This window comes from Orussus abietinus, unplaced genomic scaffold, assembly GCF_000612105.2.
Source record: "Orussus abietinus isolate OABI.00-Male unplaced genomic scaffold, Oabi_2.0 scaffold279, whole genome shotgun sequence".
Taxonomy (NCBI): Eukaryota; Metazoa; Arthropoda; class Insecta; order Hymenoptera; family Orussidae; genus Orussus; species Orussus abietinus.
Window position 1 is genome coordinate 20,345 of NW_019394448.1, and position 71,235 is coordinate 91,579.

Below are 71,235 nucleotides of genomic sequence, written 5' to 3' on the forward strand. Positions count from 1 at the left end.
GTGTGACAGTATCGCCGTCAAAAATGGGATACGTTTTGTCCGATCAATGCGTTAAATCGCATCCTGGGGAAGGTCTCGTTCAAAGAGCCATTAGAAATGGATGAATAAATCCTCAAATCTCCATTTGTTCCCGCTAATGAGGACCCAAATAACCCTAAATGGTTGATTTCAGCCGTGCGAGGGATTTCGTATTCACGGTCCACATTTGGGAAGGCTTGTAAGTTAGCAGCGCCTACGTGCTTGCGGTCAAACCGGCACGCATTTCTCTTGCGGGATGCAAGAGGTGTCGCGAATGCCACTTTGAATGGGTCGAATCAGCGCCATTACAGACCGGTATAGACCGCACGATTATTTGCGTATTGTCTGGATAATTTGCCCCGGAACGTGCCAACGACAAAAGGGAGCCGGGTCTCGCAAAACGCGCACCTTCGTGCCTCTGGATAAAGACCATACTGTGTCCTTTAACAAAATGGCCTCCCCCTTCCGCTTCTGAATTTCCTGAAACGTCCCACCTATCGACACTATTTGTTTCAGGAAACATTCTGACGCCAGAAGTCCATAAAAAATAGATATTAATATTATAAGCGGTTACTTGAGGTTCGATTAACTTCAAACCTGAGAATAAGATATAAAAAAAAAATAGAGTAATGTCGATCCAAGAGATCAGCCGGACCGAATCGCGGGTGCATTTTAATGGGAAATGCACGGCAGGGAATATGCATTTGGAATATCCGATGACCGAAAACGTCGATGGACCTCGGTTGAAGAGATGAACCCCCACAATAGGGTCGGCTAGGATGAAACGCGGTCTGTGGGGTGGGGAGAGGGTTGCTGTATTATTCAGATGATTGCATGCAATAACACGCGCTGCTGGCAACAGGCAACTTAGTGCACCTATGCCATGCATTGCAGTTTCATCGCGGGAGATGCACAACGCCGGGAGCGGAGCCACCCCAGTCTCCGTTCCGCCTCTTTAATATTTCCCCGCCACCCCCTTTTTTATTTATTTTTTTTTTTTACTTATTTCTCGCTGTTGTGGTCCATAACCGCTCGGCGAGATGGTAATTGTGGCAATTGTCGACGATGCGAATGAGAATTCATTGCCATTTTTCGGGGTGCGGAACAAGGACATCGCATCCGCTTTGCCTTCTCCGTCTCGTTACCTGTTGGTTCCCTAAAAAATATTTCAACGTGTAAAAAGTGTAGAACAAAGCTAGAAGAGATAAAAAAAATGAGTTCCTACACGAAAAGTATGGAAATCGGTGGAATTAATTTTATCTTAGAAGATGAGCAGAAGATCATCTATCCCCACGTCCTTGCTTATTATCGATTAGAGTCGTTATTAAAAATTCATTGAAACGACCGTGTATTCTTTTCATTCATTCTGGACCAATTTAACTAAGACCCAGGATGGAATAGAAATTTAAATCCGGTATATTTCTCGGCAATTAAAATTAACTCGCAATTCGAGTCCTTCAACGAGCAGCGCATCGGTAGGGCCGAGAACTGGAGAACAACCGAAATCATTAAGACTCGATTCCGAAGCTTTTATCGTCCGCCCCTGTACTCCATTCGGAAGTAACTCGGGAATGGATGTATCAATTAAATCGACAAATTCCCTCGGCCGCGAGCGAGTCTGCCGATATCGAGGGAGAGCTCCGGAAGGTAGGATAAATCGAAGTCGCGGAGACGATGGTCGGCCATTTTCCTCCTCCCTCCTCCCCCGGACTCTACTCTTTTCCTCCACAATGACCCCTCTGAAAAGTAAAATCTCGATAGCGAGAGGCGAGACAGCTCGCAACGCCATCCTCGGGTTATTCATCGGGAGAAAGAGAGACCTGGGACGGTTTAAAAGCTCTCGGGCGAATCCTTTTGATCGACCCGATCCGCCATTCCGCTTTCGCGTCGTCCTCCATCCCTTCCGCCGAAGAATCAATTAAAATCGATTTAGTTCATTAGGACCTGGGGCGCGCCTAATTTCGTTTTACTTTCCTCTGGCTGGCTTTGCCTCGTCTCCATCTCGTCCATCCCTTTCCTGAGAATTTACGGTTCCTTGTAATCTCCCTACATTATCCACGCAACCAGCTCTGTATCATTTAAACGATTTAATTTTCATTTTATATCTTTTCTAACCGTTTTCCTAACGCCATATGCGATAAATCCTCGTCTGACCAGCAGAGAAATTTCCACTCGAAGATCTCATCGTTAAGGGAGGACGTGCACCCGAATATGTATTACTTACAAGCAGTTAAATCAAATTTGCGCAACAGAACGGAGGCGGCATTCGTTTCCATGCATAAAAGATGGCTCCCCGGTTCTTGCGCGGTATAGTCATTGTTTTTGCATAATTCCTCCGGCTGTGTGCAAGGACGAGGGAAATGCGCGAGGCTACCGAGTTCGAAATGCCCCGGCCGCTAATTTCGTTGACATTTTCGACAAAAAGGGGGGAGCCAGTGGTTCCAAAAGTCAAAATTAAAGGAGCGTCGGACTTGCGGAACTCGGAAAGAGAACAGAGGTAGACAGCGCACAAAATCCTCCCTCCACTCTCGGCCACTTGACACTCGAAAGTGGCACGAAAGAACGCGGCCGTGAGCTCGCAAGTCTGAAAAATTCAGCAGTCTCGTTCGGGAGAATAAGTCCGACTTTGTGCCCCGCTCTTTGAAATCCCGAAAAATGGACGATAGAATTGGGCTAGCTCGAACGAACTTAGAGATCGCTAGCAGGGACGGCAAGTGTTACGTCTGGGAAAATGGGTAAAAGAAAAGAATACTCGAATTTATTTTAGGAAAAGGAAAGGAGTTTCGTGAGAGGGAGGGGAGCCACACAAAAGCTTCGCGCCCTCCTTCACGATTAATGAAAAGGAAAGGAAAAGGGGAGATAGAAATTTTGTGGGCCCCTCAGCAAGTCCTACGCGAACTTATCGTTATTGGGATAAGGAAGAAAGAACAAAAGAAATGAGATTTTGTTTTACTAGGTTTATTAAAAAAAAAGGGGTTTGGGGAATTTACAGATGTGTGTGTGTATGACCGTGTGTGTGTGTGTGTATTTTAAATACCTTAGTTCCTTGTCGGAAAGCTGGATCCTCGAGATAATGGTGAGAATAAGCGGCGAAATGGACTAACTGTCCGTAGTCGAAATTCAAGAAGAAAATCGTTCGAATCGCGTAAGAACGAAGTCGAAGTATAATAATTTATAACTGACTGTCGTCGAAGAACTAGAAGTATGACTAACTAACAATCTTGTAACTGTAACATTTACTGACTAACTGACTTTTTACTGACTGACCGAACCGTAACTGACTGTGTCGCTGGCTTTCGCTGCTTAAACACTAGCTTTTATACTTTTTCCACCCCCGACGCTTGAGTCCTGAAATTCCGGCAGTGGGGTATGAAAAATGACTTAAGTCCCCCATGGTGGTTTGGAAAAATCTCCCATTGGAGGAAAGAGTTAAAACCATGTTTTAGAGAAAGGAGCAGGGTTAGGAAAAATCTCTTATTGCAGGAAGGGGTTGAAAAATACGTTTTTAGGAAGAGGAGTTCGGAGCGAAGAATTTAGGAGAAGTGTCCCCGGGAGACGGAAGTTAATGTTTACTTTTATGGGGACAGATTGTTAATTTCGCCGTTCTGCCAGGACGTGCGAGCTCACCCTTGCAAGGGTGGTATCCGTAATCGCGTGTCCCCTTGTCTTAAATATTTTGAATATTATGGGAGCAGCTGGTCTCGAGGTCTTCGGGACCCCTTTTGATTATCTACTATTTACGTAGCATGGTAATAGCCTGTCGCGAGAACTAAGATGAGGGGCCCTCGGTTGTCTGGATTGAAAAGAATGAATTTTAGACCCGACGAGTCTATTATTTTGAAGAAGAAAAATCCTGGGCCACCCGGGCTAGTTCGATACGCGGGCCGATGCAGGCGCAGGGAGCGTTACGTGGGACGTAACACAAGCCAATATTTCATATACAAATTCATAAATTTAATATTAATAAATCGTTATTAAATTAACGATAATTTGCTTTCATAGGGGATAGACGAAGCTTGAAGTGGCATTTTTTTTTATTTAATATTTATTCGAATAATTTAAGGAATTTCCAGGTTTTACCATCGGAACATCCTAGAGGGGTATGCCGAAGTTAAGATGGAAGGGGTCGTAAAAGGATTTAATACCTTTTAGGAATGTCATTATCCGGACTCCATAATATCCGTCCTCCGCGAAATGCAACCCGAAAGCACCCGGCCTTCGGCATTCCGGTTGAATCCAATATTGAAACGAAAAAAGAGTCGAAGTGCAGTCTAGTGTCATTAAACCGGCGGATCCGGAAGCGCACCGGAAGATGGGTGAATCTCGAGCGACAGCCCGGAAATGCCATTTCCGATGTTCGAGGATTAGAGACAGGACGCTGGATAATTACTGAACGATCCCCCAGAGGCAATCAACATCCGGTCAACACGCGAGCTTTGGACAGAACCTTTGGAGGGATGCACTTCGCCAAGAGGAATGCTCGGTGCTGGAAGATACTTAAGAGCATCAGCTCTTCCAGTTTAATTAAGGTGAAGTGAAACCCCCTTCAAATCAGTCGATTCGAATACAACACTTTTTTTTTTAAGGGTATTAGACCAAACTGTCAGAAACTTTGACACATCACTCCTGATCATCTAAGAATTATCCTGACACATTCAAAATTCGGATTAAAAAAAAAATTGTTAACTTACGCCAGGCCAGAACCAAAATGGCGTCAAACTCTCATATTTCGATCAATATACAATTATCGAAGGCTCTGATATGAGAATCGAAAGAGTCAGAACAATTTTACGATAATTTAGAAGACTCTGGTCATCGATAAACTCGCATTTGAACGGGATAAAGGTAAAAAAAAGTGTTTTATGCGCTTCTATGGCAAAACGATGGGAATACGAGGTCTCGGAGTGAAAATTTAATTGACCTAGAAATCACAGATGGCGCAGGTGGTCTCTCTGCAGTCAATTAGGGCCCCAGAAAGCACGAATCCAGAGGATTTCTAGAGTTTTACTTCGATTTCTTTATAATTATTTTACGAAAACGACAGGTGGAGTATGGCATTTGGTACAATACCCAATATAATTCGATACAGCTGTCCATATAAAAACGAATGTCGGCAACGTAGGCATTTAGAAAAATCTTCTTTATCGACGTCGATCAAGTTCCTCGACATGTTTCACTTCACCTTACATGTCTGAATTATTTGGTCACGGAGAGGTATTAAAGATGAATCTTTAAAAATCGTTCAATTTACTTTTTAACCTTACTTAAGGGCCCCAACGTGGGAATGAATCGGGATAACTTTTTTAGTTCCTGACAGCGGAAGTAAACCCCTCACAGTCATATAGGAGCCCTCGTACGGATTCAAGAAGCGACGACATCACTGCCCTCGTCAAAGGGGTGCGACATAATTATGAAACAGGGCACTTCTTTCTGTCTCGGCGCGCCTTTCATCTCGCATTTGGCACGTTACCTATCTTCCGAGGCGAAGAGCGAGGATTCTCCAGCTTCCAAGAGCTCCGCGAAAATTATCCTAATTGTCGTTTGACTTTGTCAAAAATTAACATTCCCGTAACCAGGATATCTTCCTCCTATAAACTTCAGCTAGGAATCCTGTCTACAGAGAAATTAAATTAAAGAGGAATTTTAACGAGACTCCTCTCTTCCCACTTTATATACTCAGGAAGAAATGATATACGACAGTTTTTTGTAAGAAATTTTCCGAAATCTCCGAAATTCCATAAATTAAGTGCAGTCCCACCACTTCCTAGGTGGAAGCATCCCTCGAAGACGTTCGTATATTATTAGCGTTATCAGCATTGGGGTCAAAGTAGCACCCCTCACCCCGGGGCTTCGCGGCGCGACCCCGTTGCATAGGACGGTGCCATAATTGCACCCTTATCTGTCGATAACCATCGCGACTGCATTCGACCTATAGCCACGATTCTGGGAAACTTTGACGTCGCCGAAGTGGTGGAACTTAATCTACGAGAGGTGACCTCCTATCCACCGAGGGTGGCGGTACTTGGGGTGGAATATCGGCGCTCTTGGGGTGGCCAAAGCGCTTGCGGTTGCGGCCGTGCGTCCGGAAGTCACCGGAAGCGGCAACGTTAATCGCGCTTCCGGTACACGGCCGAAAGACGCGATTGGCTGGCCCCGGGGGTGAAATCCGCCCTTTTCGGGGAATCCGAACCCCTGTGCGAGAATCGATATCGGCACCCTCGCGGCGGAGGGCGAATTTCATCGATTACCGCCCTCGAGAGTTGGAAATGGCACATCGCGCATCGCCGATGCGATTGTTCGCAGTTATATTAATAGAGAGGGCGGGAATAATTTAATCAACGCAACCCTCATTTGTAAAATCCTATCAAAGCTCGTCGAACGATCAAAAGTTTTTGTATTATGAATCTCGATTTTATTATCTCCCTTTATGAAAGGAAGGAGAAAACACACCGATTTAAAAAGTAATCACCCTGATTCGAGGGATCGCAGGCTTGGGGTTGATTACTCTGGTTTTTGGATTCGCATAATTGGGCTGGTTGGTTAATTACCTTTTTTAATTAATTGTCATGCGGTTATTAAACAAATTGATACCTGGTAGATGGTTGAAAATGCTAGCGAAATTTGAGAAAAAAATTCTAATTCAATGCACTTCTGGCCTAAAAGCAAAGCGGCATAAATCCGGTGTGCGATAAGGGCACTGATTGAGCCGTCATGGAAATATGACCCTTATCGCAAAGAGGATTTATGCTGTTTTACCTTGTAGCGACAGATATGCCCTGTGACGTATGTGGTTTTGGATGCGTTTTCGGATTAGGGGCACAGCCTTTCGATCGCGAAGGAAAAAATCCAACGATCCCTATACCTCGTAGGAGCGCATCAGGTTTCCATGACGAAATTACGGGTGCAAGGCAGAGTGCAAACGGATAATCGCATTTACGAGAGAATCCAAATTAATTCAGGGTTAACTTCTGTTGATAATTATAAAACAGGCCACCGGACGATTTTTATAACATTTTTGTACTTTCAGTAAATGCTTCGTAAAGGATCATATGTTACAAAATTCAAAGGGCTGATGTCGAGAGGAGATTATACCAATTTTTTGTGAGAAAAATGGAAAGGTTGAAAATTATGGACGGACCCTTCTTCATAGGCAATGCAGCGGTCCATTCTGGATTCGCATTTTTGCGGGATCAGCACCGCCATCGGCGGAAATCGATCACGATATCATATGATTCCGGATGAGGGTCAAGCCGGGAGGGACTATCAAAACACGAATTTCCTGCTTCGATTCCTCCGTATTCCATTTGTTCCCTCCCTCCGGCCCGGCGCACCCCACCACCCCCCTTTGAGCACCGTCAAACCTGAATTATTCACGAATTCCGTGCACGAATCGCCCTTATGTGCTCTTCCGAAATTGCAGCGTGTTTCCACAGTGGTCGATGGTGGTTAAGAATGAATCGATCGATGCGCATAATTCTCAACTCCTGCCTCGAACATTCGCCATTTTCCCTGGGATAATATTATAATCCCGGGGGGGGTGGAAGAGATGGGAGGAAAAGCGGCCATTGTGCAGTTATTACCATCTTTTTTAGCCTCCATTTTCTCATTATTACCGCGTAGAACCGGAAGCGTTGGTCCCGAAAAAAAAAATTCGGAATAATTCAACAAGGGGCTTAAAGGGGGGAGGTATTTTTAATTTAAGTCATGCATTCTCGTGAAATAAATATTCGCCCGAAGGTTCACTCTTATGGCCTCCGAAACTGCACTGTGGCGAATGTGTACCCACCACCCTTCGCGTTGCTTTCCTTGCCCCTTTGAACTTGCAGGAATTTCGTAATTTCGTGATCGTGTCGGCTTTGAGGGTCGATCCCCGGCCTTGCCCGACCACGATTTCCCTGATTAATATTCCAGCCCTTTGATTACGCCGGATTTTTGCTAATGCCTGGGTTTTACGTTGTTTCAATTTTCGGGGCTTTCAGGATCCACTGACACGAAGGGGTCGTAAAGTGCCAAGTAACGAGGGGTTGGGAGGAAATAGGCTCGAGACGAGCTGCCCCAGTCATCGTCATCAACGCAATCTGCGTCGAAAACTCATCTGTCGAAACTTGCCGGGAACTTATATTATCAGTTCTCGCGAACTACCCCCGTTGACCTACCCTTCGAACCCCGCCGAACTTTCTCACCCTCATCGCCATCACTCACCCTCGGCCATTCCCTGCTCATCAATTCCCTCAGACGATTCCTCGAACATTCCCGGTGTTCCTGGAAAGGGAAGTAACGAGTTTACAGTGGTCAGATAATGTGGCTTGAATTCACCCCCGGGATGCGTGGTTCAAATCCACCCCCGAAAATTGGGATTAATATTGGTGACTTAAAACCACCATTTTTATTCCGGAGAAAGATCCTGGAGATGTATGTCTAATGAATTGTAGGATCAATTTTAAGGGGAATTACAAATTTCTTGGTTCATTTATGTTTCTTATCACATTTCCCGGCTTGGAAATAACGGAATGTCTCTCCCAGGAATTCTCCGCCCGGAAAAATCTAAGTATTTTAAAATATGATCCGCGGCATCCGCGGCTTCGACAACTTGCCCGGCCGGGAGGGATGGGTTATGATATCCGGTTTCCAGAAAATAAAATATTCCACGGGACGAAATGAAGTTTCTGCTGGAAAGGGATACCGCGTATCCGGGAGGATCTGCCGACTCTACATTAAGCTGCAAGACTGTCGATCCTTGTTCCGAAGAGGATTTCTGGTAAATCTCGCCGGAGCTGGTTGCTCGGCATCGGAAACGTATTGGGTGGGCTTTATACGCTTCCGGCGATGCACAATCGCATCGAAAAGACAATAAGACATTACGCAAATACTCGGGTTATCTTGAGTTTGTACCCGACTGATTAGTGAAACGACTCTTAAGGTGATGTGAAACACGTCGAGGAACTTGATCGACGTCGATCAAGAAGATTTTTCTAAATACCTGCGTTGCCGACGTTCGTTTTTATATTGACAGCTGTGTCGAATTATATTGGGTGTTGTACTAAATGGCATACTCTACCTATCGTTTTCGTACAATAATTATAAAGAAATCGAAGTAAAACTCCAGAAATACCCCGAATTCATGATTTCTGGGGCCCTAATTGACTGCAGAGGGACCCCCTGCGCCATCTGTGATTTCCAGGTCAATTAAATTTTCTCTCCCAGACCTCGTATTCCCATCGCTTTAGCATAGAAGCGTATAAAACACTTTTTTTTACCTTTATCCCGTTCAAATGCGAGTCTATCGATTACCAGAGTGTTCCAAATTGTCGTAAAATTGCCCTGACTCTTCATTTCTCATATCAGAGCCTTCGATAATTGTATATGGATCGAAATATGAGAGCTCGACACCATTTTGGCTCTGGTCTGGGCTAAGTTAAAAAATTTGTTCCAAAAATCCAAATTTTCAATGCGTGGGGAGAATTCTTAGATGATCACGAGTCATGTATCAAAGTCTCGAACAGTTTGGTCCATACCCTTAAAAAAAAGTGTTGTATTTGAAATCGACCGATTTGAAGGGGGTTTCACTTCACCTTAATCGTTTTATCCAGTAAATTAGATCCCAAAAGGATTTTACTTCAATTTTCAAGAGGGTAAATTCTCGTTTAATTTGTATAAATATTACTTTTCGTAATAAATTTCAGCACGGCTATGTTAAACAAAATTGAATGTTTCTTATTACGTGCCGCCTTCAGGCGATCCATCGATATTGTCTCTTACAGTCAAAAGCAGATACGAAATAAGACCTTCCTTCTACGTAGTCTTTCATTTCCTTCATATCGTTCCTGCAGCTGCATTCTCCCTTTGAAAACCTCTTTTATTATCTCAGACTCCCTCTCCTGTCTATCTACATCGTCGACGTACTTCGAGTTCGCGATCAACCTTTTCATCTAATTTTCTGGCGTAGTTCCCACGTTGAGATCCACATTGTTAGCAAGATCTCTGGATCCCAAGAATGGACTGTTTTAACAAGGTCCGTGTCAGCGGTCAAGTAGTTTGTTCGTTCAACTTAATGGCTAAATTAGATATTTCAATTCTGCACGATGAGTAACCTTGGGAGGACGCGAATTGCAAATCGGCTCGGACAATTCGCCATATCAAAAAGTTCCATGGATATCCCTCCAGAAAATTTTGAAATTTAGGGAACGCGACGATATAATTCACCTAAACCGAATCCCTGAATATATATATTTTATAGAGTCCACTTGTATTATTCATGTTGAAACCTCTTCGAGCTATTAAAAAGTAAAATATAAGTGACGATCGGTACCGACGTTGCAAGAGCCGACTGATAAAAATGCCCGTGTAAATTTACATAATCATTTTGGTGTCACGATAAATTGCAGTCAAATTGCATTGTCTCTATAATATCACATTCAGCATCTGAGTTAAGTTATAGAAAATTATAACGTAATATGACACTAAATCAAAGTAACAACGCCCAAATACGGTAAATATACAATGTTAGGTGTATTTATACATTTTCTAATTTGTAATTCTTCCATTTTACGTTTTTCTATATGAAACATAAGTTATGAGGTGTGTAAAAATGTATGTCAATTTCCGTCGATTTTTATCAGTGCTCGTTAAAATTGAAAGACGATTAGCTCGAGTCTCGTAACCTGCATTATAAGTGCTCGTGAGTGATATGGCTTCTTAGAAATATCAAGATGTAAAAATTGAACCCCAATTATTCCGAGAACGATCGATCTGCTTAAGTCTCTCTGAGATGCTGCAGTTCCGCCCTTCTTGAGAGCCATTATGGGGTCCCTTCGCGATAGCTCTGGAAATAATTCTTATTAACCCTAGAACGACCGGCAGATTTTTTTGTATAGGACGAGCCATTTGAAACATGTCATTTGACCCGTCTTGGTAGTTCTAGTGTTAAAACTTGGCAAGTTCAACACTCGAGCGGTTCTCCTGCTCGTTTGTTGGGTTTTAGGAGCGTTGCTTGCAAGCTCGAAGTTGCATCCCTCTACAGGTCTGTCTTTGCTTCCTCGAAATCCGAGCCTCGGTCGACCACCGACCATCCCTTCCGCAAGATCCCGCACAGAGAGGATTTCTTGTGGTCCTGACTGGTTCTTGCGGGCTACCGATCGTCCAAGCGTTTTCGTGTTTGATTACAGTGTTTGCCACTCGCATACCGCTGGTCAATCTCGCGGTCCGAAACCGCTGGACGAACCTGGGGCAAAAACACCACCCAGGACCTCGTCAAGCAAACGAGGCCACCCCCGAACCACCTCCTAATAGACCGGCAGTTTACTGCCCGAAACTTCTTTCCCTCTCCGACAAATTCATCTTTTTTTGCCGCTCCCTTTGCCTGCAACCGCACTTCTTCCGGAGCGGCATCAATCATCCCACGAAAGTCGCAAGAATTAGGGACGCCTCGTGGCAGGACTCTGACAAGGAAAGTATCCCGGGTGTACCTCGCTAATTTCGTTGGATCTAACATAAGCCGTAATACATCGAAAAATAAGAGACACGTATTTTTTGTCCGTGCTAATTCGCGAATTTAAGGAGTAAAACCCATCCCTGAAAACCGTTTTCTGATACTTTCTCGTAAACGGAATTAATTACAATATATTGTTGAAATCTCTGGCTAAACTGAACGAATCACAGGTGGTCCGGTCGAGAAATATTATTCCGTTTACGAGGAAACGTCAGAAATCCATTTTTAAGGGTCAACTTTGGGGTAGTTTCCACCCCTCAAACTCGGAAATTAGCACGTATAAAAAAATATGTCTCTCGGTTTTCGATGTACTACATGTCAAGACTAACAAAAGTAGGGAGATACAGCTGGGACACTTTCCTTACGAGACGACTTCCTAGGGGATGACTGAAGTTACGAAAAAAAACTTATGAAAAAAACGTTATTATTTTACAAAGGCATTTACACTACTGAACGATATATCCGTGGTCGGGGTCAGTGATCAGCTGACGAGACGATCAGCTGATCAGGCGACGCAGTCGATCGGCATCTGGTAGGGGACGGTCTTGGTGACTGGTTTCTGACTGAAGTCGGGATTCGCCCCTTGCTTGACTCGCTGGGCAATCTGTTGGGAAGCTGGTCCACTGGGCACGCAATGGAACCGTATTGACTTTTGTTTAGTTTGTTCGGTGCATCCTTTCCTGCACTGGAGAACGGGTCTGACGGAGAAGCAGATCTCGTTGTTCTCCTCGATGACGAGAGTCCTGTGGGTGTGGCATTGCTTGGTCTTGCTGCCCTCGGAATTGCCCCATTTCTCAGCAGGATTTGGTCCTCGACCAGCCTCGTGGTCGCTGATGACGTTTCCTGGTCGGGGGTTCCGCGAAATGCAAGGCTCCCTCTGAGCAATCTGGGCGTTCTGCTTTGCCTCCCCCTCGCATTGCTGACTGGTCAAGGCGTACGTTGCTGAGAAGAACTCCGGCTTTTCCAGGACGCAGTTCTGAGGAGTGGTGAAATCCGTCGACGGTTCCCCTGTGTATGTGCCGCAGAGACCTCGGATCGACCCGCGGTATTTATAGGAGGCCTGGAAGAAGCAAAAATCGAGGAAATTTTATTTATGACAGCTGATAATTTCGTATTTTAATAGCTCATGGATTTTATTTAATTATAATGTGTCCTTGTATTTTGATAACTCATGCGTTTTATTTTAATTGTGAAGTGTCAGAAATGATTAAGGATAATTAGACTCACCTTGATTCGAAGATGAGCCCCGTCATAGGCGGCGTCGAAGCCAAACTTCTCGGAGGACAACCTGACGGATCCATCGGGCAGCTCGAAAATTTCGAAGAACACTTTGCCGTCCTTTTTGTACTGATAACCTTGTTTCTGGCTGTATGATGGCCTCTCGTTGCCGATATATGCAGCTCCCTTTCCACCTTCAGGAGCCAGACGGATCTCCATGTTGCCAAGGTTGACTTTCACCTCCTTCTTGTCGCCACCCATGTCCCGACAGAGGACGCTGACCTTCATATCCTCCGGGATCTTCAGATCGTTCTGGGGATCGTCGGGATCTTCCTTGGGGTAGGTCGTCATCACGACGTGCCAACAGTTGCCGAGCTTCAAGGGGTACGTCAAGTCGTCGAAAGTGCTGGCCGCGTTCTCGTCCAGTTCGCAGAAACCTGGAAAACCGTTTCATGTATTAATTACTCCACTCACCAAGATAGCTGATGACGAAATGACGAATTGGAGGTGCAATGAAACTCGATAAATCGTTACATTTAGGGTAAAAGAAACTCACTGGGAACGGTTTGTCCCTCGACAAGGGCAGACTGGAAGAGCTCGGTCGTCGGTAGGGCAGACAAAGAAGACATGGACATTTCTTCCAATTCCTCGTTCAAGAAGGATTCCGTGACTTTCGGGGTCCTGAAAGTGACGTTGCCGATCTGCATATTGGGGTGCATGTCGATCTCCAGCTCGATTTTATTCTCGTTCATTGGATCCGAGGGTCCAAACTCGGCGTCCTCGAAGCGCAAAGTTAGTGCCTCCTTAACGAGATGCAGGATGCTCTCCTTGATGCCTTCCGGTGTCTGATGATCACCAAGATTCACCGACAAGTCCACGCGATCCATGTTGAGGGCGGAAGTGATGTACTTCTCGCACGTCTTCAGGTAATTCGTCTGCATTCCTCCTTTCTTCCCACCCGTCTTGCATTCCTTCGCCTCCGCCAGCGAGTTCTTGACGTACTTCTTGTACTGATCGGTCTGGCGTTGGTTTCCTTTGATGGTGATCTTCGCGTCGGTTTCGCAGCGTTCCCCGAAACGAATGACGGCCTTGACGTCTCTGCTGACGTCGGCGTTCATGATCTTGTCGTAGTCGAAGGTGGGCAGAGACGAAGATCTGGACTCGAGGGCAAAACAGAGCTCGCCGACATTCTCCTTAGGAGGAGAACTTATCGCAGAGTAGAAAAGGACCTTGGAGGTCCTGTCTACCTTGCTGCAGCCCACGGCACTCGTGAAGACGAACCTGACCGGTCCACTTTCGGTGGGAATCTCGATTCCCACGTCGACGGCCGTCCCCTTGGCAGAATCTATCCCATCGGTGGCGCTTTCGAGAAGGTCCTTTCTGCGGTTCTTGCTGTCCATCTGCGTGTCCGACTTCCAAGTGACCTTCGGCTCCGGCGAGGACGAGTCGGCACCTCCGCGTCTACTAAACGATTTCTCAAAGGTGTCATAGGCGATCGTCACTTTGATGGGGCTATCACCGGGCTTCCTAGCGGACGTAGTGACTTCTATCATCTTGTACCTGATGTCCGTCGGACTCCACGATATCGGGTTGTTCTTGAAGGCAAACGGTGATTTCTCGAATTTGAAGGAGTTCTGCCAGAGCGTGGATCTCTCGTCTTCAGGGTATCGATACTCCACGTTGAAGGGGGCATCGGGATCCCTGCCGAACAGCTTCTTCGGTTCCGCTGAGTCTTTATGCAGTACGTGGGTGTCCTTGTCCTTCACCACTGGGTTTTGGGAAAGGATGTCGTGCTTCGCGGTGTAGGGCACGGTGCTGTAGTGCGCGATTGTGTAGCCCACATTCGAGTCGGCTGGTCCCAGCTCCAGTTCCATGCGTTGTTTTTCCCAGTTGATCTGCGCTTTCGTGCGGATCGGCAAATAGAGTTGCAGGTTGTCGTCCACCCCAGCCATGTAGTGTTGGTGATCGAAGGGAGAGATGAAGCCCACCCTTCCCTGGACCTTTAAGGATGCCAAAGCGCGGAACTTCACGTCGGCTTCCAACTTCTGGGGCCTCTTCCACTTGGTCTCGCCGAAGGGGTCGGGGGTGATCTTCAACTGCGCCGATAAGTCGTCCTTCATCAGCGTTGGGATCCTTAGGTTGTACACGAAAGGCAACCCCATGGCGGTGGGGAAGCTCAGGACGGTGTCGAACCCAAGCATCTTCGTGGCATGGAAGTTACGTCCCTCCTTCAAGTCCTCGAATAACCTCTTCAGCACTGGAAATGAAATAATTGCGAGGAGTCAACTCATCGTTTAATTGCATTAATTAAGGAGAAGGTAAAAGTTAAGAGGAATTCATTTTTCGCGCGAACCGTGGTCACAATAGATGATACTCACTCGATGGGATCTTCTCAATGGTGTGGTTGTCGAAGGCAATGAATCTTCTGCCCAATTTATTGTTGAGGATGAAGTTGCCCTCCACCTGTTCTGCGCCGTCCCCTTCGATCTTCAACAACTTGGCGAGCTTCTCCGGCGAGTAGACCCCATCCTCCTCCGATCTCTCTCCCTTCTGCACGATCTTCCAAAGCAAGTCCTTCAGGTCGCTTATACTTGAGATCCCAAAGGCAACTTCCGTCCATGGTAGCTTGTAACCACCGTAGATATTGCGAAACGCGAAGTTGATGGCATCGGGGATGACGTTGTCATCGTCGGACACGTAGCTGAAGATGCTCTTCATAATATCCCCCTCGTCTACGCTATCCACTATCACGAGCTTCGAATACTGCAGACCATAAGTTTCGTCGTTCAAAAACGTCTGGGCCATTTCCGCGTTCCTGCCGAATTCCGCCCATTCGGGACTTTCCGACTCAGCTGCACTTTCTATGGCGGACTTGACGATCGAGTTGACGTGTCTGTTGACATCAATGTTAGTCATCTGCGCCATCCTCTTAAGCATGCCGAAGGGGGGCTTGGTTCTCATCAGCTGGATCACTGCCGTGCATCGAATTTCGTGGGCCTCTGCAGTGTTCAAGTAGATCTTGAAGAGCACCGGCCTCGCCACCCTGGGATACACATTGGCCAACTTGTCCATACAAGCGACCATCCACATGCGCTGGAAGTTGGACACTTGTTCCTTTCCTTCCAGGTAGGGCTCGAATACCCCCAAGATCTTAGGATGACCCATGTTCCCGAGAGCTCGGATATAGCCCTGAATCCTGCGACTGTCGCCTTTCTTGACGGCAGATCTTAACTCTTCTGCCATGTAGGGAATGTACTCCTTCGTCACCGCCGAGACGACCTTCGGGTTCAAACGACCATAGACATGGACAGGGTACCGGGAATGGGCGGTATGATGGTTGATCTGAGCCCTGCGAACCAGGTCGGCGAACACGGTGATGGCCGCAGCCCTCGTGTCCTCGTCGTCCATAATCTCTGGTGATTTTGCCAGGTCCTGAAAGAAGTTACTCCGTTAATCTACTCTTAATTCCCCGTTTTCAGTCCAAAAACCAAGCGGCGTTACTCACGAAAAAGGCGTCCACATATTCTGGAGTAGGTAGACGAGCAGTCCTAGACATGACGGCCAGAACTTCGCTCGTCTCGAACCGCTCGATCTTCTTCGTCTTTATCCAGTTCTTGATGGCCAGGAGAGCGGGACCAGTTCCTGCCTGGGAAGTAGCGTCCCTGAACATGCACCAAGCATCCCGACGAAGTCTGTGCTCATCTCCCTTCCTCTCCTTGGATTCGGGCTCGAACAACTCGTTCGCTGCTTCCTCGATCTGCTGGGCGCTCATCAACCTGATCCATCTGGTCACCATGGTGAACTTGTCCAGGGTCTCAGCCTTTGGGATCTCGCTTGGCTTCTTCAGGTCTTTGGCGATCTGCCGGGACAGGTCTATGCTAGCTTTCTTGGGGTCGAGTTTCCCATGGCTGTGGCTGTCCTCGGTGTTTTCGAAGTAGGACACCAATGGCGATATCGGTGCCTCGTCCAGTTTCGGGAATGGTTGCCAGTGGATCTCCTCGCTGGAGACGCTGGAGCTGGAGCTAGCATGGGATGAGGAGTGATGACTGGGTCCGTGTCTGCTGTCTTGATGACCGTGGTGATGTCCACTTCCGACGCTTCCCTCTTCGCTGGAGCTGGAGCCGGACTCGTGAATTTGGCGATAACAACTGTGGGACTCCGCACCACCTTCCGGCTTCGCAAGACAGTACAGTAGGTTTCCGGTGGACTGAGGATCGCGCAGGGCTTGCAGAGGGGTGGTGACAGACTTTATGTCTGACAATTTGACGGTCAGGGAGCTGGCGACGATTCCTTGCTGGACCTCCTTTAGGGTCGGGATTACGTACACCTTGTTGGTCGTCGTCGAAGACTGAATGGTGAAAGACTTCAAATTTCCGCTGATGACGACATTACTCTCAGAGAAACGCTGCAAAGAAATCGGGAGTTAGTTCATCGGGGCGGGATGAAAGGGATGAATCTAGAAATTCATGGTAAAATGTCGATGAATTACTTGGATGAATTTGGCTTTGTCGCTGACTCCATACTCCCAATCCATTCCGTTGGTACCAAACGTGTAGGCGACGCGCTCGGAGCACCTGGAGTAGTTCTTGAACTTCGAGATGTCGTAGATTTGGCCCTCGCCGATTAATTTCGGTATCGGTACCAGTTCTGGGTTGGTCTTCAGGATAGTATCCGGAAGGGTGACGATGTCGTACTGGACCTCGCATTTCCCCGTCACGGAGTCTTCCATGGTCTTGTAGCTGGCGTATGCCTGGTCCTCTTCGGGTGCCAAGGTTTTCCTCGACTTTATCAAGTTTTCACCCTGCGTGTCCACCTGGAACTGGCTCACGATTCCCTTCAGTATGTTCACCTCCCACGTGGGCACGCCTTTCTCCACGAGAAGCTCGTCCACCACGCCATTCCTTATCTTGATTTCGAAAGGCTTTCCCGATATGGAGAACTTCTTCAGTTCCAGGTTCTCCTCGGGGATCTTCATGTCCCATCCGGAGGGTAACTCTGTGTGAATTTGAGCATACTTCCCATCGGTCACGGCAGCCTGCAGCTTGTCTTCCGATTTCGGCTGGACCGTCAACCTTGCCTTCATGTAAACTCCTGCATATCGATTCCCGATATCTTCAAATCCTGCCAATGTTCGACCTTCCACTTCGTAAATGTACTCGTTGTCTTGTTTCCATGCTCCTTTGTGCTCGGCTACGACCGCCCCCACTGAAAATCACGAAATGATAAATAATTTCCAATTTCGCGAATACTCTCATTCCAGTAAGTTCTTATTTATTATTTGAGCTCCTTTCATTGAAGGCACCGAATGATACTTGAAAAAGTGTGCACGGTTGTTACAATGCCATTTCTCTATTCTACATTTCTAATTTCCATTTCCATCCAAAAGGTCGTAATAAATTAGCAATAAAATCGAGAATTCCTCGGGTTTCTTTTTAGGGAGGATGAGAATAGAGTATTGGAGCTGGGATGGTTGAATGAAAAGTGATAATTACAATTGCTGCAACTTACCTAGAAGCAGCAGCACTAGTGGAGACCGCATGGTGAATACTTGGTACCAAACACGGACTGAAGATGCTCTTGTTACGCGGTAGCCATTTATAGTTTGAACTACCGGTTCACTTGCTGTCTCAGCACGACCTACGACCTGCAAATCTCTGGACTTATCGACCAACATTTCTAGCACTGTTCACACGAGCTTGTTTGAAAACATAATATGCCCCGCACGCGTACTCGATTTTTTTAAGACCTTCTTGATCTCGCACGCGGTAACATAGTACTCCATAGGAGACAGGTTTTATCTGGATTCTTAGGAAGCAAATCGTATGCAAAAACTATGGCACACGTGTATCGAAGAGAAACTGTCGCTCTGCATCGTCGCAGCAATTTCCTGAATTTTTACATTTTTACTTTCCCGAAAGTTTCCTTGCAAAATCATTTCCGTAGATACGAAACCAGGAGATTCGATGGCATCAGACATTTTCATGGATCCTTATGGTTTCGGAACGAAAGGAGGTCTTTATTAATGGCAGTCATCTTTGCAATGATGATACAATATGTTCTAACGCTCGGAATGTTTTTTTTTTTCTGCTTTTTACGTATTCCATTCATAAAGTATTCAAGTATGAACTCAAAGATCAATCGTTGTTATTACAACTAGCAATCGATTGGTGTCATACATATCCCACTTCCGGTCGTACACGGTTTCGATAATCTCGTTAACGACACGCGGCGTATCTGGACCGCCTTATCACTCTGGGGATACATAGTTGCAGTTTTGCAGTGACACTTAGTTTCAACGCGTTTTACTGTCTCCAGAGTGGCCTTTGACCCGAACTGGGTACAAGGTTTGTAGTTTCGTATCACGAGATCATGTCGCGTGTACGGAAATGCTCCTGCAGGGTACTGCACTTTCCCCTAATTAAAGTGGAATGCGAAATTACGCGGCAGACAGGGAAATATCATCGGAGTAATATATTGTTCCAATGTTTCTGATTATGCCGTGTTAACTCTTAGGTGAAAGAATGTACGTAGAGACGAGATTAGAGAATTTTATTAAACGTGTAAGTAGATTAATGGCCCTAATTATCGATTAGGATTGACGCAAATTGGATGCGACATTAACGGAATTTCTGGTCAGACGTGATTATCAAAGCTTAGAAGGATCATAACTAACGTGGTTTTAATTTATTTTTCGCGACAGTGCGAACAGTAATATTCCAGATGTCATCGGTATTTTTAGCTCGACGGAGGAAGAATTACAATTATAAAATTGAAAGATAACAGTGCTTCTGGTAACCTCAATCCACTCGAAAACAAAATATTTTCCTGTCGATAATGTACGAGCGCAAACTCCACCACTGATAGTGAAACAATCGACGTTATAGAAAAAAGCAATAAAATCACAGATCGGAGGTGTAGGGTTACAAAAATCGGAAATGGATTCGCATCTGGCCATCTTTTATTTTTTATTTTTTTGCTGAACGTAACAATACGAGATAGCAACTTCTCTTATTCGATGACATAATAAAGACATGACGATCAAGTCAACTTACGTTATCCCTAACCATGTGTAGCATGCCTAACTCTATAATTCTACTCATTTAATTCTAAATCTATTCAAGTACATACTAACTTACTTATTTACAGATCTTTAATCCTATATAAATTTTTATTTACAGCTTCATTAAATTCGCGCAGTTATTAACAGATGTTACACAGAGAGCTCGAAATTACAACGTTGTACGGCGGTTGAAATACACATAAAATAAAAATAAGATTTCCATAGCATCTGCATCGAGAAATTCATGTTCATGGACGATTAATTAACAGTTAACAATATTCTCAACCGCTTCGGACATTTAATATCCAGTCAAGGGTAAATGTTTCGACGGGGGCAAGAAACGAAACGCGTGTTACAGAATAATCGTCACCGTTGCGGCTTTTCCACCTGAAATACATCCGGATCAAAATTGGTTTAGTGCGCGGTTTACTCCACTAGTGAAATTGTTCTCCGTTTGCATTTATTCATCAATTCGCCCGAATGAGTTGTGGCTTCGCCTGATTGGCAACGGTCTCCGCATCCATGTCGACTGTTGAGATAACCGCTTTAAAAATGGTGTTCCTGGTCTCGCGAGACTGAAACAAAACCGCAATCGGTTACATAAACAAGGCGATAATCTTAGTAATTAATTGATAACGGAACTCTTAACGGCTCTTATTAACCTGTGATAATTAAAAAACCAATCGACACGCTCGACGCGTCATAGATTCTGTAAATACCGTTGAGAAATAACGATCGAGTGTTGAGAAGATTTAGTTACCTCATCGGCGTTAATTTCGATCTCTCGAAGCACCTGGTCAAGAGCGGTGATGAAGTGATCAGCGTCCTCTATGCCGAAGACCATGGGCGGTTTCAGCTTCAGGATGTTGCAATCTGGACCATCTCTGCTGACCAATATCCGCATCTCTCTCAGTCTGGATACCACATACTCAGCTTCCGCTATCGCAGGGGTCCTCTTCGTCCTGTCGCGGACCAGCTCGATCCCCAGGAAGAGTCCAACCCCGCGAATGTCGCCGATGATAAGCCAGACCTCGGACAATTTCCTCAGCTTACTCAGAAGGTGTTTTCCCACCTTGAGGGCATGTTCTTGAAGCTTTTCACCCTCGATCACGTCCATCACCGCGTTCGCCACGGCACAGGACACTGGATTTCCTCCGTACTGAAAACAAAAAAAAAAAAGAAATAAAATTCCAGGATTTATTACGAAAATATAAATACGTCGAATAAAGTTAAAGCAAAAGATTGAATATTTTTCCTAATATTTATGAGCTCTTCGGAACAATCCCGAGATGTCGGACATTATTTTGGTCCAGATGTACTATCTATATGTGCAGCTTTCCTTATCATTAACTTCTTAGCCCTCGATGGCTGGTCTGACCAAGCTGCCGGGAAGGAGGAGGCATTAAGAAGGAAATGAGAGGGTAGATGGTTTCGACGCGAAAAGTTTACGACTCTTCTATCAGATTATCCGGAAAACGGGGAAAGAAATGCTCGTATCTCCAAATGCCGTCCACTAGTTACTGTACCGTAATCCACGGGCTTTCGAGCTCAATAACGACGTTATAAAGATCGTTACACATCGCCAAGATGGGAATGTCTTTTATACGGTGGAGACCGTCGTTACAGCTCGCAAATGTCAACCGCGCTGGATGCCAGGGGCAGTAAAACGTCAGGGGAAAATTTAAACCACAACCTGTAAGCCTACGAAGACGCTCGCATACATTCTCGGTCTACCGAAATTGAATTTCCTAGCACGCACTTCATCTTGAATAAAATATTGCCACGAAACCCCCATCGTCCCATCTTCTCAAAAAATGCTATCGCCTACCCACTCATAAATTCAGTCATTGCTTCGTCCTAAATCAAATATAAAACCCTTCCCGATTTAAATTCATTGCACAGAAAAAAGAAAAAAAATTACGGGAATTATAGTGAAATTCCTTTTACCTATATATGTCTTCTCTAAAGCTTAAAGGTTATACCGTATACTCCATTATTTTCCCGCACATAATCTTGAAAAAAATATTGCCACGAACCCCCACCGTTCCATCATCTCAAAAAACGCTGTCATACCGCTCTCATAAATTCAGACATCACTTCGGCACAAACGAAATGTGAACTCTGTCCCAATTTAAATTGATTACAGGGTGCAAGATAAATGACAGAAAGTGTAATGAAATGTTATGCTATCACCTACCCACTCATAAATTCAGTCATTGCTTCGTCCTAAATAAAATATAAAACCCTTCCCGATTTAAATTCATTGCACAGAAGAAAAAAGAAAATTACGGGAATTATAGTGAAATTCCTTTTACCTATATATGTCTTCTCTAAAGCTTAAAGGTTATACCGTATACTCCATTATTTGCCCGCACATCATCTTAAATAAAATATTGCCACGAACCCCCACCGTTCCATCATCTCAAAAAACGCTGTCATACCGCTCTGATAAATTCAGACATCACTTCGGCACAAACGAAATTTGAACTCAGTCCCAATTTAAATTGATTACAGGGTGCAAGATAAATGACAGAAAGTGTAATGAAATTTTATGCGTATATAAATTTCTCTTATCGAGATATACCGTATATTGAATTTTTTGGCGGTAAGGTGCCCATTTCTCTGTGCGTCTTCGCTTAGGGATTTCAATCCAGAGGCCTGTGGACGGTAATCCAAAATCCTCTTCTAGCAGATGCCGGATCATGAATATTGCGCCGAAGTGCGTGTACGCGCGCGTAAAGGTGTCGGTAAATGGGCCAAGCAAGACAGTAGGATCGATGTCGGTTAAACAGCGATAAATGCACTGATCGGACGGCCGGCCCGTAAATAAAGCCGGCGTGCATAATGCATGGTACACACAATGCGCTCGTATTAGTCAACATTCCGGCCAGGGATGCACGCGTGCACCCCCGTGCAGTTGAACGTGCACGGGCTCATGTGGAGCGTGTACTCGCGAACCCGGGAATATTCCGGGCGCGCGTGTACTCGTGTACAGAGCTCGGTGAACCCGAGGCTCCTCTATCGATCGCGGCTTACAAACATCGTCCCAAAGTCTGGGTTCGTTAGGGCCTTCCTCGCGGAATTGGCTAACAAAGTCTGCCGACGGAATCCGGGGCGAACTTTCGGGGAAACCGATTCCTGTATTTCGTATCGCTGCCCCAAAGCGCGCCGCAATCCGTCGGCCCTTCTACAAATTAAACCCCAATCGAAGGATTTCCAATCGTCACATTTCCTTGCAGAAAGAAATGTCTTGGATCTTTGAACGAGAAACGTCATGCTACACACGGAAAAGAATTTGTTCGGCGAACAAAATCGTCTGATCGCACTTGGTTAGGTTTCGAAAACGTTCCGATTGGACGAACCTTTCAATCCAAGGAGGTATTCACTCAGGAAATCATGGACTTTACGCTTGAAGTAATGTGGAAATCATTTTGGAATCGTCGGAAATCATCAAAATAATGTCACAATTTTAAGACCGAAGGCCCTCGTTACCGAATTGCATTACTGTTTATCATATAAAATCAAAGGCAGTCGGTTCTCAGAGATGGAAATCGTTTTCGCTGATTTCCCAGTAAAGTAATCCGTCGGCCCTTCTACACATTAAATTCAATCGTCCCATTTCCTTGCAGAAAGAAATGTCTTGGATCTTTGAACGAGAAACGTCATGCTACACACGGAAAAGAATTTGTTTGGCGAACAAAATCGTCTGATCGCATTTGGTTAGATTTCGAAAACGTTCCGATTGGACGAACCTTTCGATCCAAGGAGGTATTCACTCAGGAAATCATGGACTTTACGCTTGAAGTCATGTGGAAATCATTTTGGAATCGTCGGAAATCATCAAAATAATGTCACAATTTTAAGACCGAAGGCCCTCGTTACCGAATTGCATTACTGTTTATCATATAAAATCAAAGGCAATCGGTTCTCAGAGATGGAAATCGTTTTCGCTGATTTCCCAGTAAAGTAATCCGGCCCTTCTACACATTAAATTCAATCGTCCCATTTCCTTGCAAAAAGAAATTTCCTTAATCTTTTAACGAGAAACGTCATGCTACATACGGAAAAGAATTTGTTTGGCGAACAAAATCGTCTGATCGCATTTGGTTAGATTTCGAAAACGTTCCGATTGGACGAACTTTTCGATGCGAGGAGGTATTCAGGAAATCATCGACTTTAACGCGCGAGCGTTAAAGTTGATTTCGAAATCATGTGGAAATCAGCTGGAAATCGTCTGAAATTATCAAGATACCGTCACAATTTTAAGACCGAAGGCCCTCGCTACCAAATTGCAATTGTTTATCATATAAAATCAAAGACAATCGGTTCTCAGAGATGGAAATCGTTTTCCCTGATTTTCCAATGAATCCTCGTTTCGATCACTAGCTTCGATCGACTGAAATGATTCTGGTTCGTGAGATTGGTTTTGTTAATTTTCGGGAATATCTTAGAAAATGAACCGAATATTTTGATGAACTCTACCGAATTACTTGAAGTTGGGGGTGGGTCTGCAGCTATGTGAGATGGAACGTATTGAAAGTTAACGAGGAATGAATTTTGATTGGAAAAGAATTGCCGTAGACCAAGAAAAATTGCGTCCAGTCGACGATTTCTCTAGGAGGGAGGAGAGTAGGAACTTTTTAGCCGCCTGTGATAATGCTGGAATGTTTTTGGGGCTGCACTTTTCTCTTCTCGGAGGATGCTCACCGTATTGAAATACTCGATCCCGGAGTCCCGGAAACTGGCGGCGATCTTTTGAGTGGTGACCACCGCAGCCACGGGGTGTCCATTTCCCATGGGTTTGCCAAGAGTCACGATGTCCGGGATGACGTCCTCCCCGTAAAGTTGAAACGCCCACATGTGACTGCCGACTCTCCCAAAACCGACTTGCACCTCGTCCGCGATGCACACTCCCCCAGCTTCGCGAACATATCTGCAAGGAGCCATAGAGAACGCGAAAGTTTAGGGGAAGTTTGCGAAACATCGACGGCTCTTAACTCGAGAGAAGGAAGTGGGAGACAAAACGTCGCCCAGGTACTTTACTTCTCGCGTCTTCCTACTTTCTTCTACTGCTTTCGTACATACTTCCTAGAGATCGCGAAACTTCGGCGAATATTGCTCTCTGATAAACTATTTGAAAAGGATCCAGAAAAGAAAAATTCCGACCAGTGCCGCAAATTTATCTAGGATTTATTTACCTATAAAACCTATATAATATCGAATGTACCGATTTTTAATGAGAATTCGAGTGAAATTAAAAATTTGTATTTTATTTCAGCTGCTTTTTGTAGCCCCGTTAATAATTCCAGGGAATATAAAGCTCCTCGATTCCGCGTATCCTGATTTTCCTCCTGCTCGCATCTACCCCTCTATAATATTTATGATTGATTAAATTGCGTAAATTCGCTCTTCGCGTCAAACATTGACAATTTGAACTCGACCCCGGTTCCCGCGAAATAGTGCAAACCTTCGATTCGACGTCTTGTCGGCCAATATTAACCTCCGCGTATTTTAGCAATGAATTGGAAATTATGAAATAATATCGCAGCTACGTTCTTTTGTTAAAGTTATAATTTTTCTCCTTGGAGATAATTGGCTCTTTCGACTGACGAGGAGGTGAAAGCATAACAGTTGCCAACACGTGTCTCGCCAATTCGTTGTGTCTTGCCAACCCGTTCTCGTGTTACCTCTTGCGGAAAATTACCTTCGATTAGTAGTAACGTGGCCCGATAAAAAAAATGATAATTGGACTCACTTGTAAACGTTCCTAAAATAATTTTTAGGAGGCAGAATTTGTCCGCCCACGGACACGAGGCTTTCGGCTATGTAAGCTCTGACTCCTCGTCCGGCAGCTTTGACATCTTTGCAGATTTTCCTCACGTCCTCGGCATACTTCACGCCCAGGTCCTCTTCGGGGTGATCCACATCCCGGTATTTACCACGATAAATGTCCGGACACGGTGCCTGAAATTTCGAAAGATACCTAGAGTTACTACACCCCTCGCGATCCGTTTATTTTTACAAATTACGAATATTAAATAATTTCCCTACCACGTGAACCCAGTCCTTCTTCCCGGTCCCCTTGGGCTGATTGAACTTGAACGGCGAAATGTCGATCATCGTGGTCAGGTGTCCATGATAAGCGCTATAAAAGAAGAAGACCCACGATCAGGACAGCTCCTCGCAGTTTTGTCAGCTGACTTAATCATTAGACGAGAGAGGACCTCGACATCGTGAGCTTCGAGGACATTTCTGTAAGAACGAATCGCGCGCCTGAAAGGTGATACATTAGAGATCCCTGGAGCTTTCGCACTTCAGAGTCTGCAAGTTTGCGCGAGGTGTCCGCTGAAATGGCTGATCCCCACGAGAGCACTTCGCCAGGACCCTCGCATCCGTGAAACTTCGGAATCTCCGCCATTGGCCACCCCATAAAACCGCGAATTAAATACATCTTCTCCCCTGAGACCACTCTGAAATTTCACTTACCACCTGGAATTACCTATAATACATCTGTACACTTCTTACTTAACTTACAACGAGCCCATTTACATTCGCAGATTCCGAAATTCTCCCGGACGTCGAGTTCCCATAACAACAAATCTCCGCTAAATCATCGTCGTCATTGCGATCATCGAGAATGCCCGCGCGCTTTCTTTAATTCCCTCCCTTTAATTCCTAGGTACGTCTAATAGGTACTTTCCAAAACGTTGAATTTAATGCTTCGTCGCAGATACCACACAGATATCCAGGATGTGCATCCTGATTATCGACCTGTTGGGAATCAAACCACGCCAGCATTCTCGCTAACTCGATCCCGAACTGGTCCGGAACATCCGGACCACCTGAGTACCGAACGGGAAACGGAATGACGGGTTCTTGTCTATAGCATACGTCACATACATCGTCGTGCGTGCGTGTCACCTAAAATGACAAGAGGATTTATGTGGGGTGATCCGCTTCCGCCAAGGCGGAAGGGAAACGCGTGCGGTCGTCCTTCGCCGTAGGGTTCGCGGTTTACCTCGTGGCATCCTCCTTTTCTCAAGGCACGCTGTAAACAGGAAAAAAGAGACCCACATTGATTAGTCTTGCACTCTGGAAGTGTCTCCTGCTGCAAAGTCTGATAAGAAGCAATGTCAGGTGTATCGGGGCGATATCAGCGTCCGTCACAAAGATCGTCGAGGATCGCGATCCTTTCGTTGGCTGTCCAGGAAATCTCATAAAAAGTGCGCATTCATTCGTTTCCCAGCCATTCACGATCCAAGCGAGATTTACGAAGCCGATTTTCTCCCTCTCCACGAGTTTCGTTTTTACGAAAGTGTACATGAAACATTTCCTGGTCACGATACGGTGGTTAGGAATATTCCTCAGTTTTTGCTGGGGAATCGGAAAGGAATGGAATTAATCGGGGGATCGTTAGAAATTAGTCGGATTTCCCGGGGACGAAAGAAACGAGCGAGATCGCTTATAGGGTGGAGGCGCGAGCGAAGAAGCGAAACGGCGAATCGCAGGAAGGGCCCTGAAGGGTCACTTCAGGATGTCCTTGCATCTTTCGGATCCTGCCGCGGAAGGAGGACGGACGTATCGCGTTGGTCCCTTTGGATCTTCTTGGACGGGCTTCACAGTCGCTTGTACACCGACAACTTACTGATCCAAAACGATGACGTCCTTCTGGCCCGTGTGCGCCTCCGCTAGGCGCAGGGCCAAGTCGTTCGCTTCGCTTCCGGAGTTCACCAGGAAGCAGACCGACAATGATTCCGGAAGCAGCGAGGTCAACCGGCGAGCACATGTCACCAGGTTGTCATGTAGGAATCGACTGTTAGTCGACAGCAGGGCCATTTGTTGCTGACCGGCTCGGACGACGTGAGGATGACAGTGACCGACTGCGGAATCATCAATATTTAACGTTAGAATTTCACGTACCAATGGCCGAGATCGTTGATTAATGACGATGTTACCGTGAATTACCGAAATTGGAGAATGGCGACTTTCACCGGTGAATGTCAACAAATACAAAATACGTCGGTGAAAGATCGAATATTTCATTACATTGTTGTACATTCGGACCCTCTCCAGTGTGTGTCGACAATCACACACCGGTGAATGTCAACATTTACCGGTGTAAGTCAGAAATAAGGGTATTTAGCAAATATTTCGGACATACAGGAAGCGATTATGTGAATGTTGACATTCACCAGTGAAAGTCGACATTCTCCAGATTTCGGTGTTTCACTGTAACAACGATATTACTCGCGGAGTAAGGTCCTCATAACTGATAAAAATTGCTAAAATTATGTTATACGTCGTTTGTGCGCTATATTCTGTGACGTTGCTCCTTTCACTTGCACCTTCTTATGTGTGTGCATACCGAAGAATGCGATAATAATGTATTAATACAAGAAATTCTTTCAAGTACGGCGATAAAGCTTTAAGGACACGTGTTTCCGTAACTATTGAAACCTGCTCAACGTTACCGGTTGCGTTATCCGTTAAATGATGTCTAAGTACATGTCATTAAAATTAATTGCTCGCTGATTTATGCAAAGTATTTTCTTGGCCGCCCAGTTGTGAGCTGGTTACTTCTCGGGGAATTAATTTAAGAACCGTAAGAAACTAGAATTTTTTTAAAACTATTTTTAACCCGGCAGCCAAAGCGATTATGTCATCGATTGCGCTTCTTGAAGGCCTTCGATAATATAATCAAATGAACTAGAGACTTGCGAAGGAATACCTTGAAGACGGCAACGAGTTATTAGCAATATTTTATCATAACCGTGGATTTATATTTATGGTTACACGTAGCAACATCTTCGCGGCTATTGTGTCCTTGTGATTAATGACCAATATTTCATCTAGATATCTGTCATTGTCCATAAATTGTGAGATAATCGGAAATGGTTGTCGGTATCAAGAAATGGAGCTAAGTCTAAGACTTATCCGAGATGAGTACAAAGTGCTAAAGCAGCCCCTGATGACCTGGGGGTCATCGATTGCAAAATGACGAGAGCTGTTGGCAAAGGGGCTTCTAAGTTAGTTCGCACTTTACGTAACTTCATCTACTGGCGAGGAGTCAAGAATTAAGATGCACGTGAAACTTAATACATAGAAAAGAAAATCATATACTGACTGAATGACAACATAAGTGATCATTTTAAGATCAGTCGCCGCTCCTAGCGATACTCGGTGTTACTTTTAAATATTTAGAAATAAAATATTACCATGGGCTACATTGTTGATGCAATCCAAATAACGTTCTCCATTCTCATCGTACATGTATTGACCCTCGGCTCTGACGATCTTAAGCGGATTGGATCTGTAGAACAACTTGCAGGAATGCCTGTACAAAGGAAACACATTTTTCTATTCAACTTTTATTGAACGGTAAATATATTTATTAAAGTATCGTTGAAATGTAGAAAACATCGTTTTATATATTCAGCCCGGAACACCGACGTCCCTATCACTTCGTAATCGGATTATTGGCCGCAATAAAACAAATAACCGACAGGTAGTTCATACATCACGGGGAGTCCAATTCACTTTTTCCCAACGACATTGACAAGTATGTAACAGTCAAAAATAACGCAACACTCGTGTGTGGTCATTCCACTGCGTCCTTATCGGGCCGATTAAAAAGTGTAATATTTTCCAAAATTGATATATTACCGGCCCTAAATCATCAAGGCTTAGATAAAACGTAAAAGTGGCTCTTTCGTTGTTTTTCGGCATCATTAACTCGGTGGCGTCAGTATCAGCTGACAGTCGTATTATTGGCGCAGATAAAACAAAGCCCGAAGGAACGGTTGTCATCGCGATCAGTCATTGTCGCGATATACATCCACGCAGGATGATACCGGTCAACGTGGAATTTTATCGAAAATTCGGCGGGGTGGCCGCGATAATATGCTAATCGACCTCGGCGATCAGTTCGACGATGTCACCGTGTTATCGGATGACCCGAGCGACGTCCGATAACCGGTGGAGCACTCGCGGAACCGTTTAACATGATAATGAGCTAACCGCCATGGAAACGCGCTTTACGCCCCGTGGAATTGGACCCACGTAAATCTTCCCCCTAACTCGCCAAGTTGGGGGATGAAAAAGAGCCACCGTCCCCACCGACCACCTTCTCGCGGGAATAAGCGGTGGAAATCACCCGAGGAAATTTTTCGGAAAAGTCCGCTGACCGAGAGAAAACTGCGGGCTCTAAAAGCCCAGTTTTCGTGGTAGATAGTTTGTATAAATAATATAAAAATATTGGGAACGTAGAATGAACTATTCTCTACGTGATACGCCCTGATAATTCTGCCGTTCATGAGGGATGAAAAAGAATCGTGGTTTCCGACATTCTCTCGCGGGAATAAGCGGTGGAAATCACCCGAGGAAACTTTTCGGAAAAGTCCGCTGACCGAGAGAAAACTGTGGGCCCTGAAAGCTCAGTTTTCGTGGTACATGATTTTCATGAATATGTTTAAAATATTGCTAGCGTAGAATGAACTATTTCCTACGTGATATGCCCTGATAATTCTGCCGTTCACGAGGGATGAAAAAGAATCGTGGTTTCCGACATTCTCTCGCGGGAATAACAGATGGAAATCACCCGAGGAAATTTGTCGGAAAAGTCCGCTGACCGAGAGAAAACTGCGGGTCCTAAAAGCCCAGTTTTCGTAGTATATGATTTTCATAAATGTGTTTAAAATATTGCTAGCGTAAAATGAACTGTTTCCTACGTGATATGCCCTGATAATTCTGCCGTTCATGAGGGATGAAAAAGAGTCGCGGTTTCCGGCATTCTCTCGTGGGAATAAGCGATGGAAATTACGCGAGGACATTTTTCGGAAAAGTCCGCTGACCGAGAGAAAACTGCGGATCCTAAAAGCCCAGTTTTCGTGGTATATGATTTTCATACATGTGTTTAAAATATTGCTAGCGTAGAATGAACTATTTCCTACGTGATATGCCCTGATAATTCTGCCGTTCATGAGGGATGAAAAAGAGTCGCGGTTTCCGACATTCTCTGGCGGGAATAAGCGATGGAAATTACGCGGGGACATTTTTCGGAAAAGTCCGCAGACCGGGAGAATACTGCGACCTCTAAAAGTCCAGTTTTCGTGGTAGATAATTTTTGTAAATAATGTAAAAATATTGCTGGTACAGTATGAATTATTTCCTACGTGAAATTCCGTGATAGTTCTGCAATTTATTCAGCAGGATAATAGACTGTTTTAATTTCAGATATTTTTTCATGAGTTTTGTAACAGAGAATGTCGAAGGACTTCTCGATATCCATTACGCGAATACAAAGATTTGGAGAGCACTTTTCGTTCACGTGTTTTCTGGAAAATTACACAATGGTTGCACGCTGTAATTCAGTCTTGGTCCAATAAATAGTACGATAAAACTTCCTACGAATTAAACAGGCGAACTTCGACGCCGTAAAGTTCCTTCGTAAAAGTGGCCATTAAACCACCTTGGAGATTGGAGGAGTCTGCAATCGTCGAATTCGCGACTCGCAGCATAGACCTTTAAATGGTTTTCCGAAATGTATAAAATTTATCTAAGCTCAGGCTTGAAGATAAAGTTCAACTAGATATCTAAATAAGCCTCAATATCAACTACCCCCGCAAACAGCGAGTAATCAAAAATGGAAAATTTACATGTTTGTCCGAGAATCTCCTTAAACTCTTAAGAGACAACTGATAAGCGAAATTGCTCCTCTTGACAAAGAATAGAGAGATCTAAAGAGCTCTAGATATCTAAATAAACCTCAAAATCAACTACCCCCGCAAACAGCGAGTAATCAAAAATGGAAAATTTACATGTTTGTCCGAGAATCTCCTTAAACCCTTAATAGTCACAATTGATAAGCGAAGTCGCTCCTCTTGACAAAGAAATTCATGAAATGTGTAACTTTTATACGAATATGAATATTTATCGATACCATGATATAATAATACGCAGAAAACGGTGATCAACTATTTGTATAGATACGTTAAAATTATTTTGAATAAGTTCATTCCCGCGCAATAAGTAACTACGGTAACTTTTATTCCAGTCATCTCGAATAACGTTACCTTAACTTCGATACCTCGACATGGAAAAGTAAAAAGATTCTATTCCTAATTCACTTGTCAATAAAGTACTCATACTTACGCAGGTATGCTACCGAGGAGAATTACGGTATGACCATTGATAGTAATCACAAACTTTCTCTACATTCTTGAGCGTAATTAGTGTCTAATACATCCTCCATCAGTGGAAAACAACGATTCCACGACGCACTTATCACTTGCAACATTTCTACAAAACCGTACCACGAAAGCACACTTACATCCCAACTAAAAGAAAAACACTGCCCCTAACAAATAATTTTGACGACACTGCCCCTAATAAATAATTTTGACGACACTGCCCCTAACAAATAATTTTGACGACACTGCCCCTAACAAATAATTTTGATGACTGCCCCTAACAAATAATTTTGACGACACTGCCCCTAACAAATAATTTTGACGACACCTCACGATCTTGATCCTAATACTCACGTACGACATCCATTAAAAATTGATTCACATATCCAGTCCCTTCGACGAAAAAATGAGAATTAAGTCACATTACCAACAAAAGCCCATCTATATGACGAATTAAAACCCAAATCAATGAACGATTAATTTCCTATTAAATAATTTCCACATTTTCTTTTTCACTTACCCGATGTGTCTTTCGCGCAGCTTGATGGTGTCGCTCTTGGGCATCTGTTCCAAATTGTCGAGCATCTTGATGCAGAGGTGTCTGCAAGCGAAGGAAAAAAGCTTAATCTTTTTCAGTAGACCCGAATAAGCCTGTATCGGGGTCCTCGATCGATCGATCGGCAGCGATCGATCGGTGCTAATTGGCGTCCCGGTGTGGCGCCGGGCACTCTTACCGCGGGCTTATATCACGCCGTATGACAAGCCCGACGCGGCCGCGTCTCGTAAACGTATCGTAAATGCGCTCGAAAAGCCCGCGAGGACATCGACGAACGATCCTCATTAAACTCTCTCATTACTCCCGCTCGGCGCGATACGAGGCTCGTTAAAATCAAACGTCACCACGATCCTACCAGAGACCGGCCGCCATTGATGACGCGCGCAGAACGTACTCTTACAGCTCGCCGCATTGTCGGCCTTATGCCCCGAAATGAAAAAAAGAACGACCCGTTAATTCAATTAATATACCCGGAATTACTACAGGCCTCTTACGCGTGGTAATTGCGCTTGGAAATATGCTTTAGAGCGCGAAGTACCTGCACTTCGAAGTCAGAGGGAATATGGGAAAGAGGCTCGGACCGTAAAGGGCGTCAAAGGAGACTAGCAGGGCGCCGGAAGTGCCGGCAAGAGCGTACCTTAGACCTCGAAGAAGAAGAAGAAGAAGAAGGAAGGAGGCGAGAGAGCGAGAGGGAGGTCCCGATTACTCGGCTTCCGAATGCCGTCAGCTGAGTGGCAAGATTTATTCCGGTGACGTCATATATAGCTACCTACCATTGGCGGGAAAAAAAGGAACGGGACCTGCGCGCGCATTTGACTCCGGTAGTCCCGATCGCTGCCTCTCTCTCGCACCCGCGGGGGCGCCTAGCGCTCCCTCTCTCTCCCTCCCGCTCCCCAGCCGGGATCGCAATTACCGCGATAGGCGACGCTCGAGTTACTCAACTCGCAGCGATACGCGCTCGCTCTCGGCACACGCAAGATCGTGTTCCGAAATAACAGACGCGGGAATAATCGGGGATCAAACATTGGGATCGAGAATCACCCAGGGAGCACGAAAGATAAGGGTCGCGCGATAATTCCACGGTCCACAAAATAGGCTTTTGAGTTATGCTGGCGCCGCGACCTGAAGCTGCCCACGTCACCGCTATCTGGGTTAATTAAATAATAACAAGATACCGCATTTAAATATTTCCGTGTACCTTGGCCTCGGCATTTAGGCACACTTCTTCCCAGAAATGCTATATTCGCGCCCTGATTTATCGGAATTGATTTCTGACACGGTTAGGAACAGTAATTGTTTCCTACAGTTTTTTTCTAATAATTTAAGTTCGTATAGCTCGGTACAGGATTCATCGGATTTTTTAGAAATAGGTTGGCAGTTTATCTGCCAATTATGGAGTTTTGAGATCGTTAAGGGGTCGACGAGGGGGTCCAATGAGCGCCACTGGGTCCGATAACGTTGTCACGTGAAGGGGGCTCGTTTCACATGTGATCGTATGACGCCGGACGTAATGGCCTCTTTTATCGGCTCTAGCCGATGATCTCGTACATCCAGATACACGCGGACTCGAGCTGGATATTGTTGAACAAATAAAGCTTGCACGGTGTCGCGATAGCGGACCTCTTTTCCCCATAAGAGTATCTCTTCCCTTCCCTTATCAATCGCGGCAACTTTAGACCAGCCGTAATCGCACGAATTTGCGACTTAATCAATTTTGAGAAATTTCAAAGTATTCCTACGAATCCCCAGTGTCCTTCTTATTAACAGAAATTACCTTTATATTAATTAATTCTAAATTATCTCTTCCCTTCCCTTATCAATCGCGGCAACTTTAGACCGGCCGAAATCGCACAAATTTGCGACTTAATCAATTTTAGAAATTTCAAAGTATTCCTAGGAATCCTCAGTATCCGTCTTATTAATAGAAATCACTTTTATTAATTAATTTTGAATTATCTCTTCCCTTCCCTTATCAATCGCGGCAATTTTAGACCGGCCGAAATCCCACGAATTTGCGACTTAATCAATTTTAGAAATTTTGAAGTATTCCTATGAATCCTCAGTATCCGTCTTATTAACAGAAATCACCTTTATTAATTAATTCTAAATTATCTCTTCCCTTCCCTTATCAATCGCGGCAACTTTAGACCCGTCAAAATCGCACAAATTTGCGACGTAATCAATTTCAGAAATTTCAAAGTATTCCTAGGAATCCCCAGTATCCTTCTTATTAATAGAAATGACCAACACTTCGACCTGTAAACATTTTTCAACGCCCCAGCAAGAGTCCCTTATTTTCAAAAATCAATATGCCAACTAAATTTATAGGCTAAAAAGATCTCACTTTGATTATGAATGCAAATTATAAATAAGAGCGAATTCCTTGAAAAGTAAAAAAAAAAAACATCCGAAATTTACATATTACCATTTTGACGGTAGACCTTATCACGAATGCGTCATCTTGATCTCAATAGCCCTGACGATCACCCCTGATCGATGACGGGCGCTATCGCGTCGTTTATCACCTATCCACTTTTCATGGACCGAAGAGGGAATTTGTCGGTCGGTAGTAACCGATTACGACCAGTTGCTTTGCGAGCTGACCCGATTGGCAGCTAATGGGTGCACCTCTCGGCCATTGGCAGTAATTGGTTAACTCGGCAGGGAAAATCACGGCGCTCCACTTGAATGACTGCACAAGTGCAGGTCGCACGTGATGGTGTGCAGCAGCCTTGAAGAAAGCCCAGGAGGTACGGGAAATCACGCAGCTCGATGTAGATGTTCGTACAGGCAGCACGTGGACGGGGCAAATGACGAGCACGTGATCGTCATTACGTGGCAATCGGGCGACAATGAGCCTTGCGTCGATAGTGGGGCCGTAAAAGTGTGTATAATCGTATGTACGCACTTATCGTATTCATTGGCCCCCAGCCTCGATTCCGTTTGTCTTCGACTACGATCTAGTTCACTAGGTACTCCAAGCTGCCGCGAACAGATCCTAATCACCAGTCAACCACTTGTTCCCTGCGAGTTGTAATAAAATTCATAGGTAATCATTCTTTTTCATAATAATTGAGAATGTTGAATATATTGATCTAAGAGAATTGATATTATTAACTGAATGTTTTATACGATTTAAGTGGATTTTTTTACATTTCTAGGTTGCTCCGCTCGTGGAGGCTGCGAACGCGCACGATATTGATGAAAGATAGCGATAATCTTTCTTTTTCATAATGATTGAGAATGTTAACTAATTTTATCTATGAGAATTGATATTATTAACTGGACACTTTATACGATTTAAGTGGATTTATTTACATTTTTAGGTTGCTCCACTCGTGGAGGCTGCGCACGCATACGATATTGATAAAAGATAAGGGTAATATTTCTTTTTCATAATGATTGAGGATGACTATTTTTATCTAAGAGAATTGATATTATTAACTGAAAATTTTATACGATTTAAGTGGATTTTTTTACATTTTTAGGTTGCTCCGCTCGTGGAGGCTGCGAACGCGCACGATATTGATGAAACATAGCGATAATCTTTCTTTTTCATAATGATTGAGAATGTTGAATATTTTTATCTAAGAGAATTGATATTATTAACTATAAATTGTATACGATCTAAGTGGATTTTTTTATATTTTTAGGTTGCTCCTCTCGTGGAGGCTGCGAACGCGCACTATATTGATGAAAGATAGCGATAATCTTTCTTTTTCATAATGATTGAAAATGTTAACTATTTCTATCTAAGAGAATGGATATAATTAACTAAAAATTTTATACGATCTAAGTGGATTTTTTTATATTTTTTTCATAATTATTGAGAATGTTAACTATTTTTATCTAATCGAATTGATATTATTAACTCAAAATTTTATACGATTTAAGTGGATTTTTTTACATTTTTTGGTTGCTCCGCTCGTGGAGGCTGCGAACGCGCACGATATTGATAAAAGATAGCGGCGAGTGCGCTTGATCGTCGGACCGAAGGAAAAATGTCAATGCATCTGCAGTCGCGGAAAGTTGTACCATTTGCCTCCTCGCCAATTGCGCGACGCCGTGGAAAATTTACTTTGCTTTATTTCGCGTTCACAAACTCGATTGTGTAGACAGAGGAAGGGGAGGTTTCATTTTTCCATTTCGAATGTACGCGTAAGTGGGCAGCGCGTGCAGTCGTGATAAGAGGCGACTCATATCGTTCGTGACGGTAAATCGGGCAGAAAAAGGTGAGCATATATTTGCGGTTGAACCGATTATAGCTCCTCACTTAATTAGCCACTTGTCCCAATTCTGTCGTTGCGTGAGAAACTCGCCTGAAATTAGAAACGAGCATCCTTTATTCGAGAAATTTGATCACCTATTATTACGTTGCACTTGTCGAAAATTAGAAACGATCATCCTGTATCGGAGAAATTTGATCACCTATTATTACCTTTCAGATTAATACGGGTAACTGCATTTTAATGACTCGAAATATTTTTAACGGCGACAATTTCACTGGGATTAATCACCGGGTGGCTTTGGACGTACATAAATAATTCACAGACCGACACTAATCGGTCTTTATAGCCAATTTTCGGAGCATTTATGGCGCCTCATTATTGTGTCATAGTTCGGCGACATCACTAAATGACCGTAACGTCATTTTCATTATACGGTCGAATGTCAAATTATATTTCCTTCGGAATGACATCGTAACGATAACTCGCGTTACTCGCTCATCCTGACACTGACATTTGTATTGATGAGAGTTATTCGCCATGGTGATGAAAGATATTAATATGACGCGAGTGGGCTTTCGGCTATTTCGTTTCGTTGTCTGCTGAACACGTGGGTTGCGCAATGGCAAAGTACTAGACTAAGTTCCTTCCGTGGAATCAGACATTTACGGGAGCTATTTGTACAGTTGATTTAACAGGGACTCGTGGACGGCTCACAGTGATAACGCCAAATATGATTAATCAGCCCACGCAGAGTGATTGAGCGGCAAACGCAATAAATCAGTATGCACCGCCGTGAGTAATAGTACGATGGAAATGCAAGATAGCTAGAATATAATCATGTAAATGACCAACTCAAGCTAAACGATTAACAATTCTCACCGAATATGAGCAAGTTGAACCCCACTAATATAATGCAAAGTCAACAATAAGTATGAAAAAGTTATTAGTCGAATTAATCGATTCTAATTTTACGTGCACTATCATTTTAAACAATAAACCTGAATAAAAATGACCTTTACTATTAACATAGAATACTCGTTCCTTTTATCTTTGTAATTACGTCTTGGACTAATTGGAAATGGATTTTTAATCACTTTCGGTAATGACCGCTCATTAAGAAACATGTGGGCTACTTTATATCTATTCAGACATTCTCTAAAATTATAAATCAATAAATACAAATGTCGGGAGAATTGTGTTACTTTTAATAAGACGATTTATATTACTCGTGATAAATTTATGCCGGTCTTTATTAATTTATATAAATAAAAATATATAATCTTTTTCATAAGCTGTGATGTCGGTATTAGTAAATAAAAAAAAGTAATCGACATCGCAGTCGGTAGGACTCGAACCTACGCTCCCAGAGGGAATCTGATTTCTAGTCAGACGCCTTAACCACTCGGCCACGACTGCTTCTTGTATACTACTCTGTATAACTATTACAAATCCAGTAAATTGTACAAATTAAATAAAATTAATACCTAACGCTTCTACCCTACTATACTATATATTATACACGCTACTATAATCCTATTTCGATTCAATCGGAACACTACCGTTTATAATATCTAACCAAATTGAAAAATAAATGAAATACAGTAAATTAAAATGATCTGACCTTGCGAAAAACCACATTGAAGATTTAAATTCATTCGCTTTTACAACAAAATTTCTGTATTGACTGGAACAAAGTTAATTCCTTTTTAATATTTCATTCTATTTTCGAGTTGTATGTTTACGTACATGCGACTTTATATTTAGGCTGGTAAATAAAGTTATGTTCATGGAAGGAGGAAGTAGAAAAATGGTCGCTTAGGAGAGTTTCGGGTAAGAAAATGAGTCGAACGACCGATTTAAAGTGTTCTATTAAAATTCACTCAGAACACATTTGATTACATCAACGATACTCGTAAATAGATCCACTCCACAATATTCACGATTACGATGCCATTATAATAACCTTAGTGAGAATAATGACCGACCTTACCTGCTAACGCAATCGCAGAAAGGGCGATACCTGATCTATCTCTCTACGCCACGCAGAGATCGCATTTCGCATCGTTCTTAATAATATCCACATTTTTTTTTTAATTATATATGCATAGAGCGGGCCACTCGATTTGCTCACCCTAATCGACAATTTCCCCTGAGTTTGCGTGAGAGGAAAAAAAAAATTGAGCTATTGTTTCGCGCAACGGAAAGTCGACTGAATTTTTTCGCAGGATCCTTCAATCGTGCAAAGACGTATCGTTGCCTTAGTGCTTAATTCTTTCATATTCCTACATTTGACTATAGCACATTTCACGAATAAACTCTAAGGCGATGATATCCGATTTTGAGAAATTTAACCGGGATGAGCAGATTAAGTCTCCCTGTCGATATAGTCGTGAAGTATTCTCCCGTTTAACACCTAGAAATGGAAAAATCTAAGACCTACCGTGACACGACCCAGAGAATTATTCTGATATATCGTGGCCATGATAAATATCGATTTGCAATGACGTCGTATTTTTATAATACATCACTTATACGCACATCTATGTTTTAGGGCGAACCAGTGCAGTGGTTTCTGGAAGAGAATTATTCGAAATGAGATTGAACAAATAGAGAAATTTCCCATTTACCGGGATCTTGAAATTGTCACACTTTTTTTTTTATTTCAGAAATGGCAAAGGTGATTAAATGCATAAACTCCGAATGTTCGAATTTTGCGGTTTTCGCGTGATCCAAATAGTGTAACCATATTTTTTTCTAGTACGTATCATTAAACGTACAAAGATTAATCATATTCGAAGATAAGTGTATTGGGAAATTGACTTATTTTCATACGTCGCATTTTTCCCCGAGATTCCCATATTTACGGGTTCCATACTCCACTGCAAACGTTCAGGCCCTTGAAATTTAATATTACGCTTACTTATTTACTTAAATCGATATTAAAAATCCATTTCGCACTGTACGCCGTCAACGAATTCGCCACGGGACGGTTTACGGCGTTATTCTGCATAAATCGAGGATTCCTGTGGACTCTGTAAACCAGTAAACGATTTTGAGCACAATCAATTGCCATGTTAACTATCAGTTTTTTCAACAGCCAATTTACTGGAAACAATGTCAACTAAGACGTTTCATACCGCATTGTTATAATTTCGTGTACCTATCTCGGCAGTACATATTAATAAACGGTGTAAAATATGCTCCCATTCTTGTTTAGTTGATTACCGAAAACAATGAATTACAGAGCGTATAGATTTAACGGATGTACACAGAATAATACCATTAATCTCGGGAAAATGTTAAATGTTCACGAAAGTGAACAATAAGTGAAGAATAAAGGATTCGCGCAGTGGAGCGCGACAACAATCCTTTATCATTCGTCCCGCTCGAATCCATCGAAAGTCCGATCCTCGTTTCCCAAAATAAATGCACGAATCTACCGAATGTCCTTTGAGCGTTGTGTCTCTTTATCGAAGTTTTATATGCCCCTCTTTCTCGCCTCGCGATGAGAATGATACAAGGGCTGGGATTTACGTGCGCACTTGCGACGCCTTTATGAGATCCTTAACACGTTCATTACGCGGCCGGAAATTAATTTCGACAATTTCGAGGGCATCTCCAAAGTTACCAATGTAACGAACGTGTTGATTGCGGTTATCAGATATAACGAAATGATTACGAATAGTCTTAAGGAACCAGGAAATACTTTTTTAATTGAATTTTTTTAAGCGGGATGCCACATTTGATTCAATAAGGAGTCAATCAACGAAGTTCTGTAATGGCAGTAATAAGAGTATCCCACTATTTTTCGCTATTTATTTAATTCGGCTCCGTAAGACAAATTTAATCGAGCCTCTCTGACCTCCGGCTCGCCATTTGGCGATCGGACGAAAAACGAAACAGATACAATTTATCAAGTGGAAACGAAAAGTTGGGAAATCATCGACGAGCTGTAACAGATAATGGATAATGGCGGTCGGCCCGAAGAACGGAACACGTAAAACTTCATACAATTTCAGGTCCTCGCGTTTCTACGGTAGTTATAAGTCGCTACGAGTTTAGTATACAATAAGCCTAGAAGAACTCGTCTAACTTTTTTGAGCTATCGCTTTGCTCCTGTCTTTTTTTTTTGCGCAGAACGTCTTTTTTCTTCGTCAGTACTTTTTGACCAAGTGTAAAAATAGATTTCATAGCTTTTTTACCTCTCTCTCTCCGTCGCTTTCGTGCTCTCTTTCTCTAGCTTTCTCTTTCGCATTTATTTTTCTCTTCATATTATTCTTTAACCGACTAACAACACATAGTGGAACAAGGAAGGCGAAGGACGAAGGAGCAGGGTTCATGGAAAAAAGTGATCCTTCTCGAGTTTATACCGTTTACTCTTTCTTTCCTCTCAGTAGAAACGCGAGCATTCTCCGGATACTTTTGCACTCGAATTTGATTTTTGGAAATTATGGATTAAGGATCTAGCGATCTAACGCCGCGTCTTTCGAAAAACGATGTTGCACTCGTGTCCTCCTCTGGGACACCCTTGCTAAATATATATATATATATATATATTCACATCCGTGGTAATTAGTCTAATTAGGCTAATCGAGCGAACTACAACTACGGACAGTTGTTAACGTTTAACGTTACTTTAATGTTGTTCGAGCCTCGAGAATTCCCGATTTCTTTCCCTCGGTTGTGATTCGTGTTCATCTCGTTCATTTCCCCTGGAACGAGGGAAATCCTTTTATGGGAATCTATTCTGGAATATGATTCGATTCTCGAACTTGTCCATATTCTTGTCTAATTAATCATCGAATACGCGATCGACAAGTTGCCTACGATCTCTGCTTCGAGGGTTCGCTCAAACACTCGCAAAGATCTCTTCATTTATTTTATTGGTTTATTTCTTTAACTCGGGTGCACCAATTTTACGCATAATTTTAATTCCTGGCATAACGTCGTGAGCAATGAACAGGACAATAACCACGACAACAGAATAGAGATGATCACGGCACCTGATTAATTTCTCTTGTTCCATTGATTGGAAATTTCCTATAATAACATCATCTATTTTGGAATACCATAAATTCATAATCCGTAGAAAAAATCTTCCATTATAGAGTCATAAGAGCTTCAATACTAATAATTAAATGTAATCATGGCTTGTTGCAAGAAGTCACTCCGATTATTTTCCAGGTTACCATTTTCCTAAATTCAACAGAATATTAAAATGAGATGATTCGGAAATAAAATGACTTGAGATATCGGCAGTGTTAATGTTATTCTTTTACGTCATATGCGACATGACGGAATATGTTAAATAGTCCGTCACGAAATAACACCGTATGAGACCGATGAAAAATATTCCATTAAAGCAATCAATGGTGCAACCGAGTTGTATGTCATATTCGCCTATTAATGTAAGAGGTAAAGAAACGCTCTAGTTGTTTAATCCCTAATTATACGGCTCATATAATGAAGAAATGTCAATATTTCTAGGTTGAACCGCATTTTGATACTGCTCGACCCGTACTACACAACATTGCCTAGTTACGGATCTTGACAAATCTCTATGCCACATAAATGGCCGGATAAATTTACCTAGAAATGGTGACAACGACCCTTAAGATAATTTTAACGATACCTATCATTGTACCTAAGCGATGATAAGTAGAACCGAGTCCAACACCTTTCTATCGATTGGATCGGACCTTTTTCGCAAAGAACGCAAGTCCAGATCCAAGTCACTTATGTGACATCGTGTACACCTCAATCCTCAGATAAAGCAGGGTCAAAAAGCACCCTAAAAACTTTCGCAAAATATTCCATACCTTTCTTCGAGAAAATTCAGACCAATTTTCGAAATAGTTGCAAGTTTACGGTCTTCAAGAATTCTTCAAGAACTCGCGTCGCCTGGGCTATTATCCTATAAATTGCTTCCCCTAGTTGCGTAAGAAGTGTCCGACATATTTCGTCCTACATACGGCGAAGACTTGAAAGTTCCGTTTTCCCTTTAACGTCTAGCAATTACTTCCGTCACTAATTATCCTTCAATGCCTCCTTTCGTGCCATATAAAGACGAGGTTCGCAAATGGCGGAACCTGCGAAGAGAGATCAGGACGATCGCGCAATCGGCGATCTCTATTGATCTACACCTACGGCGTTATATGACATTTATATTATTCGCGAACGCCGCCGCCGACGAAACGCTATTTATTATACCTAATCCTTTAACGGCGAATATACGCGCTAACACCGGCGAAATACGGATACGAAGACAGACGGCGGAGACAATGCCATTGGGAAATGTCATTCTCGGCCTTGTAAGTGTGTTCACATGGATTTTGACGAGGCACTGTTCAGTGTTCATACTAGAAACAATAACGACATTAGATATTACATCGTTGAAGCGACTGTCGCGAGTCGTCGCGGATCGTGCGATTATCTTAAAAAATAAATCTCCGCTCTAAACCCTCCCCCGCGCCCGTCCGCTGCTCTCTTTTGCGAAAATTTATGCCATCTTGTTATGCAAACGGCGTGCAATAATTCCCTACATTGTGCAGCAGATGCAAAGAAACGTCATTAGTTTACACGTGCCCGATTTCGTAACGCTTTGCCATTGAACAATACCTGCAAAAATCATCACATTCTTTCAAAAATATAACTATTGTGAGATTCGTTACAGTTGTTAAATATACAGCGTAATTTTATAATATATATGTATATATATATATATATATATATATATGCATATGTACGTGTTGGAAAGCAAAGTAACTTTCTACGTTCAATTTCTCATCCTCCGGAGAGTCCGTCNTCTGACCGTAATCGTTATATAAATAGACGTCATTAATATTAAAATTTGTTACTTGTTTACAAAAATAAAACAAGACACAAGAATTCGTCCTATCTAGAATCGAAATAAAATTTCCTATCTAATTGCAGGCTACAAGGAGACGTTCCAACTAAAGTAAATGGTTCTCTCGCGTTTCCGGTATCCGACGACCTCCTCCGCATTATGAATCGACGAAAGCCGGGCATTGATTTTCTGTTCTCTGCGGTGATCAATTTTCCGGACATTACGATGAATGAAGCTACCGAAGGCCGAAGAAATTTCTCCGAGGCCTATAAGATTCGGGTAAATTTTCTCCCGGTTTATGCGACCCTGGGAGAAATTCCTCTTATCGTGATAACACGCCTCTTGCCTATTGCCCGGCGACTTCGTTCCTTACTTTTCTCGATGAAAATCCCGACTGAAATTGCGCATACGTGGACATCGAAAACTAACTCAGCGCTGTATATGAGTTCCTTACATCTGCTTTCCCTTAAACTAAAATACCTGAAAGTGTTTTTCTTTATCCTCAGAGACACGTAGTTAAGCTAAACTCGATTTTGAGGGCTTTGAAGAGAACGGCGAACACGACTATACGGATCTTTCCTTTTGCGCACGCAAGAGAAAATACGCTCGTTCCTTTGACCACTTTCCAGCTCCACGATCGACCTGTCAAAACGGTGCCATTATTGCCATAAGTTGTGTAACTCGTGACCAGGATACTGCTCTTTTGCGAAATGCATTTCACCGATCGAAAAGTTCGACCTAAGTTGAACACCCAACTCCCACATCCCCTTCATAAGAATCATAAAAAACTAATCGTCATTGAAAAGAGAAATTAATTTCATAATAAATCGACAACATGACACTTATTACTTCGTGTAGTCACGTACAATTACGCGCGTAATTATTTCTTCAATAGAGTATTATTGCTTTCTGTAATCCCATTAGTTGATATATATATCATGATTTGTTCTGCGATGTACCCATGTCGAAGTACTCATTGAAGTCTCGGCAAGTTCGGTATTCCATTACAATAGATCTCCGTGTACGTTCATTCACTCTAGTCAAATTGATTTTACGGATACCGGTAGTTGCATTTAATATCATGGGAATAGTCAACAGTTCTTATTACCGCTCAAAACTTTCCGGCAACCTCTTACACTGTTAGCAGCTACAAACTATTCCAGGAATTCCAGCAATAGCGATCTACTTGCGTCATCTAGTACTTAACTTAATAACAGATTTTACTCTTGGCTCAATTCCCCAGTTTTCCCGCGGTTCCCGGAGTTACCGATCGCATCATGTCGCGCAATATATCGACACAAACCCCAGAAAAACGAGTACCCTTCGAGCGAAGTCACGTTCTCCCCATCGATATTCCCCCACTTTTCGTATCCTTGCCAATACCATCATCCCCGCGTGTCCCTAGGTCCCTCGCATTAATCAGTAGCTATGTCTAATGGCACCATTTCGTATAATGACGCGATGTTAATTCGGGAGCCAGACCTTACCGATGGGATCGGGTCGTCTCCACGGAGGTGATCCACCTCGGCGCTGTCGCTACCGGTTTCGGCATCCCTAAAAAAGGAACAAATCGTCGAGCTACAACAGACCCACTTTCGGCGCATCTTCCTCGGATGTATCGACCTGGTCTATTCCGGGTGCAGGAGCAAGCGAATGGATGGAGGACCGGTCTCTCTCCGCTGCTCGTCAAAAGCCCACCTCTAGAGAACTACGAATTCAACGATACGACGTTAGCACGATCAACTAAACTGCTCGTCCCTGGGATTGGGTTCCCGAGAGTTCGGGTTGTCAATGGCTTCCGGGCGCAGCGATGGCGGAGGCCCGGTGAGCATTCGACGCGAATGAGGACGGTGCGGCTCTTCGACAACGCACGGAATGGAGATCTTGTCCCAGGCGAGCTTATTAAGGGTAGCCAGCTCGTGAACGCACACGACGCTCTGCGGATGCGGATGCTGATGTGGATGCGGATGCGGATGACAGGAGTGCTGATGCTGGAGAACGAGGGTCGTCGGGGGTAGATGGGGATGGGGAGTGAGCCACGTCACGCCTGGCTCCGCTCTGTGTCATTTGCCGTTCTGCTGAAGCGCCGCGTTGATTTTCGCCCAGAGATCCTTGTTGCAGGACTGCGATCTGCAAGTAGAGTTTGCCAATCGATAAATTCCATCCTTACGTAGTTGCGCCGGATCCTGCCTTGCAGGAATGCTCGAAGAGGTGCTATATGGATGAATAACTGTTAGAGCTGGTCCTTGTGGGTTGTACCGTGAACTCAATTAAATTCCGAACCAAGCGGGACCGTATTGCGAGGCGTATCGTAATTGGCAAGAACGTGAATAACGGTTTAGTCATTAGGATGAAGAATTATGTACCTTTTAATAGACTGCAGCCATTCCTTGAACTGCGTGTGGCCTTCCGGGGTGATGTGGAAGGCCGCCCGCGCTGCACATACTACGCTGGCAAAATCCTCATAATCGTCGGCCATCAGATGATACAACTTCTGGTGCATACACTGAATGTACCTATAGGAAACATTAATGGAAATATTTCATAAATGGTCGATGGAACTTGGAAAGACGCGTAAAATTGATAGCTCTAAGATAGGATTCCCATGTAAGGTCGGTAAGTATAGCCGATAGTATATACTAACATTTGCTGGCACTTGTGCACGAGAGGAGCCAACAGGGCTGATCTCAGATGCTGAAGAACGAGAGCTGGATTGCTTCTGGCGAGGTAGTGCGCAGCTTCTAACGCTACATCGTGCAGCACGAAAGGACTGACGATACTATTGACGGCGCAGATGCATAGCTGGTGAAGATATTGTGTACCGAGGCGTTTCGAGACCCTCAACAACCATTTAATGTCTTCTCCATAGGGCGGATTCCTCGCGTACTTAGCCTGGGGTCTATCGTCATGCACCCTACGTGACAAGGTCTCCAAAGCTAACATACCGACCCTGTAAGCGGCTACGAGAGCTCGAAGTTGTTGGGGACTGAACGACTGGGTTTGCCTGTGCACCTGTAAAACGGAAGCATGCAATTGGAGCCTTCGACATTGACGCGTATAATTCTTTATTAAACCGTGGTTTTCAAAAGAATTGAATTTAGAATAAAGTAATTATTTCGTACAAATACCTGAGGCTGAGCCCTGACTGTCGATATGATCGGCTGTGCCTGAACCAACGCAGGACCTGGTAAGCCGTTCTGACCAGGAATTGGTCCTGCAACGCCTGCTTGCACCTGCACAAGAAATCACAATACATTGTATATGATTTTATTAATAAATGCCGCATCGAATCTAGGAGAGCACTCACGTTAACGGGTATCGGTTGTTGCATGGTGAACATGTGGTGAGTGCCTGGAGGGGGATGAACATTTACAGTGGTGACGGTCGGTTGAGGTGGGTAGTACTGCGGAACCGGAGGAGGCTGCGTTACCGGAGGGGAATGGTGAGGATGTTGCAGATGCTGCGGATGTCCAGGATGTGCTGGAAAAGCTGCATGGTACATCTGCATGTGCGGGGGAGGAGGAGGTAATGACACTCTGTGAGGCGGCATGGGACCTCCGAAGGCTGGGATTGGATGATGAGGATGTACGAAACTGTACGGACCAACTGCATACGGCATCCCAACACCTGTGAAACACGGAACTGTTAATCTGCTGAATTGCTGAACACTTTCCAAGTTTAGTAGAAATCTTATCTCAAAAATGTTACACTTGAATGTCTTTTTGAACGTTTACCTAAAGGTGCCAAAGTAGTTATCGCGGGATGAGTTGGATAAGGTTGAGGAGGAGGTTGAGTGCTGGTCACGACGACCGTTTGAGCCGGCCCGGGTATCATCCGTCCGGGAGTGATATCTACCGGGGGACCAGGTTCTACCAAAAGTGATCCATTAGGATCCAGCTGAAGTTGATCGTGTGGAATCTCATCCTGCTGTTCTCCTCCAGGAGTATGCTGAAAAATAACGATAATACGTTGAATTGTCATAGAATCAATTCCTAAAATTATATTAATGTACATCTGGGACAACTGATTCCTTAAATGACATAACGGCTTACCCTTAAGTACAGCTCGTACCAATACTTCGCTACCTGGAAAAGCACTTCCGGATAGACGCCACCTCCCTTTGCGGTGGTCTCCACTGTGATGCAAGCCTTTTCCAGCATGAGCTCGCTTTGCTCCTTGCACTGTAATCGAGCGATAGATTTAAACACTGAATTCTCATAAATCAAATTATAATTACACTCGAAAACTCAAGGACTTACCTGTGAGATCGCCCTCTGGATTTCGTTCGGATTGAGAGCTTGAGCATGCGGCAAGCAGGACAAGGCGAGTTCGGCAGCCGCTCTGACCATGTTGTGATCACTCCCTCGGGACGATTTATCGGCGATGCTCGCTGCTTCCGGTGGAGTTAAGTGACCCTCCCAACTATCGATCAGAAACCAAATAGCCGGTGCACCGATTTCCATGGCTTGACCAGTTATCCAAGAGACGTGGCTCGAATACGTTCTGCTCAGCCAGTTCGCGCTAACGCAGTTATGCAAGCCCAAAGCATAAAGGCCCAGCTGAAAGGCGCACATGTGAAGTGCCCTGTGAGGACCAAGGTGGTTTTGGCTAGTCGATGCTTGAGTGAACAAGGACGTGGCGCTATTGCCCCCAGCTTTTATCAACACCGTCTTAGCTAATTCGCACATAAAGTGAGCCCCTGCTTCGGAAGGCTGATTGGGAATCGATGGATACATTCGTTTGCTCTTGTACCTAAAAAGGAAAGATGTTTAGAAATCTAAACTAGGTGAAGCACCATGAGACGTTTCTATTTTCTTTCGAAATTTACCTCGTTTCCTTGGTTCTCGTGGGCACTGGTGGTTGTGCTGGTTGGGGCTGAATGGTAAGCGTATTCATTCCATTCTCGAGCTCTGCACTGGTGCTACTGTGAGGTCTGCTACTTACACCAACGACATTGTCACCATTTCCTGCTTCTGTGCCCGTTAAAGGTGAAGAACAAGCTTCCTCGCGTCGCAAGCCAGCCAACTGTATTAAATTGACATTGTATTAATTTAATAACCATGTGCGATCTACAAGAGTGAGTTGAGAATGGATGGAAAAATTTACCTGACTCTTGGTAGGAGGATTAGAGCTGTAATAGCTACTTAGAATCGGAGATTTTATCAGTTGATGAACATCCCGATCTAGGAGTTTATCCATTATCCTCGCTACCTTCATGGGCTCATCTTTATAGTGTACTAAAAGAGTTATCGCCAAATCTCCTCTGGAAAAATATAATCGATTTGCTAGTCTTTTCGTAAAAAGTGCTTAAATGTGAGTACGGAGGATTAAAATTAAGCAGCTACCTTTGTCGACGAGTTCCCTCGCAAAGAAGAGGATGATCCGCTTCACTAACATTAGCCTTCAATCCCAATGTTGCAACCGCTGCGTCGAATCCCAGGTTCTCGTCGACGTCTGTGGACAGTTTCGATCCTGCGAATCATTTACTTCTTTTTTATCATTTGTTTAAAATTATTTAGAATTAACTCTTTGCATTCTGAAAATAATTCGGTTTAACATCTTGCTGCTTTAGGAGTGTAACTCTGACGAGCCGCGAGATCTACGTACGCGCGTTTTAATAGAATGCGTTACTTTCAAATCCATTATAAATATGATACGTACTAATTGAATTGAGGGCATCGAATATGAAGCTGGCTAGCATGATCGGCAGGAGAGCATGACCTCTGGAACGTAATACTCCGTCCTTTAATTGCTCTGCTCGATGCTTCACCATCGCCAATTCCGCAGGACCCAAAGGTATTCTTTTCAACAAGCCGACCAGCTCGCTCTCTTGATGCGCTAATTTAACCTGTTAAAAAATTAACACGTAGAGTAACAGCGGCTTATAACTCCGCAAATTGTTCAACGTGCGTATGATTGGATAAGTGACCAGCAACGCACCTCCAAAGGCTTCGTGCTAGCCGGCGGTCTCGCCATCTCGAGACCGAAAAGTCCAACTCGGAACGCTAAATTATGATGTTCCGGATTTTCTGCCAGAACCGTGCAGAGAAATCCGCATTTAGCTAAAGTAGCCGAAGCCAAACACGTAAGCTGGTGAGAGGCCGGATTCACTTGTTGCTGAAAACATATTACCAGATAACATCGCAATTACTTTCGCATGATAGATGCAGAGGTAGGGCTCAAATACATTTTCATATTTCTATGAACACGCCACGAAGCATAAAGTACTATCAGTCTTCACCATTTCCAAATTCAGGATCCAGAGACTACTTAAAAACCTGACAGACGCCGCACCTTTTTTCTTTTTCCCTTCGCCGGCATAGGAGGCACTTCGATCATCAGATCCGGAGGGTTGGCGAGAAGCTCTTCGGCGAGTTGGATCCCAAGGATGCAGGCCTCTCTGGTGTGTCCGTGCGCGTAGAGTCCTTCGGCCCTCGCGAACAGGATATCCCAAGGATCTTCGGCCTTTTTGAGATTTCCTAAAACGGCGCTAGCATTTGCAGTGGCAGCAGCTCCCAGACTCTCGCCTTTCGCGTCCTTGTTTCCGCTGTTTTCTGCTCCCACGGCAGCTTTCGGGTCGTAGTAGTACACGTTGTACTCGTCCCCGGATGGACTGTCGCTGCTGGAGGACGAGCTCTCGTCCTTCGAGAGCCTCCTGGAGGGGTCCTTCTCTTGGTCGGACTCGTTCTTGCTCTTGGCGCTGGTCTTGGTCAGTACCGATCGCGAAGTGCTGACCCCAGGGTCGCGATACTCCACCATGCTCGCCCTTCTCTTGGACTCGACAGCCTTGTTATTGCTACTTTCGCTACTATCGCTGTGAGACTCGGACGAGGCGTTGGATCGATGCTTCTCCGCTGCTTGAACGTTCTTCAAGCTGCCATTGCTGTGGGACGACGACTCGCTCCCACCGCCCTCCTGAAAGCGTTTAATAATTTACGGGTAAATGTTAAATGTAAGGCATGGAGCTAGAATTCTATGTCGGCAGGAATCGTGGACGTGGATCCCAACCTGAGAGTCGGTGTCACCGCAGTTGCTCAGCTGACCGCACACTCGTCTGACCAACAGCATCTGAGGCTCCGGGATGTCCGGCATGTCGACGTCGTTCTCGCAGAATCCCTCGGAGCTGATGCTGCTGCGATTCCCGTCACCTCCGCTCCTCGCGCAGAGTCCTGGGAATTCTCGGCGGTTCAGCCTCCGCCGATCCATGTAACTAAATTCGGCTAATCCCAGACTTAGCGGACGTCTTCCGTGGTGATGGGACGTCGGTGGCTGGCAATTTAACACCGCCGGGCTCGAGTTCACCTGGGGGGATTATACCGAGTTAACACGCATCCGAATACTTGTAAGACTGTAACGGTAACTTTGAAATTAGTACAGAATTCGGATTTAAGTCCGAAACGGTGAACAGCTCACCTGATTGACCTCCGTCCTGGCATCCCCTGCGTGCCTGAAGCACGTGAATGGACAGTAGTACATGGGATTGCTGCTCGCGGTGTAGGTGATCCCAGGTAACGTGTACTCCTCCCAATCGAGGTAACAAGCCTCGAGGGCTGGCTTGAACCCGGTGAACACCTCCAGATCCGTTTTCAGGGAATTCTGGCTGCTACCGTTGTTGCGATTGTGCGAGTTGTGGGACACCGAGCTGCCGCGACTCTTGGATACCTGTCGATCATATCACGGATTGAACATCAATGGACACACCTCGACCTGCGAAGCCAACGAAGATCTGACTTCCCCTGCAGAAATATCGTCAAAACCTACGGACCTTGTCGGTTATCTTCATATGCCAGGCGGTGAACTGTCCGTGGAGCATCTCTCTCTCCGATGGAGACAACCCGGGATTCAGGGCTGCCAACCTCCACAAAACGACGATCTCGTCGCAAAGGGACGAACAAGCGTGTTGCGATGCGTGGGCATTGCTGTTCATGTTCCCGTGTTTGCCGCCACCGTGACCGGTACCGTTCAACAGAGCGACCTTCGTGTTGAACCACCAGATCAAGATCTGCTCGCAGGCCATGCACTCCTCGGTGATGATCTCCAGCAGAGGGATGGCGTTTCTGTCGGTCCTCTTGAACATCTCTCGCACGATGGACAGCAGGTTCCACATCCCCTCCGGCTCTCGACCCCTCAGAGGCCTCAGCAAAGAGGACCATTCCGCTGCAGCTGGAGGCGCCGTCGTGCTCAGACAGTTCACGTCGCTGCGGATCCAACATGGGACAAATAAGTCACACTTTATGTACGACACGAACAAAAGCTACCCAGAGCTATTACACCGCGTTTTGGAAACGTCCCTTGGAAATGCTCCGGCGTTACGTCGCCCTACCATGAACCTACTCGTACAAGGGGTTACTCACCCACGAAATCCTGAGCTTTAATGCTGGAAATCATTGCCAGTGTTATCATACAATGCCCCATCTTGACATTTTTATAAATTAGTGACGACGATCAAACTCGTTAAGAATCGTTTACCAAGATAACGTTATCGCCGAACGTCACTTAATTGATGAATTACGCTGTTGTTTGTCGTATGATAAGAATGGCAATCGGTTCTCGGAGAGGAAAATCGTTTTTCTTGATTTTTGAGGAAGTAGCCCCTTGTTCGATCCTGAGACATGTCCTTCAATATTTGGAGGACTTTCAGGTGTCTTCCGCTCACCTGAAGACCATCGGCGCTGGGACGCAGAACTTGATGAGGATCTTCTTGATGTTGCCGTGCAGAGTCTTCTCGTCCAAGTACCAGGATGTTTGGTCGTGAGCAGAGGCACCTGCCGTAGGGTCCGGAGCTCCGCAGTAGCTGTTGATGGCACTTGGCTGAGCCGAAAGGAGCTCGTCCAAGAGCCGCTGGGCTGTGGGCAGAATCTGTTGGGGCAACTCGCTGATCAGATACTGAGCGAATTTCTGCAGTTGTTCTCGGTGCAGCCGCGACAGGGATTCGCTCACGGGTGCTCTCAGGCATACTTGTGTTGGCTGAAAGAAGAAACGCGGAAAACATATTCAACGACCATAATATTTGCCATAATTTAAAGGACCTCCTCTAACTCGGGATCGCCCAACTCACCATGTGTATCCTGTGCAAGCAAACCGCGACGACGTGCGAGCACCAATACGCGGTGGAGGAGCAAGTGCAGTTGCAAGATGTGATCCTCCTTCTGTCAAAAGTGACGGCCACGTTGAACTGCGCCTTCACACCGTTGGAAGTGGGCATCAGCAGCGCGTTGACGCTGGCACTCAGGTGAAAACCTGAAGTTCAAGAAGAGGACCTCCGCTGTATCTCGTCAGAAGGGTACACACATCTCGCGACCACTTTCTTCGACATTAAATAATTTAAGCTTGAAAATAAGCCGTCCATAATTTTGTTAAAACCTCTAAAATGACATTTCTGTGACATTTCTACGTCTTTTCGCATCTCTCGTTTCTAAGTGCCAGGTGGGAGGTGAAAAGTGTCTGCGATAATCATTTTTCTCGGGCACGTTTCGGCCGATTATTTTTTCGGCGCGAGGCACATCGGACTCCAGGGTCTCCCGAAGTATGTCAATGCTTCCAGCGGACCAGGTCGACTTTGACTGGGAGGATCCCCAGGACGAGAATAGCTCTCAAAGGACCTCGGTTCTCGGCGAAGGCTCGGCGTTCCGCTTCGTCGTCAAAGGCGCGTTAACGAACGTGCGTGCCAGCCCGACGAGGACGTCCGAGTCCTCGTTCTTTCTCTCCATTGATTAAAACTTCGTTTCACGAGCGGATGGCACGAAAAGGCGGAGAAATGGAAGGACGAGAGCTAGGAGGAAGGAGGACGAGAGGGAGTCCGGAGAAAGGGCAATAGCTCGAGGAACTCCCCGGGGAATCCTTTGGAGGAGAGCCGAGTCAGGACCAGAAGAGGTCGGGTGCCGAGGGGGGAGAATTTTCAAGTTTCCAGGGGAACGGAATTAATTATCGGCGGGAAGAAAGACACGGGATCCCGAGTAAGATCCTGCGGGACGAAGGAAGTGTCGCCGGGACCGCCGCGTAATCGGGACGCGTTAATTGAAGTCCTGAAAAACCGCCCTCCGGGTCCTCCAGGACTCTCCTGAATTCCGTAGCTTCGGGTAACATCCTTTAAATGGAATTTAACTCGACGGAGGCTTATTTCCATGCCGAATTAATTCTTTCCTCTAGTCCTTTCTCTAGAATATTTTTTTTACTCCACCTTTTTACCATTATTACCTAGGACAATTATTCCATTTACTCGGTCATACCATTCCCTTGCAACCCTCTCGCAGGGGTTGATGCCAATTATATCCGCATCTCTCGTGCCTTGCCTATGTACATCCATGATCTTCGGCTTGTTAATAAATCTCGATCGCGAGTTTAACCCTTTCGTTACCTTGGACGAGATATCTCGCGACCCAATACTGGCCGATTAACGCTTTTGACGAGATATCTCGCGATCCGGTAGTAGCGGATTAACGCTTTTGACGATAATCTAGCGTCCTAGCACCAATATTTTGACATTCTAGATGAATATATTTTATAANACACTTTTTTTTAAGGGTATTAGACCAAACTGTCGGTATCGGGTCGCGAGATATCTCGTCAAAAGCGTTAATCGGCCAGTATTGGGTCGCGAGATATCTCGTCCAAGGTAACGAAAGGGTTAACCCTGATCTATCGGGCAGGACAAATTAACTCGAATTACCCCGATTGCGCCTCCGACACGAGCAGAGCACATTTTCAGTAAGCAAGTTCCCTGGTCAAGGGATTAATCTTAATATACTCTTACTTCTTTCGTAAATTGTACCGATCAAATCATATTTTACAGGGAGTTTGAATCAAGGACGAGGACGAAGTACCTCGAGGGTTGGAGTCGAATGGGAGGAAAAGGATCGCTCGAAGCCCCGAAACGGGAATACCGAGAAGAAGGAAGACGCCAGGAAGGATCGCGGGCAATATCCCGGAGTGTCGCCGGAACGTCATATATTCGGGACGGGTTCATTAAATTCCTGAAGAACCTTTATCTTGTCAAGACCGGGCCAGGCATCTCGAGGACCTCGACAATGGGGGATGTGGGCACGTCGGGATATCTGTATTCCCACGGGACGAGTCGAAGATCCTGATATACAGAAATGCGGGTAACGAGGCTTCCTCGATTTACGCGGGAATCGTTCCTGCGAGCTCGTACATCCGAGACGTCGTTATCCCGAAGGAGCTGAATTAATGTCCGCGGAGGAACTCGAGAAGCACCGAGTCCTGGACAAAAAACGAACGTACGGCTCCGAGCGAGGTTTCTTCGTCTACGAGAAGCGACAGAAAACATATGTGTACAGTAGGCACCACCACATCAGAAAAATTATATGAATCCTATTGGAGAATTAGGTGCTTATTAGGTGCTATTTTAGTGCTACAACCCCAATTTTAGTGCTCCACCCCATACCCCAAAAATCGGTGGTGGTGCTGAGTGGACGTACACTCAGCACTGCCACAGAGTATATTTCCTTACAGAAGGGGTTAACAAAAAAAAAAAAGCAGTGCCGGAATTAAGTGCTATTTAAGTGCTCCAGAAATATCTCACGGGCGAGCCCGAAATGCCACCCCTCTCACCCAAAAACTACCCCCGAGCATATTTCCCTCAATAGAGAAGTGGTAGAAATAATGCAACTACATAGACCTTTTTCGTGGAATAATTAGGTGCTATTTAAGTGCTCCAGATATATGATGGAACCAAGTACTTAAATAGCACCTAATTATTCCACGGAAATGGTCTATGTAGTTGTATTATTTCTACCAGTTCTCTATTGAGGGAAATATGCTCGGGGGTAGATTTGGGTGAAAAGGGTGGCATTTCGGACTCACCCGTGAGATATTTCTGGAGCACTTAAATAGCACTTAATTCCGGCACTGCATTTTTTTTGTTAACCCCTTCTGTAAGGAAATATACTCTGTGGTGGTGCTGAGTGTACGTCCACTCAGCACCACCACCGATTTTTGGGGTATGGGGTGGAGCACTAAAATTGGGGTTGTCGCACTAAAATAGCACCTAATAAGCACCTAATTCTCCAATAGGATTCATATCATTTTTCTGATGTGGTGGTGCCTACTGTACACACATACAGAAAACCTCGGCTCTAATTTTTCTCGGTGCATCGTAAAGCACCTCGAAAGACGGTTCGGCGTGTACGCGATTTCCCTGTCCTCCGGAAAATACGGAAGAGGTGGAGGAGACCAATTTGTTCGACTTCGGAAAGCGAAGAAATGGATCTTATGCTTCAACCTCTTCAAGGTCTGCCTATATCGAGTTCTCCTCAAGGCAGATACCACCTTAACGAGAAGCCGGAAGACCCAGAAGACCAGTTTAACTAATTCTCCGCAACTTCGGGTAAGTACCGACCATCGGAGTCGGTATATCTAAGGAAGTCTGGCGTAACCGGGCAAGTCCAACTTCGCGACTGCAGTTGTACCAGTTTCAAGCGATATGGAAGCAGGGTCGTTACCAGACCTGTTTTATGTTGGACAATCACGGAACACGGAATCAATTCCTTATAATCTGGGCGATATGCTAACGACTATCCCTGTATCTCGTCGTAAAAATTCGTCGGGACGGTATCGATTAACAGTTTTCAGGATAACCATCGACCGGGTAATTCTTGTTAAAATTGATAATGGTGATTTCCTAACGGCCATATTTTATCGTATAATTAGGTTCTCATGAAAATACGAAATAAAATACCCCCGTAAATAAATATTCCCTGTACCTTTTCTGTATTAAACTCGTTTTAATTTAAAAAACAGTTCCGACTTAATAGCCCCCTTAAGGTGAAGTGAAACCCCCTTCAAATCAGTCGAATCGAATATAACACTTTTTTTTAAGGGTATTAGACCAAACTGTCCGAAACTTTGATACATCACTCCAGATCATCTAAGAATTGTCCTGACACATTCAAAATTTGGATTTTTCAAAAAAATTTTTTATCTCGGTCCAGACCAGATCCAAAATGGCGTCGAGCTCTCATATTTCGATCAATATACAATTATCGAAGGCTGCGATATGAGAATCGAAAGGGTCAGGACAATTTTACGACAATTTAGAACACTCTGGTAATCGATAAACTCGCATTTGAACGGGATAAAGGAAAAAAAGTGTTGTATGCGCTTCTATGCCAAAACGATGGGAATACGAGGTCTCGGAGTGAAAATTTAATTGACCTGGAAATCACAGATGGCGCAGAGGGTCCCTCCGCAGTCAATTAGGGCCCCAGAGAGCACATTCAGAGGATTTCTGGAGTTTTACTTCGCTTTCTTTATAATTATTGTACGAAAACGACAGGGGGAGTATGCCATTTGGTACAATACCCAATATAATTCGACACAGCTGTCAATATAAAAACGAACGTCGGCAACGTAGGCATTTAGAAAAATCTTACTTATCGACGTCGATCAAGTTCCTCAGCGTGTTTCACTTCACCTTAAATGGCGGTTTCGATATCGGGTAAAAAGCGTATTTATGGCCGAGGCGATCCCGGTTTTCGGATACCTCTTTTTAAACGTTCCTCGGACGAATCTTTGATCGTCAAGTGGTGGACGCGATTTCAAATAGTTCCTTCGACTGTTTAAGGGCTTTGGGAGACCAGGCCGTATCCACGTAAAGAAGAAGGACTCTGGATCCTGGAAAGAGGATGAGCAGGGTCGTGCACAGGGCACCAGGCATTGTGGTATTCTCGAAGCACCCCGTAGACTTGGAGCTTTCAGGCTGAAAGCTCTCTTCCCTGTCATTCTCTCTCGCCGTCCCTTTCCCTTTTATGAAAAAGCCAAAGGAGACGAAGGGGCTCCCGTAATTGAAAACCTAACCTCACCGCGCTCCTATATTTCCTGGAGCACCAGGAATTTCTTCTGATAAAGCGAGCCCCGAAGAGGGATCGAGCAGGCTGCCCCGTTCCTCCGATGCAACTTGGAATACATCGATTATACGTGACTGTATTTCATTCCGACACCGAGGAAATTACCGACAATTTGCTGACAAACCCCGCGACTACGTCGAGTCTTACCATAATACGCTCAAAAAAACAATTGACCGTCATAATCCAAATTTTATTTGCTTCGACAAATGTAAATACGAAACTGGACCAGCAAAATTCCTTTGTTGAAACGTAGCATAGCATAGAGAGCAACAAAACTGGAGCGACACAAATTATACTCATAGCAACAATATTCTTTACCAGCGATAACAAATTGTGGATCGCTCAAAACAACAATTGACGGCCATAATCCAAATTTCATTTGCTTCGACAAATGTAAATACGAAACTGGACCAGCAAAATTCCTTTGTTGAAACGTAGCATAGCATAAAGAGCAACAAAACTGAAGCGACACAAATTATACTCATTGCAACAATATTCTTTACCAGCGATAACAAACTGTGGATCGCTCTTTTGGTCGTATCGTAACAACGGTATTTTTTTCCGACTGCTGTTACAAATTTATTTATTAATTTAGCAAGCATGTCTTTTTAAAAGAACCTCCCCTGTGGTTATATCGACGTTCGACGCGAATGCAAACATTTCTGCTGTCAGTGAAATTATTACCGCAAGACGAGCGCAACTTTATCAACAATGCCGTTCTTCGCTAGAGAGCAAATGTCTATTTTTCCTATAAATTGTCACGTATCCTCGTTCATTTATTATAATTATCTGGCAAGCCGCGATGACACGGAGCATTTTTACCATGCTCATGAATTTTCCTGTATTTTCATTTACTTAAAAATCGGCGTTTCAGGAAGGAATAATGTAAACGACCGGAAGGGTGCACAGGAAGAGGGGAAAAACGCTTGGCGATCGACCTCCTCCGAAAAGGGAATTTCGCTCGAAAGATACGTCGGATGTAAATCGAACTCCTGAATAACCGAATGCGATCCCATGGCATGGCCCGATTCCAAAATGCATAATATCCACGAAGTCGACCCCGCACCCGTGTTTCGAGTCTTATTCCAGGATGGGGAGAATACCCGGCGGCGCAAGGACTCCCATGGGAGGGAAAGGCAGGGACGGGGCATAACAAGAGGAATTGAAGATCATAACAGAATTCGAAACAAGGTTCCCGCAACCCAGCCTTTCCCCCCTGCATCCAATAATTCGTGGACCACAAACCGGGACCGCGAGCTCGGCTTTTCTTTGGCACAGGAGCCGAGTTTAAAATCCGCAGACGGGCTTTTTAAGCTGCCTCGGCTGCTTCGCCGAGCCAATTTGCGCGATAATTAGACACCGCACAGAGTGCCGACCATAAAGTAGCGACGAAAACGTACTTACGAGGGAAAGAAAAATAGGAAAAAATTAAAATCGTCCATAAATGATGTAAGGTCGTGTTAAGGTGAAGTGAAACACGTCGAGGAACTTGATCAACGTCGATAAAGAAAATTTTTCTAAATGCCTACGTTGCCGACGTTCGTTTTTATATTGACAGCTGTATCGAATTATATTGGGTATTGTACCAAATGGCGTACTCCACTTGTCGTTTTCGTACAATAATTATCAAGAAATCGAAGTAAAACTCTAGAAATCTGGATTCATGCTTTCTGGGGCCCCAATTGACCGTGGAGGGACCCCTTGCGCCATCTGTGATTTCCAGGTCAATTAAATTTTCACTCCGAGACCTCGTATTCCCATCGTTTTAGCATAGAAGCGCATACAACACTTTTTTTGCCTTTATCCCGTTCAAATGCGAGTTTAGCGACTACCAGAGTGTTCTAAATTGTCGTAAAATTGTCCTGACCCTTTCGCTTCTCATATCGGAGCCTTCGATAATTGCATGTCGATCGAAATATGAGAGCTCGATGCCATTTTGGTTCTGGTCTGGGCTGAGTTAAAAAATTCTTTTCAAAAATCCAAATTTTGAATGTGTCAGGACAATTCTTAGATGATCAGGAGTGATGTGTCAAAGTTTCGGACGGTTTGGTCTAATACCCTTAAAAAAAAGTGTTGTATTCGAATCGACTGATTTGAAGGGTGTTTCACTTCACCTTAAGATAAATATGTTAAGATAAATTAACGATCGATAGAACCACATCGAGTCACCGAGACACTCGAGCGGACCGGACGACGCTTCGGACATCTTGGCCCCTGGTCGTCCGGTAAGGGTAAGAGGCGACCCTCGAACCCTCCCCAGGGTATTCTTTCCCAGTGATCTGGGTATTTCTCGCTTTCGAATCCGTGTCTGCTTTCGGTCAATTCTCACTTGTTTAGCATTATCCCGTGACTCTCTTCGCATTCTCCTCTTCACGTACATCTCGCTCTTGAAACTCATAAGTTAAACCCTAGACTCTAAAATATCGCCTCGCACCATCGAGTACTTCTCTATCACCGCGGTTCTTTAGCCCTTGAGATGTTCCTTTTCTAGCACTCCTCGTCCTGTAGCCCATTTTTGCTTTCCCGACCTACGCCGCCTAAAGTGCATAATTTTCCCTTTCCCAAAAGTCCTACCTCCAATCGCCTTCAATTATTAAATGCAACCCCGCTTTCCTTAACCCTTTCGTTACCTTGGACGAGATATCTCGCGACCCAATACTGGCCGATTAACGCTTTTGACGATAATCTAGCTTTCTAGCACCAATATTTTGACATTCTAGATGAATATATTTTATAACTAATTCTATTCGTATAGCTAAAAAGAAGAAATAAATACAGTTTTTATTAATTTAATGAAATTATTTTTATTTACTTTCTACGTGGCAGAACACAAAATAATTTGTCTAGAACGTCAAAATATTGGTGCTAGAAAGCTGGATTATCGTGAAAAGCGTTAATCCGCTACTACCGGATCGCGAGATATCTCGTCAAAAGCGTTGATCGGCCAGTATCGGGTCGCGAGATATCTCGTCCAAGGTAACGAAAGGGTTAAATCTATCAGCGTTGCTCCTTCTAAAAATTCCGCCCTCGAGGACAGCGTCCTCAGGCTCCTCTGCACCATTTTCCATCGAGACAAATAGATCCTACCAATATCTCCCGCGAGAATAATCTTTTCTCCGGTCCGCAGAGATCACCGATCTCGACCACTCCACTTTATGAGGACGCCAAAGTTCTCACCGCTCCACCTCGTATCACGACCTTACATCGGCACCGCGTGAAGTCAAAGAATTGTATCATTCTTATTCGTAGTGACATGTCCGACTGTTATTGTTCGATTATTAAGTTCGATTTGTTAATAAAATTTATTGTCACGGTTACTCATTTCGCCTCCGGCACCCCGCTCTCTCCGTTGGCGTTCGCGACTCCACGAACAGGGTCGACAGGTCGCTTTGGGCATTCGCAATGCGAAGTGCGTTGATTAGATCCCGTGGTTTGGAATTATTTTATCGAGTCGCGTTTTTCCGGCTGGAGAAATCTCATGCTCACATTTCAGACTAGGGGTTCGAAGTCTGGCTCGATGCCGAAGAAGTGCTCACCGATCTGAAGGGGATCCTTGACGCTCCTGGATCGGAAGAGGTGCTCGCCGCGCTGGAATTCGTCGGCGCTGCCATTGGCCAGGCAGGAGTACAACCGGATATCTTCCTCGTTATCCGGGAAGCTCCAGAAAGCTATCCTAAGCTGAAGCTGTTCCGGTACCGGTGGATATACGTGCTCCACCAGCTCGAATGGGATGTGAGAAGCGACACAGCGTGCCGACAATTCGCACAGGGTCGGTACCGTCTGGCCATCTGGAACAAGACAAAGGGAGCAACCCGATGTTCATTAGCCGCAATAAAATGCGTGATTACGCTTAAAACCTAGATAAAAATTGTCCACCGCATAGTATCTCGGATTATTAACCGTTTGAGTGCCAAGGAGCGATTTTGCGCTTCTTCTGTGTCGCTCGAACAGCGCCAGCGTTCTAGGCTGCGAAGCCGATAACCGCGACACGCTCGGTTTCCGTCAATGCGCGACTTTACGGTTACCATTCCATTTTAGGTAAAAGTAAAAGAATGAGACAGCTGATAAAAGAACGAATTTTAATACTATGCCGTCCGGCGACACCACAGTGGTGACGTGCGCAAACTAGCGGTCAACGGCCGGTGACACCACAGTGGTGATGTGCGCAAACTTTTGGCCAACGGCCGGCGACACCACAGTGGGCTCGATAACGTCAAAAACAGCCGGCGACAAGTCAAGTGATCCGAATTAGCGCTGCCGGCGCCAAGCGAATAAATATTTACGAATCGTGCGGACGGCAAAGTGTTAATTTCAGTCGAACATTACCGCTTACCGTATAGAGCAGAAAACGGCGCAATAGCGCTCCTTGGCATTTTTAATCGGGGAATAAGACAAGCGCTATCGCGCCGCTTGGCACTTTTGGAGAGGGAATAAGACAAGCGAAAAAGCGCTCCTTGGCACTTTTGGACGGAAAAACAACAAAGACAACTCAAACGGTTAACGTTAGGAATTTTTAAACCCCTGGGAAACGTTGGAAATGTGTCCAGTAGGATTGAAATCATTTAAAATGATGGTTATCAATAAGTGGCAACTGGATAAAGTGTAATGTGTTTTGTTGGGGTGTTAGGGTAATAACGTGGGAAGTCATTGATTGCTTACGTTAGTAAGAGTTTCGGTGGATTATCGACGAATCGTTTCGCCATAAAAGCGTCTTTGTCCGAAATCTCTATGGCGTGGACGGAGCAATTCGCACCCGAAACGACGGAAAGCAGAACGTCCAAGCCGGAGTGTCCGGTGATTTCCGATTCTCCCGTAAATCCCAATCGCATAAATTTGCATTCCGTCTGAATTTCGCGGGAAGCGTCATCGCGATGCGAGCGCATTAATTCTGCATTTGCATGAAGTGGATTACGCGGCCGGCTTGACGCACCGCCGGGAAGGGCGGGGGCGGAAAAGAGTTGCCTTCGATTGGCGGTTCGATCGGAGTGAAAAATAAAAAAGCGGGCAATAAAAGGAGGGGAGAAAACTGGAGCGATTCTATAAATCTGCTCGGTGTGCGGAAAAAGCAATGACCATCGATTGACCGGTTCGCCGGACACGGTACGAAAAATATTCCGCGGAGATCCTCCGTGCATCGAATTCGGCTTTCCATCCATTTTCGCCTCCACAACGTACAAGAGCTGGAAATACATTCCGAAAATGATGATTTTCAATTTTACCCTCCTTAAATTGAAATTCGACAGAACTCACGCGATGGGCCATAATTAAAATGTCGAATGAATCCCAAAAATTCGCTCGATTATCTATCCTTTCTCTTGGACTTCAAGCTCGGCCAGTAATTTTTTAATACCGCGTTATCAAAACGTTGAATAAATCCCAAAAATGCCCAGGGGATTTATTTTGCAGGTCCCCTTGGACTCCAAGCTCGGCCAGTAATTTTTTAATAACGCGCCTCGCGAATTCCAGACAAGTGTTTTCTCCGCGCGCAAATAACGGAGGCATCCCAACGACGCGGCTCATGGGTTCATTAGCATTTCGAATTTTCTCCAGCCACCGTAGGAAAATAGCATTGGCTGGTATAGAGGCGGACTACGGTCCTGCCAATATTGCAGGATCTCGTGTTTTACGATTATTGCTTCCCCGATATTTACGGCTCTCGAGAAACTCCAACGACGCGATACCTTTGTCAGGCTCTGGTCGCGTCATTAAAAAAAAAAGAAGACAAAACAAAAATAAAGGTAAAAATAATAAAGCCCGACCGATCTCTTTTTCTATGAACTACTAATAAAAAAGAAGGATCCTCGTCCCTTCTATCCGAATCTCGCGAAATCGCCGATCTGCGTGTCGTGACCAATTGTGGCGTTCGTTCCACGAGTGACGTGCAATAGCTTCGGGGTGAACGCCGAAGTGCAATTTCAATTCCATCGTATTAAATCGCACGCAGGGGCAAGGGGAGGGCCGAGTGCTTCGATAGTTAGTCGCGATTTGCATCGACTATTGGCAAAATGACCAGGTATAATGTCCCCCCCCTGCAAAAAGCAGGCTGCACAAGAGCTGCACGACATAATGGGACGCGGGAAGGTGCAATGAAAACCCTTTTGTGCGGAAATACCCTGGCGTAGCTTTTGATAAAGCGCACCTTTGGCGAAACGATCGGATAAAAAATAGAAAGATTCCGTGAAGTTCCCAGGGTCTCCATGGTCCAGCTAGGAATTTAGGGGACGTCCCGCAGGACGAGGGGAGCGGAAATCCTCCCCATCCCCCAAGACTTTTTCGACCGTGCTGACCGAAGCCATCGACATCCGAAGTTCCCCAGGAAAGTCCTATCAACGGCCCTATCGGGATACTCGGCATACCGGAAGCTATCCCGAAAGAGAATCACGTCGTTACCAGAGAGTCCCCTCGGAGTTGGCCCCCGAGTTCCTCGGGAGTTCCCTCGGAGTTCCTCGGATCTCGAAGTGCTCCCCGAGCGATTACCTAGCACCGGTCGCGATTCCAATCGCGAGCGGAATCGCGTGCGGAATCGCTGGCGAGCATTAGCCCTCGTTTACTCGCGGCCCGACGGAGCGCCGAGCAAATATCGAGCCGGACCGAATCCCTCGACCGGAAGCGGTAATCGCAAGAGGGAGAGAGAGGAGACCCCGAAGAGTCGTATAATCCGGCTCGTCCTAGCTGGTCCAGCCAATGGCCAGGTCCGCATAATCGCCTAGGGTTAATATTTGCGAATCGACCGTCCAGATCGCCCAAAGATTCCGCCCCCGGCTCTAAAAGAGCGCTCGTACCCGGGACTCGGACTTCCGGCAGCCCCGTGCTTCGCAAAACCGCCGACAAAGGGGATCCCCGTAAACAGGGGTTGCATTTAGTCGGATTAGACGCCATGCGGTGTCGCGGAGTGCTTAGCGCCGGGCCTTCTGCCAACTCTCTGATGCATCGCTTCCTCGACGCGAGGAATACATGGACCGAGTGACGGGGTCCGGAACATTTGCGTCGGTCGAAATGGTAACACTAGGTTTACGGGACCCGTCAATTTGACGGAATTCAAACTTCAAAAAGAAATACCGAAAAAACCGTAGCATTAATTTTAACCATTTTTGTATCGTAAATTAATCATTTCATCCAAAGAATTTGTACACGCAATTATTTTTTCCTAAGCCTTCTAATTATTAAAATCTGTATGTAGTATACCTATCTCTACGAAACCCGTCAAATTGACGGACTAGCTAATTTCATAAACAATCCATATATATTTGCTTCGTTGCAGGGAGTGTAAGGCGAAGATGAGAGTGAAAGTTTGCATTGAAAGTGGAGAGATAGAAGGATCTTCGGATAGGGAAGAGGAAAACTTCTTGAAAGGGTGTCGTAGCAAGAAAAGGATGCGCATTCTTTCTAGTTCTGACTCCGAGGATGAGAGGATGAGAGGACGAGCATTCCAATCATTTCCGTGATCATTTTTAAAAAAGGACTTTTTACTTATTAATAATTTATTTAAACGTAAAGCCTAGTGTTGTTTAATACAGACTTAATTTGAATTAATCGATTTTTTAAAGAAAATCCGTGTTTTCGTTTACCCGTCAATTTTACGGGTGCTCGTAGAAGCAGGTATGTAAAAAACGCCCGTAAACCTAGTGTTAATTACGGTTCCGTATTCAATTCGTTTTATTTATATTTAAGCGTAGTTACGGTCTGTGCCTTTCTTTTCTTGAAAGAATGTAACCAAAATCGGACGTGCGGTAATTCTATGATCACGTTAGCATTACGGTTCCGTCCAAAGAATCGAACCCTCCAATCTTTTAAAGTGAAACTCATTATCGCACTGTAATACGTACTCCTAAGTTCGCGCGGTATGAAAGAAGCGATTCGGAAAGCGAGTCGCATGTTTGAAGCGAAACTTTTTCACGTCACGATACGAAGTTTGCGTGTTCAAAATTGGGAGCGTGACGAAAAATGAAACACGTAGTTTTATGTTTGCGTATTGATACCGAGACAATTTGCGCCAATGGTTTTATGATGTAGACGTTTGTGCCATGTTTAGTTTTGGTTGCGGCAATGTTTTTTACAAAAACCAGAGCTGTTAATAAAAAATAAACAAATTCTGAAAATGACCATTTTAACGCTTTCGAGGTTCTGGCAGGCTATGAATTTTCTTAGCCGTCAAGGCCAACTCCTATCGGTTTAAAAACATTCCGAGCTCAAGTACTATCCCCAGGGTACGCCCACAAATTAACTCAAACTCCTGCCAGAACCTTGAGCCACAGAAAAAAAAATCATAAAAATGGTGAAAAGGAAGATTTTAACGTTTTTAAGGACTTTAATTTTGTTCACTGCCAAGAACTACTCCTATCGATCCCAACAAATTCTGAGCATAAGTACTTCCCGCGATTTACTTGCGAAAATGAATACAAGCACTCGCGAGGAACCTAAGGCATGGAAAAAAAAATCTGGGAAATGGTCATTTTAACGTTTTTGAGGTTTTGGGAGGCTCTGAATTTTCCTAACGTCAGAGAACCCATTAGAGTCGAAAAATCCAAATTTTCACGATTTCGGAATTTGTTTATCTTTTTGAACAGCTCTGGTTGTTGTAAAAAAAAGCCACAAAGAAAACTCAACGTGAGACAAACGTCTACATCACGGAAACATTTCAATCAGTCTGTTAATTTTGTTTGTGCCTCAAAATGGATTCCAGATTCACCCAGCCTCCCGCTATGTAATTTGACGCGTCGATTTCGAAAAGCATGGCCGTCGATGCATTTTCGAAACGAGCGGAGGTGCATCGTACCTGAATTTCCCTAACATCAGAGAACCCATTAGAGTCGAAAAATCCAAATTTTCACTATTTCGGAATTTGTTTATCTTTTTGAATAGCTCTGGTTGTTGTAAAAAAAAGGCCACTGAGAAAACTCAACGTGACACAAACGTCTACATCACGGAAACGTTCCAATAAGTCTGTTAATTTTGTTTGTGCCTCAAACTTTCAGAATTTGTTTATCTTTTTGAACAGCTCTGATTGGTNGAGAGGTTATGATGGCGCAAAGGGTCAGGTACGCTCGTACCTTTAACGTAGTCGAATTGATTGGTTAACTCATCTAAATCTAATTATAAATGAACTGAATGTTGACATTCACCGGTGAAAGTCGACATTCTTCAGATTTCGGTGTGTCACTGTAACATATATACGCCCTGGAAGAATGACCATTCATGTACGAAGAGCGTATATATACGCTCTGGAAAAGTGGGCGCGCGGGTACGAAGAGCGTACATATACGTTCATACCATATATACTTTTATTTCATACTTTACATGAGATACTTTTATTAATCCAGTATCTGGCAACGCTGCATGCCTTAAACAATTGACTATCATGAAATAAAACATTATCGACAAGACGATATTGTGTTTTGGTTTAACGATACTCAGTTTCAGTCCTCTTCGGAACATTGCCAGCGACGGATATATACCAGCAATTTATAATAGTAGGGATTAAAAGGTTTACACGAATTTATTATTCTAAAATAATTTTGTCAGCTTAATTTTAATGATTCACAGTTAAATACTCAATTTCTGCCTTTGTGTTAATATGCTGAGTTTCAAACTATTTAATTTTTTAGACCCATAAAGATAATAAGTCCGGTTAAATATGCCAGATTACTTTAGTAAGCGTGATTTTCCACGATTTTTCCTGATCATCTAAGAATTGTCCTGACACATTCAAAATTTGGATTTTTAAGGTGAAGTGAAACATCCCTCCGATCAGTCGATTCGAATACAACACTTTTTTTAAGGGTATTAGACCAAACTGTCCGAAACTTTGACACATCACACCTGATCATCTAAGAATTGTCCTGACACATTGAAAATTTGGATTTTGTAAACAAGATAATAAGTCCGGTTAAATATGCCAGATTACTTTAGTAAGCGTGATTTTCCACGATTTTTGTTGTATTTCATCGAATGTTTAAAGACCCAATTAAGCACGGCCGTCGATGTATTTTCGAAACGAGTGGACGTGCATCGTACCTGAATTTCCCTAACGTCAGAGAACCCATTAGAGTCGAAAAAAATCCGTGTTTTCGTTTACCCGTCAATTTTACGGGTGCTCGTAGAAGCAGGTNAATGACGTTACTGAATATAATAAATATAACTGTAAAACTTGGAGAACAAAAAACGACATCTAATTACTTCGTGGTATTCCGTACTTCGGTGTCAACTACTCGGTAATGCGTTCCGTTCACAGCGATCACATTTTGACGCAAGCGCTCCGGAGCGAAAGGGTTAACAAACCTAGCAGTATATTTTCTTCCCGTTTTTATTTACCTGAAATCAATTTTCCTCTCCACGAGCAGGATTAAAAAAAGTAAGAAAAAAAAACATGGATACCTGAAGTTGGATGCATCGTACGCGTCGATACGACGTCTCGTCGTTCGATCGATAGTTAATATCATCAGGCAGCAACGAATGTTGCTACGTCGTGTCGCCTGACGTATCCCCGTTTGAATGAAGACCCGATAAACCGCGAACTGACGAACAATCGGCCATCGCGAAAACAATGACGGGCTAGTGTGCGCCATCGCGAGTAATTGACGACTCTCGAGGACGCGCCGGAAGTGCAATGAGGAACGAGCCCGCAAATCGCGAGCGACAAGAACGGAACGACGTCGCGAGTGCAAGACCCTTCCCAAGGTGTCGGAGAATTTTATCGATTTTTCGTACATTTCCACCGAGTTTGCCACGTGAAAAAGGAAACATCAGCACACCCAGTTACGCGCATTTCGTTGCCTTTATCTTGATTAATAGATATTTACGGTGTTCCGTGCCCCATAGTGCGACCGATCTCGCGCTAACTTTAACGAAAACTCCTGCGACTATTTTCGTGTAATAATGAATGTTTATTTGCGTATATGGAACAGGGAACTGTGCGACAATGTTTGTATATTACGACCCGAGCGAAAGAGTTCGCGTTGAAACTAATGGCTAGTCGCGTCGGCGCCGAGGAAAGTTCTTTTTTCGTAGGATGAACAAATTCTGCCTTGGCGATGAAAATCTCAGGATAAGGAGATCTCGGGGAAAGTTTTGAAAGGCGGGATTTTTTAAGGATCTCCGAGGATAGGTTGAGAGCAAAAACGGGCTGCATTTTGCAATGCAGCCGATTGGGAGCAAAGGAACGTGGAAAGGGAAATCAATGCAGTCAAGGAGGTGTAGATGGGGACTGCAAAATAGACTCCTGGAGAAGTACTTCTGAGAAGGAACTCGGAAAAGGACCAAAGGAATATGGGGACAAATTGCCTCTTATCGAGTACGTGCCGAAATTAAGAAAGCAAGGCTTAAGAGCTAAAGAAATAAATCGTCCTCGGAAGGTTGGAAAAGTCTGCGACTTGATGGTTTCCATGAGAGTCGAGAATGACGGAAGGGCGCCCTTAAAGAAGAGACCTCTAAAACATCGAAAAAGGGAGACGAGCGCCTTGACCACGAGGGTTCTATGGCAGTCCTCTACCCTTAGCGGAGAGGTTATGATGGCGCAAAGGGTCAGGTACGCTCGTACCTTTAACGTAGTCGAATTGATTTGTTAACTCATCTAAATCTAATTATAAAATAACATTATGGTATTGGATCGATCGAGGACGATTCTTACGGTACTTCGGGGGTAAATACGGCAGAGGGGATTTATTCGGGCGAGACAAATTCTCGAGCGTTTGTAATATTAATGCTGGCATTTATCTCCTCTTTGGTACGGGCACGGAGGGGGGGAAGCAAAAACGGTGAAACTTTCAGTTTCTCTCCTAAAAGCCCGCCGAACGAGACCCGGGGCCGGCAAGGCAGATTTACGGCATTTGCTCAGCCGGTACCCAGGTGCAGCATCGCACCCGAGCGAGCCGTGTTCCTCCGGCTCGAAACTGCAGTTTGCAAGTGCATCCCACCCCCCGGGCCGCCCCCGTCCCATGGATACTTAAACAGAACCGCTTAAAAGTTTGCGCACGATCGTATCGGTAATTCCCAAAAGCGGTAAAACGGACAAAAGGAGGATCGCTTAATCGCTACTTTTAAGGGAGTTCCGTCTGGTCCGAGCTAAGACCGCCATTTGGATTTGGTCTGGTTGCTCTCCTTTCCTCCCTTTTCATTTCCCCGGAAGACCAGTGATCAACGTCGTAGATCAAATCTAGGGGCGCGATACCGAGAGCACGTTCCGCTGGGACAAATTTTCGCTTCCTTTTTCGCGGCGTACTCATTGAGTGGATTTTTTGTTGCACCTTTTTAGGGGATTTCCACCCCAGCGACGCGGATGCCCAGCAGGCTCGACTTTGGCGGATTCCTCTTCGAGGGCTCTTCTCCTCCCGAGTCTCGCCTTCCGCTTGCTCGGCTTTAATCTTACGCCCGATTTGCTTCGTCGGTTCCCGATGAGAAGAAAAAAAGAAAAGAAACCGATTCTCCGTAGCATCGGCGGGGTCTTGATTCGCTTATAGGGTACTCCTTCGACCGTAAGACCATCCCACGACCTACCGCGGCCTCCCCCGCGTTGACCCAGGTCGCGGACACACGCGAGCCCTCGGACGACCACGCGACAAACTTCATTTTCCTCGTCTTTACCGACGAACGAGCTGGTGCACGCACGCCCCCAGGCCACGTCACTAACGCCCTTTATCGATTTCACACCCACCACGAACCACCGCTTTTAACCGTACACCTAGAATCGTCAAACGAGCGATCGAAGCTCGTGTATAAAAAAGCGACGGACCTAGGCTCACGCTTTTTTCCAATTTATTTCGAGGAACTTCAACCGAGTAGATTATCTCCCCGCCCCCTCTCCACGATTTCTACAAACGATACAAAATAACGCGAGGTCAGGTTTTGACGTTAACGAACGATACTCTAATTGCAAAAGTCGGAGGAGAGCTTCCGCGGGGATCTCATGCCACGGGAAATTATGAATAAATGATCCATGCCTCGGTGTTATTATGTTCAGGGGGATGTGTTTAATTTTCAGAGCAGCCCGGGATTTAGCGGAAAATCCAAGTGGAGAGGAAAGGTACGCAATTCGCGTTTAAAATCGGCCGCGATCGATGCGCGTTTCGATGTAGGAGGGTGCGCGAGGCCGCATCGAAACACGAGCATCGCGAGGGTCGGCCAATTAAAATCTCGTGTCGCGGGTATAAATTTCCCCGCTGTAGCGGTGGGAAATAAAACTGGAAAAACCGCTCGCTTTCAGCCGGCAGTGAGATAAAGATCCTGCGAGAGTCATTCCATGCAGAGCCGATGACAGTGATCCGCCTGCCCGTGCGCCGACGTGCACTACTGGCCGTCCGCGGCTGACAAAAAGTGCAGCATCGCCCCTGAAATAGGCTGACCAGAACAGGGCCATAACTACTCGGAACGAGAAACCCGGCAAGAAGTATCCGCTTAAAACTTCGCCGGAGGTTTTAGCCTTTGAATATTCAAAATCACTAAGAGAATGCTTCCCGAGCCCTGACCGCTCTCATTATTCCCCCTCAATTACGCGTCGCCTTGTACTAGCCCGCGGGGCTCAAAAAGCTCCTAAAAGCTTCCCGCAAACCGCTGCGCAGTCGCGTGCCGATAAACCCGGCCCGATTTCGCTAACAATTCTCGGGTAATTAAGGTGAAGTGAAACACCCTTCAAATCAGTCGATTCGAATACAACACTTTTTTTTAAGGGTATTGAACCAAACTGTCCGAAACTTTGACACATCACTCCTGATCATCTAACAAGGAAGGTACCTGAGGTGTCCCCCTTCGATTTTGTTCATTTTTAAACATGT

General features: G+C 44.7%; 3 protein-coding genes and 1 non-coding gene across 10 annotated transcripts; all 4 read right to left on the reverse strand.

Annotated features, from left to right (window-relative positions):
• Positions 1 to 11,909: 11,909 nt before the first annotated feature.
• LOC105699584 (vitellogenin) lies at positions 11,910 to 18,318 on the reverse strand. The gene is made up of 7 exons (XM_012424716.2): positions 18,233 to 18,318; positions 17,214 to 17,929; positions 16,230 to 17,129; positions 15,103 to 16,156; positions 13,281 to 14,981; positions 12,734 to 13,161; positions 11,910 to 12,566 (listed from the first exon to the last, which is right to left on the reverse strand). Exons 1-7 carry the CDS (start codon positions 18,261 to 18,263, stop codon positions 12,012 to 12,014), a joined length of 5,385 nt encoding a protein of 1,794 aa, XP_012280139.1. The 5' UTR covers positions 18,264 to 18,318; the 3' UTR covers positions 11,910 to 12,011.
• Positions 18,319 to 19,660: 1,342 nt separating this feature from the next.
• LOC105699582 (alanine--glyoxylate aminotransferase 2-like) lies at positions 19,661 to 35,041 on the reverse strand. Of its 4 annotated transcripts, none has more exons than XM_012424715.1 (9): positions 34,954 to 35,041; positions 32,493 to 32,573; positions 29,000 to 29,118; positions 27,430 to 27,664; positions 25,836 to 25,929; positions 25,540 to 25,748; positions 24,492 to 24,717; positions 20,545 to 20,943; positions 19,661 to 20,359 (listed from the first exon to the last, which is right to left on the reverse strand). In XM_012424715.1, the coding sequence occupies exons 2-9, from the start codon at positions 32,555 to 32,557 to the stop codon at positions 20,252 to 20,254; spliced, it is 1,455 nt and encodes a 484-aa protein (XP_012280138.1). In that variant the 5' UTR covers positions 32,558 to 32,573; positions 34,954 to 35,041; the 3' UTR covers positions 19,661 to 20,251. The 4 variants fall into 4 exon arrangements, with proteins under 4 accessions (XP_012280138.1, XP_012280136.1, XP_012280137.1 ...); XM_012424713.1 differs by lacking the exon at positions 34,954 to 35,041 and adding an exon at positions 33,166 to 33,296; XM_012424714.1 differs by lacking the exon at positions 34,954 to 35,041 and adding an exon at positions 33,067 to 33,159.
• A 3,050-nt stretch (positions 35,042 to 38,091) lies between these two features.
• On the reverse strand, positions 38,092 to 38,173 carry Trnas-aga. Its single transcript has one exon. It is a non-coding gene; the product is annotated as a tRNA-Ser (tRNA).
• A 6,479-nt stretch (positions 38,174 to 44,652) lies between these two features.
• LOC105699585 (zinc finger SWIM domain-containing protein 8) lies at positions 44,653 to 61,086 on the reverse strand. 4 transcript variants are annotated; one of them, XM_012424719.1, is made up of 20 exons: positions 61,006 to 61,086; positions 52,663 to 52,844; positions 52,261 to 52,571; positions 51,370 to 51,802; positions 51,018 to 51,266; positions 50,613 to 50,906; positions 49,899 to 50,519; positions 49,545 to 49,721; positions 49,266 to 49,452; positions 48,950 to 49,058; positions 48,711 to 48,867; positions 48,433 to 48,629; positions 47,864 to 48,356; positions 47,657 to 47,785; positions 47,339 to 47,552; positions 46,912 to 47,231; positions 46,727 to 46,837; positions 46,249 to 46,616; positions 45,971 to 46,120; positions 44,653 to 45,734 (listed from the first exon to the last, which is right to left on the reverse strand). In XM_012424719.1, exons 2-20 carry the CDS (start codon positions 52,807 to 52,809, stop codon positions 45,668 to 45,670), a joined length of 4,734 nt encoding a protein of 1,577 aa, XP_012280142.1. In that variant the 5' UTR covers positions 52,810 to 52,844; positions 61,006 to 61,086; the 3' UTR covers positions 44,653 to 45,667. The 4 variants fall into 4 exon arrangements, with proteins under 4 accessions (XP_012280142.1, XP_023288160.1, XP_023288159.1 ...); XM_023432392.1 differs by having other exon boundaries at positions 46,733 to 46,837; positions 48,950 to 49,076; XM_023432391.1 differs by having other exon boundaries at positions 48,950 to 49,076.
• Positions 61,087 to 71,235: the final 10,149 nt, after the last annotated feature.

Bases quoted from the DNA above. Each gene is read 5' to 3' on its own strand.
- LOC105699582 (XM_012424712.2), bottom strand. From the start codon at position 32,813: ATGAGGATCGTTCGTCGATGTCCTCGCGGGCTTTTCGAGCGCATTTAC. The intron at 25,749-25,835 runs GTAGGGAAATTA...TCGAAATTTCAG, and splicing joins AGAAGGACTGGGTTCACGTG to GCACCGTGTCCGGACATTTA. The intron at 20,360-20,544 runs GTAACTAAATCT...GTTTTGTTTCAG, and splicing joins TCGAAATTAACGCCGATGAG to TCTCGCGAGACCAGGAACAC.
- LOC105699584 (XM_012424716.2), bottom strand. From the start codon at position 18,263: ATGCGGTCTCCACTAGTGCTGCTGCTTCTAG. The intron at 13,162-13,280 runs GTGAGTTTCTTT...ACGGTTTTCCAG, and splicing joins CGAGGGACAAACCGTTCCCA to GTTTCTGCGAACTGGACGAG. The intron at 12,567-12,733 runs GTGAGTCTAATT...TGCTTCTTCCAG, and splicing joins GGGCTCATCTTCGAATCAAG to GCCTCCTATAAATACCGCGG.
- LOC105699585 (XM_023432391.1), bottom strand. From the start codon at position 52,809: ATGCCCACTTCCAACGGTGTGAAGGCGCAGTTCAACGTGGCCGTCACT. The intron at 52,572-52,662 runs GTGAGTTGGGCG...TTCTTCTTTCAG, and splicing joins GCTTGCACAGGATACACATG to CCAACACAAGTATGCCTGAG. The intron at 46,617-46,726 runs GTACGAAATAAT...TCCGTTTTACAG, and splicing joins GGGCTCAGCCTCAGGTATTT to GTGCACAGGCAAACCCAGTC.